The sequence below is a fragment of the Vulpes lagopus genome, chromosome 21 (genome assembly GCF_018345385.1).
Source record: "Vulpes lagopus strain Blue_001 chromosome 21, ASM1834538v1, whole genome shotgun sequence".
NCBI classification, from domain to species: domain Eukaryota; kingdom Metazoa; phylum Chordata; class Mammalia; order Carnivora; family Canidae; genus Vulpes; species Vulpes lagopus.
In genome coordinates, this window is record NC_054844.1 from 38732565 (window position 1) to 38787935 (window position 55371).

At 59.7% G+C, this 55371-nt stretch overlaps 2 protein-coding genes and 1 long non-coding RNA gene across 8 annotated transcripts; 2 read left to right on the top strand and 1 right to left on the bottom strand.

The window, feature by feature from the left end:
* The first annotated feature begins 701 nt into the window (after positions 1-701).
* On the top strand, positions 702-9041 carry SLC48A1 (solute carrier family 48 member 1). The gene is made up of 3 exons (XM_041735506.1): positions 702-995; positions 7094-7261; positions 7810-9041. Exons 1-3 carry the CDS (start codon positions 860-862, stop codon positions 7944-7946), a joined length of 441 nt encoding a protein of 146 aa, XP_041591440.1. The 5' UTR covers positions 702-859; the 3' UTR covers positions 7947-9041.
* A 998-nt stretch (positions 9042-10039) lies between these two features.
* Positions 10040-47967, bottom strand: HDAC7 (histone deacetylase 7). 6 transcript variants are annotated; one of them, XM_041735500.1, is made up of 26 exons: positions 47665-47967; positions 31067-31117; positions 27531-27715; positions 27303-27393; positions 26896-27007; positions 25752-25867; positions 25429-25554; positions 24993-25084; positions 24690-24800; positions 24360-24540; positions 23907-24103; positions 23487-23660; positions 22133-22352; positions 20480-20613; positions 20194-20314; positions 19894-19943; positions 18574-18681; positions 17262-17317; positions 17025-17112; positions 15867-15986; positions 15546-15643; positions 14062-14180; positions 13264-13397; positions 12940-13024; positions 11377-11515; positions 10040-11221 (listed from the first exon to the last, which is right to left on the bottom strand). In XM_041735500.1, the coding sequence occupies exons 1-26, from the start codon at positions 47681-47683 to the stop codon at positions 11176-11178; spliced, it is 2973 nt and encodes a 990-aa protein (XP_041591434.1). In that variant the 5' UTR covers positions 47684-47967; the 3' UTR covers positions 10040-11175. The 6 variants fall into 6 exon arrangements, with proteins under 6 accessions (XP_041591434.1, XP_041591435.1, XP_041591438.1 ...); XM_041735501.1 differs by lacking the exon at positions 47665-47967 and adding an exon at positions 40777-40798; XM_041735504.1 differs by lacking the exon at positions 47665-47967 and adding an exon at positions 38709-38799 and having other exon boundaries at positions 10041-11221.
* On the top strand, positions 33391-38858 carry LOC121479725. The gene is made up of 3 exons (XR_005984810.1): positions 33391-36324; positions 37210-38289; positions 38730-38858. It is a non-coding gene; the product is annotated as an uncharacterized LOC121479725 (long non-coding RNA).
* Positions 47968-55371: the final 7404 nt, after the last annotated feature.

The following is a 55371-nucleotide window of genomic DNA, read 5'->3' on the forward strand; positions in this document are numbered from 1 at the left end:
GTGGGAAGGATCCTGGAGATGCGCGTGTAAAGTCTGGGGGAGGGAATCTGGTGGGTGGGCGCAGGGGGCCAGGAACCCTATTGGCTGTGTACTTGCGTGCTTCCTAGTTTTTATATCGAGAAATTTAAGTTTTATTATTATTATTATTTTTTTTTAAGATTTTATTTATGTATTCATGGGAGACCCAGAGAGAGAGGCAGAGACGCAGGCGGAGGGAGAAGCAGGCTCCCTGCAGCGGGCCCGATGCGGGGACCCGATCCCGGGTCTCCAGGGTCACGCCCCGGGCCGAAGGCAGGTGCTCCACCGCCGAGCCACCCCGGTGCCCCCGAGAAATTTACATCTTAAACGAGAATTGTGTTCAAAGAGAAACATTTTCAAGTCACCGGGGCCGCAAGTGGCTCGTGTCTGTATCGGTTTCCGGGCCCCGCCCAGCCCCGAAGATCGTGACCCTAAGTCTGAGGATGCGCCCCCGAACCTGCTTCTTTTTTTTTTTACGAGGGACCCCCCGCCCCCCCCGCCCCCCCCGCCCCCCCGCCAAGGACGCCGCCGGCCCCGGGAGGTCACCCCGGCCTCGGGAGGGCGGCGGCGGCGGCGGGCGGGCGGCCTCCGGCCGGGGAGGGCGCTGTGCCGGCGGCGCGGGCGCGGGGGGCGGGCGGGGGCGGGCGCGGGGCGGAGCGCGGGCCGGCGGCGGCTCCCGGCTCCCGGCTCGGGCTCCCGGCTCGGGCTCCGGCTGCGGCTGCGGCTCCGGCTCGGGCTCCGCTCCCGCTCCCGCTCCCGCTCCCGCTCCGGCTCCGCCCGCCCTGCACCTGCACCTGCGACCGCGCGGCGCTCGCCCTCTCCGCCCGGCGCCCGCGGCCCCATGGCCCCGTCCCGCCTGCAGCTCGGCCTCCGCGCCGCCTACTCCGGCCTCAGCTCCGCGGCCGGCTTCTCCATCTTCCTCGTCTGGACCGTGCTGTACAGGCAGCCGGGCACCGCGGCCATGGGGGGGCTCGCAGGTACCGCGGGGCGCGCGGGGGCGCGGGCGGGGGCGGGGGCGCGGGCCCGGGGCGCGGGGGGGGTGCTGTTGGCCCCAAGCCGCCCGTGGGCAGCGCGGACCCCGCGCGAGCCCGCCCCCGCCCCCCGCGCCCCGCGCCCAGTGCCCAGTGCCCAGTGCCCGGCCGCCCGCGACAGCGTCCTCCCCGCGCCCGCCGCACCGCGCCTGTGCCCGGGCACCTCGGCGCCGCGAGCGCCCCTCGCCCGGGGGCCGGAGGGCCGGGGGTCCCCGGGGAGGGGGGAGGGGGGAGGGGGGAGGAGGGAGGAGGGAGGAGGGAGGGCCCCACCCCCACCCCGGCCGAGTCCCCGCGCACCCGCCCACCCGCCCACCCGCGCACCCGCACCCCCACCCCCGCTCGGTGCCCCTTGCGCGCGGCCCAGGTGGCTCCCGGCCCAGGTGTGCGGGACCAGCGCGCGCTGCCCCGCCTGGGCTTTAAGGGGCAGAGGGGGGCCCCCCGGGTGGCTCAGCCGTGCAGCGGCTGCCTTTGGCTCAGGGCGTGATCCGGAGACCCGGGATCGAGTCCCCCCGAGGAAGACCCCGGGATGGAGTCCCCCGGGATGGAGTCCCACATCAGGGAGCCCGCTTCCCCCTCTGCCTGTGTCTCTGCCTCTCTCTCTCTGTGTCTCTCATGAATAAATAAATAAAATCTTATTTAAAAAAGAAAAGGGGGCCAAAGAGAGGCAAGTGCTAGAGTGAGAGAGCGCCAGGCTGCTGCTGGAGGCGGGGTCCTCCCCGATGCTGTGTCTTCACTGTGCACCTTCGGGCACCCATGGGCCTCTCTGTGTTGTAGAATCGGGTGAAGACAAAACATTATTCCTCCTCGCCACCGTTTCCCCCCCTAGTACTTTCTGTGTGTCATCATCATCTTATTTCATCTTTGCACGAGTCCTAAGCAGTAGGCATTATTGTCGTGCCCATTTCACGGATCAGGCATTAAACCGAGGGTTAGAGTAAATAAGTGGCTTGCCCAGGGTGACACAGCTACCTGAAATAACATGCGTGGGAAAAGAACTTTGGGAAAAAATACGTGCGAGGATATTACTTGTACATATGGAGATCCCATTCCATTACAAAAAATCCTCTGCCCAAAAGAAGCCCTAAATGGACTTGCTGAAAATAACTAGATTTCCTCATAGCCCCCAAGCCTCCTGAGTGCCATCCCTGGGTAAAGAAGGAATGGGAGGTGGCACTTCTCTTAAAGGAGGGGAGTGCATAGCCACAGTCTGAGCAACACCAGAGACCTTGGGGGGCACCCTGGCTGGGATGCCCTCCTGCCCCCACCCCCCACCTGTGGGTTCCTGCCTCCCTGGAGACAGCCAGCCCAGGGTTGCTCCATTATCTACAGACCCCTGGTCCCCTGTCCCCGCACCCCCCTGCTGCTACTGTGCTCCTCTGGGGTCTCTCCTTGCGACTTTATGTTGTAGTCCCGTAGGCCCTGCTGCTTTCTGTTGGGAAGGCCGCGTCCTCAGGCGAGGTCCTGTGGCTGTACTGCCGCCTGAGAGGAAGGGGCTGGTTGGGGCCGAGGAGGGAGGGCCGTCCCTGGGATCTGGGATCAGAGCTGGTGTGTTTGAGTCCGGCCGGTAGAGCTGAGCCCTTCCTAGCTGCGCGACCTTGAGCACATCGATGCCTCCCGGGCCTCAGTTTCCTCCTCGCTGTAAGGAGTGGGAGGAGAGACCACTGAAAGAGATGATCTCGGAGAGCCCCTCCAGGTTGGCAGTAGTAAGTCTAGAACGCTCTGCGGCGTTCATCCCACAACTGCCTCCTAGGAAGCTGTGGAAAAGCCCTATACCTTGGGCTCCAGGGAGTATGAGCTTTCCTTCTGACCCAGACTTGGCTCTCTCCCTCCCCGAAGGCTTCCCTTAGCCCCTGAGGCCCACTGAGCCACCTGCAGGGAGAGGTGTGAGGGCAGCAAGCAGCTGAAGCAGGGTCCTGACGCCTCCCTGACAGTCTGGCCTTCCAGACACCCAGGAGGTGGCAATGGAAGAGCAAAGCCACTTGGTGGTGGTGGTGCAGCGGGTGGGCGGAGGGGTGGCCAGGTCAGAGCCACGGGCCCTCTCCACCCTCAGTGGGTTCTGGGAAAGTCTGTAGCCAGGCAGCCTCCTTCCTCTTTTAGGGGTGAAGCATCAGCAGATTTACTGACTTGTGAGCACCCCACTTCTGACTTGGCACTTTCCAGCCCAGAAGCTGCTGAGTCACCAGAAGCCAGCCCCAGCATGCTCCTTCTCCCCTGCAAATGAGGCAGGGGTGGATGGGGGTGCTGGTTTCTGAGGCAGGGTCAGCCCTGGAGTCCCTGGGATCCCTGGGGCCAATGGGAAGAGTGTTCCTGGGTGGAGACCTACTGTCTCCCATCCTCATGGGCGTCTGGCTTGGAGGAAAGCCACTTGCAGAGAAAATAGTTTTGCTGTGGGAATCCTGGGGAAATACGGACTCTTGCTCCAGATCTAGTAGGCCAAAGAAAGGTGGAAAGAATAGAAAAAATTTTTTAGTTTTATTTATTTATTCATGAGACACAGAGAGAGGCAGAGACATAAGGAGAAGCAACCTCCCAGTGGGGAGCCCGATTTGGGACTCGATCCTGGGACCCCAGAATCACCACCTGAACCAAAGGCAGATGCTCAACCAGTGAGTCACCGAGGCATCCTGGAAAGGATAGAGAATTTGCCCCAGAGGCCTAAATGGCTTTGTGTTCTCCCTCTGGGAGGGAGAGGGGTCCTGGGGCTCCGGGCCTTGCTTTTCCCCAGGGCTGGTGTAGAGGGCAGGGGTTCAAGAACAGAGTAGGGCCCTGGACCAGGGTTCCACTTGTCTGAGTGTCTCTGTGGGCTCCTCTGGCCCCTCCCCGGTTCCTCACCTCCAACCCAGCCACTGGTGAGACGCTCACCGACCAACTCTGCTCCGTCCTTGCCCTTGGTCTGCCAGCTGTGAGCCCACCGAAGCGGTGGGGTGGGTGGGGTGAGGGCTGGCGGGGCCATGCAGCCGGGTGGGCCTGCGGAGCTGTCCGTTCTGCCCTGAATAGCTCAGAGTGTCGTAGGAAGAGAGCGAAGCTGAGACACCGTTGCTTCTGGCGTGAGGTGTGGGAGGGGACCAGCCGGGGCTCCTGCTCCTTCACTGACCACCTGTGGGGAGGTCCCTGTTCGAAGGAAGGCGGTGGGAGCCCGGGCCGGTGGGAACTGGCCTGCTTCCAGAAGTGGCTTGTGTTTATCTGGAGGCAAGGCCTATGCACATGGGAAGTGAGAGGTGGTTAAGGTTGTGCCTGCTTATTAACGAAGAACTGGTATGTGGAACCCCCAAAATGGCCATCTCCCTTTTCCTGGTACGTGGGTGTACGCCCGGGGTGGGAGGAGGGCCTGGGGGCACAGCTGCAGCACGGCCAGTGGACTAACATGTGGCATTTCCACAGGCCCCTATTTCAGCATTTCCTAACCCAGAAATTGCTGAGTCACAGAGGAATTACTCTGACCTCCTTAGTGTGCTCCTAAGCTGGCTCCAGAATCTTGGAGCGGTAAAGGATCCCAGAGCTCATGTCCCCCAGCCCTCCATGGCCAACTGGGGAGACAGGGCACGTGGAGCCATCCCAGGCAGATGCCCATCCGACTGTTCCTCGGACGCTCTCAGAACAATACGCCTTCTTCCTAGGGCCCTTTAAGAACCCAAACAGAATGCCCAGATGAGCACTTAGGATGCATGTGGGGGGTTTGGGAAATGCTTCTGAGAAGGGCCGTTGCCACATGCTCCGGGTCGTAGAAGATGTAAGCGGAAGCTATGAGATTATAACTCCGTCCACCTCCAGCTTCCTGTCTAGGCAGGGATGGAGAGACGCTTGTTCCAGCTCACCCTGACCTCAGGGGTGGAGGGACCCAGGTTCCAGGCCCCTGACCCGCAGAAGGTTGGGGTGGGGACGGGCAAAGCTTGGAGAGTATGGGTCCAACAGGGTGGGATGGGGCCCAGGCCTGGCAGGGCCTGAACCCTCACTAGCGGGGAACTCCGGAGGTGGTCACGTTTCCAGGCTGGCAGGACCCTTGGGCTCACCCATTTCTAGAAGTGGAAACACTAAGGCTGTAAGAGGTCACGAGCAGCACAGCTGTGCCAGGCCCCAGACTTCCTGGCTCATAGTCCCGTGGCTCACGGTCCTGTGCCAGGCCGCCCGAATTGTGACAGCTTCTGAGCTGATATCCAGAGCAGAGTTCTGTGATAATGCCGCCCACCCAACCTCTTTTTCCCTCCTAACTGAAAAAAAAAAAAAAGAAAGAAAGAAAGAAAGAAAGAAAGAAAGAAAGAAAGAAAGAAAGAAAGAAAGAAAGAAAGAAAGAAAGAAAGAAAGAAAGAAAAAGAAAAAAAGAAAAAGAAAAGGAAAGAAGTATTTGGGGCATGTAAAAAAGGATAGGTGATTTAATGAACTCCGTTATACTTAGCACCTGGCCTAAGAAATAAACTCACAGATTCAGTCAAAGCACTCTCCCACCGCCAATCTCCCATCTACTTTCCTTCCGTCTTTCCCTTGCCCAAGAAAACCACTTTCCCCATCCAGATATCCACCCTCCCTATGCACATATGCTACGCTGCGTTTAGTGTGTGTGGCTGCCTTTAAAAAAAAAAAAATTTATTTATTTGACAGAGAAAGCAGGTGGAGTGGCAGGCAGAGGGAGAAGCAGGCTCCCCGCTGAGCAGGGAGCCTGGCTCGGCTTGATCCCAGGGGCCCGGGGTCATGACCTGAGCCGAAGGCAGACGTTTAACTGACCGAGCCACCCAGCCACTCTGCAGCTGCCTTTTTGAGACATCTCCTGATTCCTGGGATCCAGCAGCCCGTGTAGCCCCCACACACGTAGACAACTTGCAGCTGGCCCTGCCTCTTTCCTCATTCCTCCCTTGCTGGGACCCTGTGGCCTTGCTCCGGACCCTTGCCAATGGGACTGGTATTTGTTCCACTCTTGGGGCTGTGCCGGCAGGCACAGCCTGGCACAGAGGGCATCATTGTACTGTCTGAGTGGCAGCTGGCTTTGTAGGGGAAGTGTCCGGCCAGGCCCAGAGGGCAGACCCTGGAGAGGCGGGGGGCGTCTGGCTTGCCCTCTCTGCAAACTGGAAGGAGTGACATGGGGTCTGGTGACGAGCAAGAAGACCACTTGGGTGCTGGGTGGCCTTGGGGGTCTCAGTGCTGGGCCTCTTCACTCTGCAAGACCAGTCCGTGGGGTTCTGAAAGGGCCCCGCTGGCCAAGAGTTCAGCCCCAGGCCCCTGAGGGCCACGTTAGAACCGAAGCATCTGGGGAGGCGGCCACTTCCCACCTCTGGGCCCTCGGTAGGTGGGCGCAGGTCCTGGGAAGCAGGCTGGCTGCCGTGATGCCCAGACCTTCCCATGTCAGGACCTCTTTACACCCCTGGAAAGTAGTGAAGCCCCAAGGAAATTTTGTTGATGTGGGTTATATCTATTGATCTGTACCACACTAGAAATTAAGACCGAGAACATTGTCAAGCATTCCAAAGTAAATATTAAAAATAACATTGCAGGACACCTGAGTGGCTCAGGGGTTGAGCGCCTGCCTTCGGGTCAGGGTGTGATCCCGGATTCCCAGGATCGAGTCCCACATGGGGCTCCCTGCATGGAGCCTGCTTCTCCCTCTGCCTGGGTCTCTGCCTCTCTCTCTGTGTGTCGCTCATGAATAAATAAAAAAAAAAATAACATTGCGTTAGCATAAAATAACATCCCCGTGTAAGAAATAGTCATGTTTAAGACAAAAAAAAAAAAAAATGAGGGAGAAGAATGGCATGCTTCCCAATTTTTGCAAGTCACTTTAGTATCTGGCTTACCAGAAGACAGCTAGATTCTCTTATCTGCGTTTGCCTCCAAGTGCTGTGATGCCAGAGGCCGTGTAGCCTCCAGAACACTCCACTCCGAAGTCAGGAAGCAGCGAGACTGGAAGGCCACCTTATCTCAGCATTAGTCAGCTAGCAGCCCTGGCCTCGGGGACCCAAGGGTCCCCGGGGCCCCTGAGTCCCCTGGGCTGAAGGCAGTGGGAGGGGGAGAGGGGAAGGACGGCCCCCCCAGCTGACCAGCCTGTCCCCCCGCAGGTGTGCTGGCGCTGTGGGTGCTGGTGACACACGTGATGTACATGCAGGACTACTGGAGGACCTGGCTCAAGGGACTGCGTGGCTTCTTCTTCGTGGGTGTCCTCTTCTCAGCCGTGTCCGTGGCCACCTTCTGCACCTTCCTCGTGCTGGCTGTCACCCGACACCAGAGTGAGCGCTGTTGGGGCACTTGGGGGTTCACCTGGGATTCCCATCCTGGTTCCAAAGCTTGTATCCAAGGAACTTGGGAGGCCCGTGCCTGGGGGTTCTCACCGAGGGGGTAATGAGTACCCAGCCCCTCGGGTTGGAAAGGGCTCTGGGAACCTGGTGTCCTCTGCAGGTCAGCAGGCAGGGGTGTCCTCGTTAGAGCCCCGGGGGGAGTCCTCGAGCCCGGCTCTGGGGTGGGAGCGCCCCCTGGTGGCTGCGGCCAGCAAGTGGGCAAAGGCCCTCCGGGCCCCAGGAGTCTAGGGCTGGAAGCCCGGTGTAGGGGCGCTGGGTAACCCAGGGCCGAGCGCCCATCCAGGCCTGTCACTGGCCAGCCCTGACCTTCCCTCGTCCCCACGGCCTCCTGCCTGCAAACCCCAAAGGCCCTAAAACTGGCTAGCGTGGGCCACCTCTCCTGGAGGTTGTGGGGAGGGGTGGCCCTGGGCTTGAGGCCTGGTGGCCCAGGTCCAGGGCAAAGCCGGCTCAAGTCACCGTGGGGTTCCTCTCCCCTGCAGGCCTCACAGACCCAAAAAGCTACTACCTCTCCTGCGTCTGGAGCTTCATTTCCTTCAAGTGGGCCTTCCTGCTGAGCCTTTACGCCCACCGCTACCGGGCTGACTTCGCCGACATCAGCATCCTCAGCGATTTCTGACCCAAGGGGTGAGGCTTCTGTCCCCTGGGGGTCCTCAGGACCTGGACTCAGCCTCTGAGGCACTGGGCAGGCCTGCCACCCCCCCGGAGGCCCTAGATCTGCAGCAGAAGAAACACAGCAGGAGGACTGCCGTCTCCTAGGAAGCTGGCCTGCCCCCTTGGCGGGACACACGGTGCGGGACACGTGGATGCGGTGGAAACGGGTCCTTCCTGCCACGCGGCTCCCCATCGGCCTGGCTGGAGGGCAGCCTTAGACCTTTTCAGATGGATCTATTTTCTTAGCACTCAGTGAGGAATCTTCGAAAGCGGGGCCAGGGCAATGAGTCAAGGGGTAGGGCAGGGAGCCTTGACCTCTGCCTGGGGGCGCTGTCTCTCAGGCCAGGCTAAGAACCTGGGAGGTCAGTTCAAGTAAGGGATCTTGAGTAGAGACCTCTCAGCCCCGACCCCGACCCCCCATCCCGTTGTCCCTTGAGGGCCGGGTAGCTTAACTCCTCAGTCCCAGGGATGGCAACACTTGGCTCTCTTTTCCCCGAGGCCTGGGGACCGGAGTGGAGAGTGTAGTGTCCCTCTCCCCTCCCCAGAGCGGGTCTCCCGTGAGTGTGCTAGAGCCGGTCATCTCCTTCAGCATCCCCAAGCCCGCTCTTTTACACACACACACCACACACCCCAAAGCGGGACTCCCTGAATGAAGCCAGACTGAACGTCTGGGGAAGGTGCCCTGCCCCCCACCATGGTGCAGGCTGGCAGGAAACCCGCAAATCCGTGCCCGTGTACCTCCAGCCCTACATTTCTGTCACTTCTCACATGCATCACCCCTGGCCCCGAGATGTGCCCCCGCTCCCCTGCTCACTGCCCTCCGCCTAGAGCTTTCATCTTTTTAAATCTCCCTTCCGCAGGACAAAAATCTGCTTTTCTGCCTGGATGGCACAAGGGCTCACCTAACTGGGGAGGGAGGGAGCTATTGTTACCTTTTTACGTTAGGTTGCCATTTTGCACGGTCTACCCTCTTCCCACCTGATGTGTCCTGCCCTTCAGCTCTTTGCCTTATCTGTGTCACTGTCACTTTAGCAGAAATACAGCGGCCATTTGTACCAGACAGCCTCTGGTGGTTCCTTGGGGGGTGGGAATCTTGTGTGGGGGGGTGCTGGGGGAGCAGGAAGCAGGAAGGGTGGTGGTGGCGGGTCTCTAGCTGCCTTGGGAAACCCATCTCCGTAGCTCACTGGTGCCCTGGAGGGCAGAGGAGGGACCACTGCCCCAGGAGCTGGAGGCCCTCTCCCTCTGGCCCCTCTTGGCATCAGGGAGCCCAGTAGCCTGGCTCTCAGCTCACCCCAGCCAGGGGTCGGGGGGATGCCCAGAGGCAGAGGCACAGCCTCAGCACCACCGGTGGCATTTCCTGTCCATCACCCAAGAGGCCAGGACAGACGGGAAGGGAGCTGAACCTGTTCCCCTTCAGTCTCCTAGGCTGTGGGTGTGGGGCGAGGTCTGAGGTGATGAGGCTGCTCTTCCTGCCGGTTGGAGGAGCCTGGCTGGCTCAGAACTGTAAAGACAGGCCCCGGCAGCCTGGCACCTTCCTCTCCGGTGATTGGAGGAGCTTGTCCCAGCCTGTTGCCTCATGCATCGTCTCTTCTAGGCTCATTATGTTAGGAAGTCATGATGCATTTGAGCAGGAAGGGGCCATAACAGAGTCTATTTCTGGAGCCTTTAGCTGATAAACAGAGGTCCCAGGAGGTGACGTGACTTACCTGAGCTCCCAGCTGGGACCTGAACCCAGGTAGGTCGGATTCACCACCCTCAGGGGATGCCTTCTGGGTTGCGCATCTCCATCCCACCCTCTCGGCAGGCCTGCTCTCTCTGGACTCAGCCCAAAGCCACTGCCGCTTTATTACCCCCAGGCGGGGCAAGTGGGGTCGGCCAGGGTGTGTTCAGAAGGGATTCTTTCTGCAAGGGAGCTGCCCCGGAGGGGGGAGCTGGAGGGGGGCTGGGCCCTTTCCCACAGTAAACGAGACGCGTGCGCACGAGGTACAGCTGTTCACCCACCAAACACCGCTCCTCCCCAGAGGCCCTTTCACAGGCATCTTTAAAGCAAATAAAACATTTATTGTTCAGATTTTTTTTCCTTTTTTTTTTCTTTTTTACAAAAACATGCATACATACACAGGGTATGGTGGTCCTGGGGGACACACACACACACACACACACACACACACACACTCACGCGCTCTCTCTCTCACGCACACAAACACTTTCCTTCTTGGCCCCAGGCCAGGACCCCAGAAGCCTTGAAGACTTTGCCAGGGCAGCCTCCCCTCCCCTGTGTCTTGCATCCACTCTCCCACCCCTTTCCCCTCAGCCAGGCTAGTCCTATGTGGGGCAGGAGTGAGAGCTGGGCGAGGGAGACCCCAGAAAGAGAGAGGGCTCACGGAGGGGGGCGGTGACCGAGGGGCCCCTGGCGGTCACGCTGTGCCGCTGAGGGGAGATGAAGAGTTTGGCACCATCGGCTCAGGAAGCACGGAACTCCCAGAGCACCTGTCGGCTCCGCCAGGGCACTGAGATGGCTGATGGAGGGGGGCCTGTGGCAGGGGCTGGGACCCGATGGGAGGCCTGCCGACCACTGCTCTCTCGGAAGGAGCTTTGTCTCCCTGCCCAGTGGCGGGGGGTGGGGTGGGGGGTGGGCGGGGGGGGGGGGGGAAGCTTCCAGAGTCATCTGAGGAAGCAGGCAAGAGGGATGCCCCTGCACTCCCCCTCCCTCCCCCCGCCCCCCCCATACTCCAGCTCAGCCCTCAGAGCCTAGGGAGGGCCACCCTGGCTGAGGCCAAGTTCACATTTCTGCGTGGAGCCTGGGGCCATGTGCAAAGCCCAGGGTCTACGGAGCCATGAAGAATAGTGGTTATCGGTGGGCCCGACCGAGCTAGTCCTCCTCTGTGCAGTCCTGAGGGATGGGGCCCAGCCAGGGGCCTGGACCCCAAAGGGGTCGACTCTGTTCTTGAGAGAGCCCTACTGAGGTGGGGCTGGCTGCCCAGCTGGCCTCCTCCCCGGGTCCTCTTTGGTCCCTATCCTAGATGCAGGGCCCTGCTCAGGCTCCTTGGGGTGACTGGCAAGGGGCTGTGCTCTGGCCCCAACTACCTGCCCGAAGGCCCTCTGTAGACCCGGGGACTGGGTACTGTTGCCAGAGGCTAGAGGAGAACCAGGTCCGAAGGGCAGGGGTGGGCAGGCGAATCCGTTGTGAAGCCTTAGAGATTCATAGGCTCTTCCTCCTCCACCAGCTGTTCCGGGGGCCTGGGGAGGGAGACACAAGGGTGGGCATGCTGGGGGGCCAGGGGCTGCATGCTGGGAAGCCGGGGAAGGCTGGGGTGGCCGTGCTAGGATCTGGGGTCGTTGGGTGGGGAGGGTCCGAGGGGTGGAGAGGCTGTGGGCCGGGGGCCGGGCATTACCGCTCTTCAGCCAGGATGCCCACGGACAGGGATGCCAGTGCAGTCACTGCCTCCACTTCTTCTGTGTCGGCCCCTGGCACCCTGGGCGCCCAGGAGTCTGGACAGGAAGCCAGGCGCTGCATGCAGCCCCAGTATTTACCTGGGCCAAGAAGCCGAGAGTCAGAAAGGGTTAGAGAAACAAGCCCCTCCACCCTGCCACACCGCGCATCCTAGACTGATGATACGAGGCTGGACCTCTCAAAGCCAAGGGACCCCGTCAGTGGGCATATGGGCGTATCCTCAGTTTGGGGTCAGCGCTCTCCCTTGCCTCTACCCTCAACATAACACTTTCCCTCACTTGACCCCCCGTAGCCCTGACAGGGTGAGCAGACCAGACCCGGTGAGGCTACGAAGAGGCCCCAGCAGGTGCCCGAGCCATTCTCCTACGCCTGCGGGCGAGAGCCCACCTCTGACCCATTCCCACAGCATGGGGTCCCTAAGAGCACCAGTAGAGCTCACTCTTCCCTAGATGGAGTCTATCTCAGACCACCTCACAGATCCCGAGCCCCAGCCTCCTGGAACACAGGGTGTCACTCATGCACAGCCCCCCCGTGATGCTCAGCCCAACACATAGGACAGGACAGTGTGGGACGTGGGAGGGACATGGCACAGAGCTGACTGCCACCACGGCTGCTCTGTGAGGCCACCAGCAAGTCACCGACCCGCCCTGGGCTTCCACCACCTCCGCTAGCCATGGACATGACCATCCTGCCTACTGTTGTAGGCACATAACGTCCACAGGACATGCCCAGCCCAGAGTGTGGCCCCGGGGTGAAGACTCCATGCAAAGCACTAGCAGCATCTTTACTGTTATGCACACTTCCCCTACTGGCCCTGGATGTGGGGAAATCGACTTCATTCGTTTTTGCATCCCTAGCAGTGAACGTGGGTCTTTACATTAAGTGCTCCATGGAGGTTAAAGGTGAAAATTCAAAATGCTTTCCATATGTAAGGTTATTTATCTATTTATTTATTTTTAAGTGGGCTCCACACTGGGTACAGAGCCCAATGCAAGGCTTCAACTCATGACCCTGAGGTCAAGACCTGGGCCAAAATCAAGAGTTGAATGCTGAACCGATGAAGCCACCCAAGCACCCCCAAATGTAGGGTTATTCTAAGCCCCCAAAGCAGGCAAAGCTCCCAAGATCCCCATGGACAGGACTGAGGGTCAAACTAGGATCCAGCGCTTTTGGCAAAAGGTCTATTGCTCCAGCCTGGCCCTGGCCTAGGGCTGAGGTTGGGGATGGGAGGCCGGTCCTGCCTTTGAGGAGGCAGGGGGTCCCCCCTGATGGACTGATGGTCCTCACTGGATCCACCTGGAGGGCTCCAGGAGTACCCAACATGGAGAGGGAGGAAGTCCCGCCATTACTGTGGGGGTGATTCAGAGGAAGCCCACTGCTGCACAGCAGTGGAGCCCCTCGCCTGGTGGGCACTGGAGGCCATGGGGCCTGGGTTACTGAGGGCAGCAGACCCTGGAGGTTCTCCCAAGTCTGGGGTCAGTGGGTGCCCTCTCTCTGTACTCACTGTGCACCCGGATCACGGCTTCCAAAGAGCGGATGGCGTTGAGGTTGGGTTTCTGTTTCCAGCCCTCTTCTGAGAGGGGATCCACCTACAATAGAAAACAGCATATCAGCCCGTAGGGACGCACAGGCCCAGCTCTCTCCCACTGCCAAGGGCCCTGGCTTTCCAGGCACAAATACTCATGTGCTCCTGGCTCTGCCTAAGGCTGGAAACCCGGGTCCTAGATCTGACCTGGGGAAGGGGCACCCCCTAGTCCCCCTCGTTCTAGGCCTGCCACCCCTGCCCTACAGATGCACAGATGCGGGGGCGGGGGGGGGGGCAGCTTACCTTGTTGCCCAGAAGAGCAGCCACACAGGCCTCAGAAGCGTCACAGATGGCTGTGAGGTCATGGCCACCTTCCAAGGCCAGCACCACCGCACCGCCCGCCAAGCTCATCAGCTGCTGCGTCATGTACCCAAAACCTAGACGGTTCGGTGGGGAGGAACAGGAGAGGCAGGGTGGAGGGCGTCCTCCTTTATAAATAATGATCAGATGCATACACCTCTACCGCTTCAAGGGCTTTCACATGGACTCCTGGGTAAAACCTATCCTATGCCCCAGTCAAGGCCTGCAGAGCTTAAGGGACTTGCAGCAGGCCCACAGCTACTAAGTGGCAGGGCCGGGACGAGAAGCCAGGGCTTGGACTCCCGCCAGTCTTCCACTAAGCCTCACCATCTTCTGTTTGGCCCCCGGGCCCTGGGGCCCAGCAGGCTGAGCGAGTCCCTCTGTTCTAAGAACACTGCTCCTCCCCATCCTCCCCCAGGAGAAGCTGCCAACCCAGCCGGGAATGGCACAACTGGGGTGTGTGGGGGGAGAGGGGGGCCCTACGGCTGAGCTTTTTGGCCACCAGACTTAGTCCCCAGATGGTAGCTGAGGCCTCCCATGGTGACTGCCCTGGTCATGCAAAGGGTTCTGGGTAAGGCTCAGCTAGGAGGGCCCAGGGAATGCCAGGGCCAGCTGCCACACGCCAGTCCTCACTTGTGACCCTGGGCCGGCCATTGCCACCTTCCGCTGGACTTGGCAGTGCCTCCCCTCCCAGCCTACCCCTCCTTCCCTCCATCTCCCCCCGGGCTGGGCTCTCCTTACACTTAGCGGAAACATGGTAGCCACCCAGTGGGGCTGGGTGACCCTCGGCAGCATCGAACCCAGCTGACACCAGGACCAGGTCCGGAGAGAACTCTCGGGCGATGGGCATCACGACCATCCTGTGAGGGTGCCAGATGCGGGGGCTCATCACTCTGTGCAGGGCTGCCAGGGGCAGAGGCCTCTCCACACCAGGTTTACTGTGGTTACCCTGCTCTTAAGACCCCAAGCCACCTGATCGCCCAGCAGGATAAATGGGTTCCTCTAACCTCCTTGACCTGGCTGGCCACCCATATCCCTAGCACAGCCTAAGGACTCAGCCACCCAGAGCTCTTCAATGGCAAAAGGCAGGATGGAATCAAGGATGGGGCACCAAAGGGAAGGAAAGTGGGGGGGGGGCACTGGGAGGGGTGCCTGGGGGGCACTGGGCAGGGCCACAGTGGGAGCAGATCACTAAGCCTTGGGGACTGGAAACCACTGATACTCAGCTGCTACCCACTTTGGACTGAGTTGACCGCACCTCACCCCTTGCCACCTGCGAGCTGACTCTCCTGAGGTCCTGGGCCATCCAGATCCATTCTTTTATCCTCTGCCCCTGCCAGCCCCCTCAGTTGCCTCCCACCATCCCTCACCCAACTCTGGGGTTCATTTTGATGTGTTTCAAAGCCCTGGGCTTGGGGTACACATATGCTAGGAAGCCCAGTCCAGGGATCCTACAGAATTAGCCCTCATGGAGAGTATTTCCAGAGAAGTATTTGAGACCCACTTCCAGGGTTCTCTTCTCCCAAATGGGGTGCCCTGGAGTGAAACATATAAGAGCTCCTCAACTGAGCCCAAAGACCCTCTTCTAGAATGCCATTTCTTTTTTTTTTTTTTTCATTTATTAATGAGAGACGGAGAGAAAGTGCAGAGACACAGGCAGAGGGAGAAGCAGGCTCCATGCAGGGAGCCCGACGCGGGACTCGATCCCGGGGCTCCAGGATCAGGCCCTCCCGAAGGCAGCGCTAAACCGCTGAGCCAGCTGGGCCGCCCTAGAATGCCATTTCCTAAGTAACTCTTCCAATATCAACAGCACCTGCTTTCTTTCTCCATAATTTCGACTCCCATCTGCTGTACAAAGCCCACCTCCTCCAGGCGGCTTTCTTGCCTGATGTGGCAGCTAGGCTCCCCCCACCCTGACTACCCTCCAGCACTCAGTTCAACACTGGCTCTTGGTAACACGTGACTTTATAAAGCACCCTTGACTTTTTCATTCTGCGTTTCCTGTCTTCTCATGGGGACTGGAGGCTCTTAGTGGCCAGTATAACAGGGCTTCTCCTTTCGTCTCAGCCTGGGAGGCCCGCCCCAGGACTGGCTTACGATGTCCAGTAACTGGATGAGGACAGTTTGCCAAGGCAGCCAATCACCTCTGGCCTGGTGCCCTTGGGCAAAGGGGCAGGGAAGGGTGGCCTCGCTGGGAGACCTCCTCTGGGCACCCAGAGCCTTACCTGAAGGCGGCCAGGTACTCAGGATCCCCCATCGGGGGGTCCAGACCTCCTGCCCAGGCCACGTTGACATTGAAGCCCTCACCACTACCCGCTCCCACCTGGAAAAGAGGAAGCAAGGGAGATAAGACGAGGGCAGAGTCCCAGGAGAGGAATCCCGGGATGCCAGTGTGGCGAGACAAGCCCATCTGGCCTCTTCACTTCCAGATGGAGAAACGAAGGGTCAGAGAGGCTAACCAACCTGCCCAGGATCCCACAGCTAGTTGTGGCAGAGGCAGGGCCATGAGGGAGAGTCAACAGGGCTGGAAGGGAGCGTGTCGTTACCTCATCCACGGCCCCGCTGCCGGGGAAGAAGTTGCCATCATCATGGCGATGCAGGGAGATGTAGAGCACACTGGGGTCTTGGTAGAAGGTCTGCTGGGTGCCGTTGCCGTGGTGAACGTCCTGTGCGGGGAGAGGGACAAAGGGTCAGGGAAGTCCTGAAAGCACACGGACGGAGACAGGTGCAGGCTGGAAGGGTCCTCTTCTGAGGGTCGGGTCCCTAGACCAGGAGTAAGGACCGCTGTTAAGGGCTCCCAAGTCTGGGCCTCAGCCCCTCCAAGTGTGCACATGTGTGTGCACAACCCTGCACATGGGCGGAGATCCCCTGAGACCCTTGAAGGGGGAAGGAGGCCTGCCAAGGGCCGGCCAGCCAGCAGGAGCAAGAAATGTATGGCACAAGAGAGCAGAGTCCAGGACGACGCGTGCCAGGGACCTCCGCCACTGTGTCTTGTCCAAGGTCATAGAGTGGTGCAGGTGACCAGAAAGCCAGCTTGCTTACAGAGGGGCGGGTCCATGAGGCCCAGGGCCTGCCCCTAGGAAGAGCTGTGGCCCGACACTTGGTAATAAGTCACAGGATGGCGCGTGGGCACAAGTGTGGAGAGTTCCTCCGCTGTCTTCAACCTCTGCAGAGGAACGCCCCGTTCACAGATGTTGGTGCAGAGTGGTACGGCTTGGTTAGATCCATGGACTCCAGAGCTAAGTGGGTTCAAATCCCAGTCTCGGGAGTTACGAGATGTGTGGCTATGTGCGAGTTACTTAACCTCTCTGAGCTCACATTCCTCATCACAAACCAGGCTACAGTTAGAATCAAACACATCGCAGGTCAAACGGCCGTGTCTGGACGTGACTGGGGACACGCTGAGGTTACCGGCTACTACTGGGATTGGAGGGGACATGTGGCAATTATGATATCCGCAGCAAGAAGCCAGTGGAGGCCGAAGAGCATTCGAAAGGCTCTCCCGCTGTGGGAGTTTGTGATGGTTGAGGGCCCCCCGGCAGGCCCCCATGTGGGGCTTATCTTCGCCCGCATTTTACAGAGGGAAGTGGAGGCTCAGGAGGCTAACGTGGAACTAGAAACAGGAAGCCAGACCCTCTGATGCCAGGCTCAGGGCTCTTTCCACTGGGCTCTCGGATCCGAAGGGGCTAGGAACCGGGACCTACCCAGTCCATGATAAGGATCTTGCTGGCCTTGCCCTGTTGTTGAAGCTGCCGGCAGGCGATGGCCACGGAGTTGAAGAAGCAGAAGCCCCTGGGAGGAGGGGAGAGAGGCTCTGAGAGCCCATCCCCGCTACCCCACCTCATGTCTCCATCTCTCCAGCCTCCTAGCCCCAGAGGGCTCAGGGGATGGAGAGGGAATGCCCCCATCTCACCCCCATCCAAGTCTCCCCCCAGCCTTACATGGCCGTGGAATGGTCTGCATGGTGTCCTGGGGGCCGAACCACAGCAAAACCATTCTGGAAACAGAAAGAATGCTTGTCAGCCAAACGGCCGGCACCTGGACCCACATCTCCATGAAGCTGCCCACAATCCCAGGCTCATCCCTTGAGTAGAGGCCATAGGACACTAGCTGTCTGCAGCTCTGAACGTGGCCAGGCTGGATCTGAGGCGCCCCGAGGCTCGGACCCCCAGGCCGCACATCCTCTGCTTTTAGGCTGGCCGTGAACACAAACCCCCCACCCGGGAGTGTCCTGCCTCTTATCACTTCATACCAACAGCTACCATTTGTTCGGTAAAAGCTACACGGCCGGCACCGGGCCCCGGCACTCTATAAACGCAGGACTTCATCCTGACATCTCTCTGAGCTAAATGTCATCTAGTCCTCACAACACCTCCAGAAGAGACGTGACTGTCTCCAGTTCACAGCTGAGGAGAAATCTGAAGCTTGGGCAAGTGAAATAACTATGGGAAGCTGCCCACTTGTAAAGGGGTGAAGCCCGACCTTAAAGCCCAGCGCTGAGCTCTGGATTGCATGCCCCCCTCCCCATCCCCGAGGAGGAGCCAGGACGCTGAACAGGTGAGCACCCTGGGCTGTGAGCTCTTCAACAGTGCAGGGTGCGTGCGGGCCTCAGCACAAGCCCCTGTAAGGCGCTCAGCCCAGAGCAAACACGCACAGGCACCAACCCTAGCTATAAAACTTTGGGATTGCCATAAATAAAATCTTAAAAAAATAAATAAATAAAAGGACACCTGGGTGGTTGAGCATCTGCCCTTGGCTCAGGTCATGATCCTGGGGTCCTGGGATCGAGTCCCGCAAGGGGCCGCCTGCAGGGAGCCTGCTTCTCCCTCTGCCTGTGTCTCTGCCTCTCTCTCTGTGTCTCTCATGAATAAATAAATAAAATCTTTTAAAAACAAAACCAGAAAGACCTCAGGATTGCCAAGGACCAATCTGCCAATGGACAAAGGTCCAGAGATGCTGTGCAGCCTCCCAGTGGCCACACAGCAGGTCTGTGTGTTAAGTGATCCTGAATAATTAGGACCCTGGCTCTCTTAAAGACCAGTAGCTTGACTCCCTACCCAACAGCATCAGGACGAGCATAAAGGTTCGAGTCTCAGCTTGGTCCCCAGAGCTCTCAATTTCCCTTCCAAAACCCTGTGGGGATATCCGGGCAGGAAGAGCGAGAGGCCTAGGGCTCTGGGTCTGGCCTTCCCCTCTGCCCCGCGTCCTGCTACGTCCTCTGTGGCTTACCCACTTTCCACTCCAACCTCCTACCTTTAGCTCACGGGAAGCTACTTTGAAGGCGAGGTCGGTGACGCTGCCGGCGGCCCAGCGGGCTGCGTTGGAGGAGTGCAGCTCATTCCAAATGGTATCGGTATCCACCTGTGGGGGCCAGAGTCAGGGCCTGCATCATCCGAGGCCCGCCCCACAGGAGCCAGGGCCCACTTGGGCGGTGCCCACCCCACGGCCAGGACCCCAGGGGCAGGGAGCTGGGCAGACAGTGCTGCCTCCCCAGTGCCCCACCACCCAAAGGCAAGGCCTCCTGTGTCCCCCAATCCCAGCATGACTTCTCCTTCCCAGCTTCAGTCCATATCACCAGCCCGTATGTGGCCAGCACTCTGCCGGCAGCATCGCGCCTGCCTCCCCGGTCAGAGGAGGGGGCATGGCGTTACCTGGGCGGGACTTGGGGTTTGGACCGGGAGGGGGTTTTAAGCCCCAGCTGACTCTGCTCAGGCCCTGCGGGACGGTCGGAGCTCGAGGGGCCGTCTGCACCACTGTCTTCCACTCAGGGCCCCTAGCCCAGGCTGGGAGGCCCCCCAAACCCAGTCCCTGGGCCTCAAGGCTAGGGAGGGGCCGGGGGGCATGATGGGGAGATGGGGAGGGCGAGGCGGACCAAGAGAGGCGAGGAAGGCAGAGAGAGTCGCAAGAGGCTGGAGAAAGAGAGAGAGAGAGAGAGACAGAGGGAGAGGAGGGAGGAGAAAACAGAAGCAACAACAGTTGGAAAAATCAGAAAGTGGCAAGAAATGGGAAGTTGTGAACAGGACACTGACTGGCTCCCAAACAGCCCCCCAGCTACGGCTCCCACTTCCCTCCAAAACTAGGCCTCCGTCCCCTGCCCCCACACTCCTGCAGGGGCACCACCAGAGGAGGCAGGGAGCCCCCTAAGCAGACTGAACGGGGACGAGGGGACGCCGGGCTGGGGGAGAGAACGGCCTGGGTCACCGAGGACACTGGAGGCACCCCCACAGCCCCGGAGGCCAGGCCGGCGTGTGAGGAAGGGCGGATCCCGACCACCACCAGGGTCTTACGAAGGGAGACGATCCCCTGCTCCTTGAGCCTCACTCAGCATTTACCAAACACCTTCTAGGTGTAAGCCAAAGGGCCCCCCACTCAGGAGACACTGATGGGTGGAGGACACACCTGTCCATAGGGAGCTTCTAGCCGGCAGAGGAGCATTAGGGGAGAGCCCCTGGCCCAGTGGGTCTGGCAGGACCACAAGAACAAGCAGGTAGGGGCTGGGCCTGGGAGAACAGAAGGGGGGAAGCTCCGAGAACCCAAGGCAATGGCCGCTCAAGACCCCCCGGGCACACTTACCCCTACCCCACCACACGGCAGCATCACAAACATCCGCTGTGCCAGGAGCCCTGTGGGGAGAAGCCCAGTGTGTGTGAGCTGAAGCCCCTCGGCCCCGGCCTGCCTGGGAGCAGAGAGCCCTGAAGAGGGCTGGAGGCGGGTGCACAGGGTGGGGGACAGCAGGGGGACCAGGGCGGGGTGGGGACACCCAGGATGCTGGAGGGACAGGCTGCGTGGAGCCGGGACAAGAGAACACAGGGCACGGGTGGACTGGGTGGGTCAGGGGATGTGTGCAGGTCCCAGGCGCCCCTGGGCCCCTACCTGCCAGCTTCCCGTTGTCCAGTTTGAGGCGACTGAGCGGGTTGGTGCCGTAGAGGAGCACGTGCCGCTCCGAGTGCACCGACTGCAGCTCCTCCAGGGAGGCCTTCCGGCCCCGGAGACACTGAGGGAGGGTGCGCAGAGCTCCTGAGCCCCTGCTCGCCGCCTCCCTGCCGTGACCACCACCCGCCGGGCCCTCCGCTCACACTGGCTCCGGGGCCTCCCGCCCCCTTCCTTCCATTACACGCCTGCCTCGTCCAGTTGCGCAGCCCCCACCCTGCATCCTCACCTCGCACTGGCTCCGGAGGCCCCGCTCCTGCAGCCGGGACCAGATGCTCTGGATGCGGCCCGCGTGCTCCGGGTGCCTGCTGTTGTCCCCGCAGGAACACTGGTGCTTCAGCATCACCGAGTCGTAGACCAACCCTGCCGAGAGCCCGGCTCAGGGCCCAGGCCCGGGGAAGCCCCCGCACCTCCCCTCCATTGCATGGCTGCACACACTCACACCCACGTACAGGCTGACCTGAACCCACCCCCCCACACACACACACAGTGCCGCATACCCCATCCTGCCCCTTGGCCCTTCATACCACACACCCCAGCCTCTTGCCCGGGCAGCCTCAGCTCCTCCCCACCCCACATGCCCCAGCCAACACTGCTGCCATACAGCCACTGCCTTCCTGCCACACTGGCCCTCCTCCCATGACTCGGGATGGCTACCAAGACCTCAAGAGCTCACAGCCTAACGGGGTCTCACCCTGGATGTCATGACCCAGACAGGCTGCCAATGGGGAGTGAGAAGAGAAAGAATTCCTCAGAAACCCCCAAACCAAGAGCTGGGAAGCCCACAGTGACCTGGGGCCATGTGACAAGACAGATGCAGTTTTGGGGAAGTGACTGTTTCAGCCCGACCAGCGGGACGCCTAGAGGGCCCTGCGCAGGCGGGTGGGTCTCTGTCAGCACGCCTCGGGACATCAGGATCTTCAAAATGCTCACATCACTTGACCCAGGGATGCCACTCCTTAAGAGCAGCCCTCGGGAAACAATGCCAGGGACGAGTGAAGATTTAGGAACAAGTGAATTCACACCAGGAAGAAAAAAAATCAGAAGCCACCTAGCTGTTCAACCCTATAACAAATCTTCAAAAAAAATAAATAAATAAAATACTGTGATGAAATACTATGAAAATCTTGCTTTTAAAGGTTAATTGTGGCTCAGCAGTTGAGTGTCTGCCTTTGGCTCCGGTTGTGATCCCGGATTCCCAGGATCAAGTCCCACATCGGGCTTCCTGCATGGAGCCTGCTTCTCCCTCTGCCTATGTCTCTGCCTCTCTCTGTGTGTCTCTCATGAATAAATTAAATCTTTAAAAAAGTAAAAAAATAAATAAAGGTTAATTGCATCATGATGCACCTGTAACATCTCACAGAACAAAGTGGGGCACAACACACAAGTGTGAGTACGGTATCTGTGGACAGTGGGGACGAAGGTGGCGCTGAACTACAGCAGCTTCAGGAGAGGCTGCCCGGGCTGGTGGGATGCTGGCTGGTGATTTTTATTTTATTCTTAGGTACTTCTGTATTTTTCAATGTTTCAAAAATGCTCTGGAGCTTTTTTTTGCAAACAGAGCAGCCATAATAAGTATTTTTAAAGGTCTGAACTAGTTGTCAGGGGACGCGGGTTCTCAACCTGGCTCCACCGGCAGCTTGCTCTTTGACCGTGAGCCTGTCACCTTGGTTTCCCGAACCCAGGTCTCCTCGTCTGCAAAACGAGGACGACCACCCACTCGGCCTGCGCCATGGATGCCACGCAGATCTAACAGGGCCAAGAGAGTGCTCCGTAGCCTCCGAGAACGTCCTGAGGGGCGTCATGACACGACACGGACTTGTGCCTGGGCCCCCGTGTGCTCCCAGCCCCTTGTCCTGCCTCACTCTGATCTAGGCCCTACCTGTGGTGAACGGCAGGGTCCTGGCAGGTGTTTCTGAGCTGGGCAGGACACGGGCCTGACTGGCGGGCTCTGGAGTCGGCAGGGAGGCAGGTGCAGCCGGGGACGACTGAGCCCTGGACAAGGGCCGGTGACTGCCCTGGGCCAGGGGAAGCAGCACAGAGTCCCCAGTTCCTCCCCGGGGGAGCCGTCCAGCCAGTCGCTGCTGCTCCCACAGGAACACCTGAGGAACGCAAGGGGCCTCAGTCTCCAGGGCTCCAGATTCTGCTCCATGTGCTTCTGCCCAAGACCTTGGAAACCTCCAGGCAGGCCCCTTCCAGGAGAGATTCCAGGATGCTTCTAGCCCTGCCTCCTGGCTGGGCTCTGGCTTTTGATCTCGGAACCCTCGGCACCACCCCACTGCCACCCTCGAAGGTCTGTGGCCCAGAATGACCACCCTGCGCCACCAGAGTTCTTTGGACCCTTGGGACTCCAAAGCCAGAACCCAGGTAAAGGGCCTTGGGCCAACTGCCCAGGGACACAGGGACCTGCGTGAGCCACTGCACACGTGTGGACTGTTGCCACATGCCATGGGCTGAGTTGTGTCCCCACCACTTCCTATTCAACAAAGTCCTGAGCCCTGCCCCAGTACCTCAGAATGTGACCTTATTTGGAAACAGGTGATTACAGAGGTAATCAAGTTAAAATGAGGTCATTAGGGTGCGCCTCCATCCGATAACGACTTTTGTCCTTATAAAAAGGGAAAAGTTGGACACAGGCGGGCATAGGGGGAAGATGATGTGAGGACACAGGGAGAAAATAGCCATCTACAGCCGAGGAGAGAGGCCCGGAAGAGCTCTCGGAAAGAACTAACCCCGGTGTCCGCCTTCCAGCCTCCAGAAGCTGGAGAAAATTTCCTGCATTTTCGGCACCTGGTCTGTAGTACTTGTTACAGCAGCCCTAGCAAACTCATACCCCACGGCCTGACTCACACTGTGAGAGCACCCTGGCTGAAGCGTTGGTGCCTGGCTCTGCCCCATTTCCTGTCCCGGCCCCCTTCGTGGACACGGTACAACCAGTCACAGGGGAGAGGTACTAGGGCAGGGATGTGCACCGCTCTGTGAAAGGCCAGCCTCACCACTGGACAAGGGACGTGGCTCCCCGCGCTGAGACTGGCAGGCTGCCAGAGGGTGTAAGCGTATGTATGCACCCGTGTGCATGGGTACGTGTGTGTCTGCACCTTGGTGTGGCTCTGGAAGGACAACCATGGGTCCCAGGGTTGTCTCCTGCACCGATAACCTAGCTCCGCCCCTTCCATCTATGCCAGGTCCCAGAGTCTCCCGACTACACCTTCCCAGGGACGCGGGCACCACCCTACCTGCTGGTGCTGCTGGAGAGCAGCCGGGCCTCTGGTGTCGTGCTGCCCATGGCTTGACTCCCTGTGTTCCAGGCCGTCATCCCCCACTGGCACCACTCCCCCACCATCTGTCTCCAGGTCCTCAGCAGAGGGTATCTGCCGCAGTCGGGGCTTCTCACTTGGCTTGGCTGGCCTCTGGGGAGGGGAGATGTCCACTGAGAAGCCAGGCTGGAAGGCAGGGTGTGGCGGGCCCTGGTGGCCTGGGCTGGGTGGCCACTCATCTTGCTGGGACTTGAGCGGCCACGCAGCTCTTGGCCCTCAGGAGCCATATACTCTCTCTGGCCCTCCAGGTCCCAGCCCTTCCTAAGCCTCCCCTTCTTTCATTCCCTAGGGCCCCACTGAAGCAACCCCTCATCACCTCCCCTAGCCAGTTCCCCTCACCTTGATCAGCTGGACGTGCGGTTTGAGACGGTCCAGGCGGGGCTGCAGGGGGCCCAGCGGTGGGGGGGCGGTGGCGCTTGGGGGCAGGGGCTCTGAGCGGGTCCGGCTTAGTGGCCGGTGGAGGCCCGACCCAGAGAGCCGCTCGGTGGTCAGTAGGGACTGGGCAAAGTGGAAGGGCAGGGGCCCAAGCCCGGGCACTGGAAAGAACGGGGTTGGGGTGGGGCATAAGGAGGGAACCAAAGGGAGGAATGGAAGGCAGCAGAGGCAGGGGGGAGTGGCGGTCGGGGTGGGGGAGAAGAGGGGCAGGGGCTCAGCAGGGAGACACGCAGGATGGGGGGCTGCACAAGGGGCCAGAGGCCCCTTGCCGAGCTGGGCCCGAGCTGGGCCCCGAGCTGGGCCCCTGGGCCCTGATGCAGGGACCAGCCCCTCCCCTGGAGAAGCCCTGGAACTCACCCGTCAGCAGAGGGGTGTGAGAAACGGAGGGATCCAAGAGGAGAATGGGCTGCAGTCGAGAGGGCAAGGCGCCCCCAGCCTCGGGCTCCAAGCCATGGGGCAGGAAGAGGGGAGCATGGGGGCCCCCCAGGACCGGCCCCCGAGGGCCCAGAGTCGGATGGGTCCTGCGGTCAGCATCAGCCTGCGGAGAGGCAGGGAGGAGTCACCGTGGGCATGGGGGGGGGATGATCCCCCCCGCAGAGAGCAGTGGAGGTGCTGGGGGAGGGGGGAGAAGGAGGGAGCGACAGAAGCTGGGGGCTCGCAGTGGGGGAGGGCGCCTCAGCCACTCACCCTGGCAGGGGCGGGCAGCCCCAGCGTGATTGCGGGCAGCAAGGACACTGTCGGCAAGGCGAACGGGGCCAGAGAGGTCTCCTGCAGCCGCAGCCGCTGGCCCAAGAGCGCCTGCCATGGGGAGCAGGGCAGGGGTCACTGGTCCCAGACCTCTACCCCTCGGCCTGCCTTCCCCAGAAGCCCCAGGAGGCTCAGGTCCGGGCTGCCCACACCCTGCGGCCCCAGCTCGGTGAGGGCTGCTCGCTGTGAAGAAGGCTGAGCCTCAGAACCGCCCCCGCAGAGCCCAGCCTGGCATGGCCTTACCTCGGAGCCCAGGACGGGGTTGGGGCCATGCTCGCTGTCATTAGGGGAACTGCAGCCTGACGCTGGCGTGCTGCTGCTGCTCGGGGAGGAGTCTGGGGGCGGGGATGTGCAGTCAGGGCCCAGGGCCCGGAGAACAGGGCCAGTCCCCCTTCCCCGGCGGCGGGCGGCCTCTGCTCCCTGCTTTCTTCCCAGGACGGCAGGAAGCAGGCAGGCCGCCGCTAGCCTCCAGCGCCTTTGGGCACATTGTTAAGGTGCCCCTTCTTCTGGGCAGACGTCAGGGTAGCCAGCGGAGCAGGGGCTGGCTTGCAGCCCCAACTCAGCGCCCCCGCAAGCGTGTAGGACACATCCTCTGGAACCACGCACTGCAGCCCTGTGCGGGCGGGACCTGACCCAGAGGGACACCAGGGCCACCTCCGCCCACCCTGTGGCCCCTTACCACCCAGGGTCTCTGCGGGCCGCCGCCGGAGACTGGGCGGGGCGCTCTCCTTTCTGAGCAGCGGATTTTTCCTCCGTTCCAGGGACTTCTTGGGCTTGTAGCGCAGCTTCAGGTTGGGCTCAGAGACTGCGGGAGCACCAGCGTTACTTGGCCCCACACCACCCTCCTCCCTCCTGCTCACCTCCAAGAGAAGGCAGGGTCAGGGAGACCAGCACTGTGGGCCGACCTTCTGCTGCCCTCTCCGACCCGTCCACACTCCCCACCCATGTCCTGCGCCCCTAACCCCCACCCCCGGAACGCCTCCACCTGCCTGTCCCACTCACCTGTCTTTCGGAGAGGGAAGTGTTCCGGGGGGTCACTGGGGAGGCTGGGCACAGGAGGCAGAAAGCTGCTGAGCATAGAGCGAGCAGCTCCTTCCGTCTCCAAGGGCTCGAGAGTTCTGTGGAGTTAAGGCCAAGCCGGCTTCAGAGGGGCAGGGACGCCCAGAGGCCTGGCAGCCAAGGGCTCTGCAAGGGCCCTTTCTGAGCATGGGCCCCCAGGACCTGCTAGGGGAGGCAGAAGCTGACAGGGCCAGGCGTTGTGCGTGCGGCCGCAAGAATAGGGGCCATCTCCAGGTGGCAGCACCGGGCCACCCCCCATCCCGGCAGCCTGCAGTGCAGGCCTCTGATCCAGGCATGGGAGCCAGGGTCCCAGGGTTGGGGTGAGAGCCAGTCACCCTGGGGCCTCTGTCTCCTGTGGGAGGAAACTACTCTAGGGATCAGGATATTTTTGTGCTCAGGGGAAGTCATAAAGAGAGAAGGGATAGGACACCTGGGTGGCCCAGGGGTCGAGTCTGCCTCTGGCTCAGGCTGTGATCCCCGGGTCCCAGGATCGAGCCCCACATCAGGCTCCCTGAAAGGAGCCTGCTTCTCCCTCTGCCAGTGTCTCTGCCTCTCTTTCTTTGTGTGTTTCTCATGAATAATAAAATCTTTTAAAAGAAAGAGAGAGGGCAGCTCAGGTGGCTCAGCGGTTTAGCGCCGCCTTCAGCCCAGGGCCGGATCCTGGAGACCCGGGATCGAGTCCCACGTCAGGCTCCCTGCATGGAGCCTGCTTCTCCCTCTGCCTGTGTCTCTGCCTCTCTCTCTCTCTCTCTCTCATGAATAAATAAATAAAATCTTAAAAAAAAATAAAAAATAAAAGAAAGAGAGAGAAGGGACTCATATAGGAAGAAGCAAGCAAGCATAGTATGGCTGTGGCAGGGGTGGGCAGCTAGGATGGACTTCAGGTGGGGTGCGGAGAGAGTCACAGGAGAAAAGGAGGCAGGTGTCAGGTGGGAGGAGAGGGCCTGGGGCAGCATTGCAGTTAGAGATGAGGGGTAAGGGTCTGGTGACGGGCAGCTGGGAGGCAGAGGGAGCAAGGATGAGGGCTCACTTGTTGACACTTTGGGAGGAGGGGGCATGGCAGGGACACAAGACAGCAGAGTGTTACCTGTAGGGAATGCTGGGGCTACTGGGATGGACTGTTCTCTCTAGGGCTGCCTGCTGTTTCTTAAGAATCACCTCCGCCAGCTTCTGCTTGACCACGCTGCTGGCTACGGCACCTATGGGGGGGGAAGCGGGCGAGACGGGGGAGGAGAAAATCCTGAGTGGGCTGGGGGTGGGCGGACGGTGGCCTCCCTGGCACACTGTCTGCCCATTGCCCATCCACCCCTGAAGTTCCAGGCAAGAGCCAAGCCTGAGGCCCCACCCCCTTCCTCGAAGCCTCCAGACACCCCCCCACCACATTCACAAGCAGAGCCCAGCAGCACAGGGAGGCCCAGGCCGGCGTGGCTCCCACCCCCGCCCCCGCGCACGGCCAGGCCAGGGACACCAGGCCCGGGAGGCCTCCATCCTTACTTCGCTTGCTCTTGTCTTTATTGAGAAGCTGCCGCAGCTCTTGCTCCTGCCGCCCCACCTGCAACTGGGGCCCCGGCGTGTCCATGGGGAGCTGTGGGCAGGGCCGGCCGCCCGGGGAAGGGGCAAGGAGTTGGAGACTGAGCTGAGGGTCTCGGGAGGCTGGAGGGAGGGCGGGGGGCTGGGGGCTGAGCTCGAGGCCGCCTCGTGTGCGGGGAGCTCTGACTTTACCCTCATGGGCTCCGCTGAGCGCTGCTGCAGGCCTGCGAAGAACAGGTGGTGGTGCAGGCGCTGGGGATGCTGCAGGGCCAACAGCGCGGGCTCGGGCGGGGGCTCCACCGGGGGCCGCTGGCCCACCCGCAGGTCCATGGGCTGGGGCTGAGGGCCTGGCGTGTGTGCACGGGGCCTGGGGAGGCCTGCGGGCGCACAGAGAGGGCACAGTGAGGCCCGCTGGGCCGCCTGTACGCACGAGGTAGGGGAGTCTGGTTCCCTTTTACCGGGTGGAAGGAGGTCATGTAACCACGCGATCATGTACCATGCTCGGAGGTAGTGCCCGAAGGCACCTTCTGACTCCGAGCACTGCTTTTCCACTAAACGTGTTGCCTCTCCAGGGCGGGAGCTGGGAGGATACGGTGATGGGCTGCAAGCCCTATGGGGGAACATTCTAGGCCCCACCATCTCCTTCCCCTCTCCTCTGGAGTGAATATGGCCAGGCTGTCCCCTAATGAACCACGCTCAAAGACAGCTATCCCCCCGGCAAGCAGTCCCCTTTGTTCAGCCTCCAACCCCAGAGGGCCTCAGGGGCTCTCCCAGTGGCCACCCTCCCATACTCAATCCTAGGCCACAGGATGAAGAGACAGTTCCTTGGGACACCTGGGTGGCTGAGCAGTTGGGGGTCTGCCTTGGGCTCAGGGTGTGATCCCGGGATCCTGGATCCAGCTCCGCATCGGGCTCCCCACATGAAGCCTGCTCCTCCCTCTGCTTCTGTCTCTGCCTGTGTCTGTGTCTCTCATGAATAAATAAAAACTTTTAAAAAAGAGAGACAGTTCCTTAAACCTACAGCCAGCCCTGGCCCACCACCCTGAGCCTGCACAGCCCTGTTGGCAGCTCACTGGCCCTGTGCCCTGGGGGCCTGCTCCGGGTTCCCTCAAGCTCAGCCGCCTCTTCTGGAGTGTCCTGCACCCACACCCAGGAGTACCTTCCCAAGGCCGTGGGGGCAGGAGCTATTTATAACTAGCCACCAGACCGGGTTCTATGCCCACACAGCCAGCTGGGCAGGCTGCATGGAGCAGCTGGAGATGCTCGGAGGTAGAGTGTCTGCAGGGCCATTATCGTGGAGAAGGGGAAGCAGTGGGGGTGAGAGCAGGTGCCCTAGGACAGAGCACCCAACTAGGGAAACCTTTCCGGAGAGGCCTCCTTCAGCTCATCCAACAACGCTAGGCACCCCCCGTCAGGGCAGCCACAGGGAGCCTCTGCGCCCAAGGCTCAGGGCGGCCAGAAGGCACCGTGATGGAGCACCAGCCGGGGAGCCAGAGAACAGTCTCCGGGCCCAATTCAACTGTTACTCCCTGTTACCTTAAATCCAAGCACAGGTGCAGGCACGTCTGCAAAGCCCTTTCACCCTGAAGCCCCCATAGGCCCTGGGAGGTGGTTATCGCTACTCCATTACCCCAAATGTGGAAACTGAGGCTCAGCGGAAGGGACCTCTCCAAAGCCGCCAGGCGAGAGGCACAATGAGCATGGGTTGTGGTCCTGCCAAGGCCAGTGCTCTGCCTCCATTTTCCCATGGACTTTCAGGAAGTCACCACCCCTCATGGGGGTTTCTCACTGGACAAAGGAAGAGGGGTCTGCAGTGGGCTGCTGCTAAGGGGCATCCGTTCTAACATTCTCTGATCGTGAGATAGAGACAAGAGAGGAGCCGCGCAGGGAGGTGCCCACACGGCTCTCCAGATATCAAGAGGCCAGAGGGGACGGCTGTGCCCCCAGATGAGCCCTGCAGCGGGCGACACACGGCTTCCACGTCCCCACCCCTCGTTCATGCATCCACCCGGGGAACCCAGATTCTCATTCCACTTGAATCCAGACCTCTGATAACACACTCTCTTAACACACTCCTGCCAGGAAGGATCTTAGATCTCCCACCTAAGGGTCTTAGGTGTCCTGGCTTCCTGGGGTAACTCTCCTGACGATGTAAGAGGGACTTCAGAGACCCCAAAGCAGGCCACAGGACATGGTGCTAGCTGCTTTAGCCTGACACAGAGTGAGAGGCCCCATCCCTCCCTCTGAGCACGGGGCGCCACAGCCTCCAGAGCACAAGGCTGCCAAGAATTTGGGAGGGGCCCGCTGGCACCCCAGAGAACACAGCTCGGGATCATTTGGCATTTGGGGGTCTCCCCTCCCTGGTGCTAAGCCAGCTTCTCTTTGTCTCCTACATCTGAAGACAGCCCTTCGTCTCTGCCACCAGCTCCTATCCCGTCACAAGCCCACGCACTTTTACCTGTGAGCTTTTACTCCATGACCCACTCCCCACCCCCACCCCCCGCCGGCGGGACCGTCCTGGGCACTCGGATTCTACTTTTCCATATCCTACCCCTCCTACCAATCTTCCCTCTTCCCTGCACTCGGCCCACGGCCCCGCGTCCCTCCTGCCTCTGGATTCCAATCCCGCTGGCAGGTCGGTGCCCTGTAAGCCCAGCATGGGCAGGTACCGTCGCAGTTCAGCTCCAAGGGCAGGAACCTGGTTTGTACATTTCTCACTATCCCAGCACCTAGAACAGTACCTGGCACGTGACAAGAACCGAGCAAATACTGGTTGAATCAATGAATCAATCGCTGTATCCGTCCCCCTCGAAAATGCCCAGGAAGGTGTCCTGGCACAGAGAGGAGGTTCATCAGTGTTTCTTTTTCCAATTTCTTTTTTTTTTTTTTGGTTATTACACGTGTAGGAGGACTACATGATGACAACAGGTATGAATTTAATATTTCTGTTGTGCCCTCACTTGGCACTGGTTACGTTCTGGGTTCTACTCCGGTTTCCCTTTTTACTGGTGTGTCCTATCTCCCCAACCTTCCTATAAGCTTTTGGACAACCAGGAGTGACGCAAAGAGGGTGCAGGCCTTCGCTTCTCCCTGCCATACCTAACCGTTAGGCGCCAGGCAGCCAGCAGGCCCTCCGTGGACACCGGCAGGGGTTAAAGAGGGGCAGCCGTTAGCCACTCCAGCCCCAGCCCCGCCGGCACGTCCTGAACCAGGCCGCAGCGAAGTCCCAGCGCAGCCCATCAGCAGAGGAGGCGAGGGGCATGGAGAGAACGAAGGGGAGGGGTCCTTCCCCTCCCACCTGGGCAGCAGGGGGCATTTCCACCTGCGAGGGCTGCCGTGCCCACTTTGCAGGGCCCGGCTGAGGACTGCAGCCAACAGACAAGAAGCAGGCGCCTCGCCCAGAGCCTGATGCGAGGCGGGGGTCTGAGTGTAAACTTCAGCTTCCTACTTGCCTTCCTGTTTCACTGCAGCCAGCAAGGACAAGAAGAGCATCCTGCCTTTCCTTTTCCTGTTGTGCTCCCCAGCAGTGGGACCAGCCAAGACCCAGAGGTGCCCCCTCTTACCCCACTCCTCACCACACCCCCTGCACAGAACCCCGACCTCCCAACCCTCGCACCCATCAGCTGGCTACCCTGCTTCTCTCGCCCCTCAGCTCCTTGCCCTTCCCATGTCCTCTGCAGCCTCATGTGGCACTCCCCACCATGGGCTCCCTCAGGCCCGCCTCTTACCTGTGCCAGGGGACCTGGGGCAGTGGGCACCCGGGCTCACCTGGGTCCCATCTGTAGAGAGAAGAGAGAGGGCATGAAGGGGCTGCAGGGAAGGGGTGGGGAAGGGGTGAGAGGGCCGGGCCAGGTGGGCTTCCCACCCCAGCAAGAGGCCCCACTCCAGCCTCAGCACCCCAAACCCAGCACCCACATCAGAAACTAACCAAAAAGCGAGGACTGCGCCCCATTATTTTCCTCAAATTCCCATGCCCTATGAAAGCACCTGCCAGCCCTCTCTTCCTCATCCAGCTCACGCAGTGACTCAGGCATCTCGCCTTGCTGCAGCCCAGTCCACCCAACAGTGCCTTCAGCCCTCATAGGTGTGCTCAGATACCATCCTTCCAGGGCCCGGGGTTCCATACCCCAAAGGGCAAGAGAACCGGCAGGGGAGGTGGCCGGAGGTGGGAGAGCGCTGCTGGTGAGGCTACCAGGAGGGAGATGGGGAGAAGCAGGCAGGCCCAGGGAAGGGTAGCCAGGGGCTGCTCAGAGGCTTCCCAGGTGGGAGCAGATAGGAGCAGGTGGGAATGGGGAGCCTTCCACAGTTGGGGAGGGACTGGATCATGGCCTGAAGGTCAAGCCAGAAACGGTGGGAGCTGTGAAGTAGCAGGTCTGGAAGACAGCCAAGGAATCCCTTTCCTCCTGCTGCCCTGTCCCGTGTCCTGCAGCCTCTTTCTCCCATAGATAAGAACCTCTGGGGGCACCTGGGTGGCTCAGTGGTTGAGCGTCTGCCTTTGGCTCAGGTCATGATCCCAGGGTCCTGGGATCAAGTCCCACATCAGGTTCCCCACAGGAAACCTCCTTCTCCTTCTGCCTGTGTCTCAGTCTCTCTCATGAATAAATAAATAAAATCTTAAAAAAAAAAAAAAAAAGAAAGAACCTCTCAGCGTTTGTTTTTTTTTTTTGAGGGGTGGGGGGATCATCTGAAATAGAAGTCTTTCCTTTTGGAAATGGTCACCTCTCCCAGGCTCATAGGCCAAGACCAGAACTCACCCCCCTCTTCCCCATTCAGAACCCATGAAACCCCATGGTAGGTCGCAAGCCGGCCAGCGGGGGAGGCACGAGGTTGCCCAGCGGCCCACTGAGGTAGGGAAGGACAGAGACGAGATCTGAGGTTCCCTGTCCAAGACGGACACCTTTCCCTTCTGCTGTCCCAGCTCAGGGCCGAGGGGACAGGAGTCCGGGAGGGTGGAAGGCCACCTGGAAGTGGCACTTGGTGGACACACAGAAGACCTCCTCCAGCCAGCGCTGGGGCAGAAGGGATACTGTCTGAATAGCAAGTGGCAGGTGCTGCTCTTCTGGGTCTGTGTTTAGGGGCAGCCATAGTTCCTCTTCCAGAAGCTGAAGAAAGGAGAACTCCCTGCAGGCAGGCACCGCTGGGGGAGGGGGCAGCTGTAGGCACAGAGAGCCTCCCCCTGGCTGCCCTCAAACGCCAGTGCCCAAGGTCCAGATGCTGACGTTTGGTGGGGAAGGACGGCTCCACCTATCCAAACTCTGCGCGCACCAGCCCCCTGGCTTCCTCCGGAAGCTCACCCCGACCTCCCTACTGCGCCCTCCCACAGCACCCACTGTGTCCACCACCTCAACGCCCCACTAACGATGCTCTCCGTGGGGTCACTCGCAAGCCGTGCCCGTCTGCACCTAACACCTTGCTGCACACACGCCAGGCTCTACTAGGAATGAGCGACTCAGGGGTCACGGACCCCCCCACACCCAGCTTGGTCCCCTGCCTAGGACGTGGCATGAAGATTTCTCAAGGTTTGTGAGCCCCAAGGAACACTGGTTGGGGGAGGCAGCATCGTCTCCCCGGGGACGTGGGAACCCCCACTCTCGTGGGACTGCCTCTTCCTTTGGCAGGACCTGGTCCCCCAGGAAAGGTGTCTGAACTACGCTCCCATGGGCTGTGTCGGGCCCAGAGTTGGCGCCTCCAGCCCCCCCATTGGGAGTTCTGTCCTATACGCCCTCGGTCCCTGCCTGAGGCTGGTCAGCAGCAACCACGCTGGGGAGCAGAGCCAAGCCCTGCTCCCCTGGTAACCGTGGATTCAGGACACCATGCACTCTCTGGATAGGAGAAAAACTAATGGCCCTGAACTCTGGAGTGTTTATTACTGAGCCCAAAGGGCTGTTTTATGATGATGATCTATGATAGAAACCGTGTTCAGAAAAGCTGGGAGCACGCACGCATGTGTGTGTGCGTGTTGCCAACAGGGGCTGCTTCCAAAAGCAATTCCTGGAAAAAGTTCTGTTTCTCCCCCAACTCCCTGGCTCTGTGCTGACGGCCTTTGAGTTCCGAAGAGCCTAAAGCAACAAAAATAAAACCTCCTGTGTCCCAGAGAAAGGAAACGTATCTCAGGGACCCCAGCTAATGGGTGAACTAAGCCCACAGGGTGAACACCCTGCAGGTGCAGGCTTAGCGATGATTTATCTGGGAGACTCTTGTTCTCATTGTCCCCTCTCAGGGTGCTGTTAACCACTACTCTGGGGCCAGAGAGACAAAATCAGGAGTGAATGGACTCATGGGACTCAACACTACCTAGGCCTAGACCCTTCTCTGCATGGCTCCCAGCCAAGGTGGAGAGCTCTCCTTTCTGGATTCCTTGGCTGCCCCCTATTTCTACCTTTGGAAGCCACTGTAGTTGGACTGAAGAGGCTGTTTACTTGGCACCGAGGCACCTGGGCCTACCGAGTTATATTCCCAAACTGGCACACCTGACCTCGCACAGAACCAAAGAGCCCCAGAAATACTGCCCCAGTGGGTCCACCCCCGCTCTCAGAAACCCCCAGGGCAGCCAGAAGGGCCCCCTGAACACCTATGCAAGCTGGTCTCCCACTCCTACTTTGTGGGCCTGGGCCTCCCCTACCCCACAGATGTCACTTCACCCCAAGGCATACGCAAGGGGGCTGGAAAGGTGAGCCCAGCCCGCTCACCTGCTCTCCCACGAGGAGGGCTTTCCTAGGAGCACTGCCACCCAGAAGCCCCCTGCCGAGGCCTCTGATGCCTTTTTTGAGGCTGTCCCCACCTTTCTGATCTCCTGATTCACTGAAGCAGAGTAGCAGGAAGGCCTGGGCCCCGGCGGGCAAGGGGAAAGCAGGCAGTGGCAGGAGGCCAGGGCCCGGGTTCAGGGCTGGCTCCCTCCACACCCCCACATCGTGGCTCTGGTTCTGTTTCCCTGACACAAGCAGGACAAAGCTTGACTCTGCATGGGGGCTGGCAGAGAAGATGAAAGCTGGGGGTGAAACGGCTTCAGGAAGATCCAAGAATAAATAAACACGGGAAAGAACATCACGGTTGCCAGGCCCTTCTGACACAGAGTGAGCGCCGAGCATGAAGGAGAGGCTCTTCTCGAAGGAAGGCATTCCGGTCACAGAATCTGAGAACATAAGGAGCTGATGAGGGGGCTTTAGAGCTTATTCAGGCCAACACTCTCACTTCAAGGAGGAGGCAAGAGCTAGGCCACAGTGGCCCAGCAGGTGAGCAGTACAACCAGGCCAGAGCAGGGCTGGGAAACCCAAGAAGGCCACCCCAAGCGCAGGCACCCAGTACTTGCATGTGAGGTCCCTGCTCCAGGGCCCGAGGAGATGGACATAGGAATGAAATCGGTTCTCACTTTCAAGGAGTTTCACACACAGTCCACAATTTTTTAAAAATTAAAAAATAGGGGGATCCCTGGGTGGCTCAGCAGTTTAGTGCCTGCCTTTGGCCCAGGGCATGATGCTGGAGACCCGGGATCGAGTTCCGCATCAGGCTCCTGCATGGAGCCTGCTTCTCCCTCTGCCTCTCTCTCTCTCTCTGTGTCTATCATGAATAAATAAATAAAATCTTTTTTAAAAAATTAAAAAATAGACTACTTGCAGATACTGCAAAAGGTTCAGAGTCTCAAAAAGTGTTAAAACAAAAACTGTCTCAATCATCCAACTCCCAGGAACCTCCCTAGAATCAACCCTTTTTTCTTAATGGTTTCTTATCTCTCCCTCACCTTCCAGAAATTCTCTTGCTCATTATTAATTCGATTGCTCATTATCTTGGCATTAAGCTGCTTATTGCTCAGATTTACCTAGAACCCAGGGGGCTGGCTGCAAGCTGGCTAGAAACTCCTGCCACACAAAGTAATGGAATCAAGGCTCCACGGCACAGAGGCTTTGAGGTCAGATGGATGTGGGTTCAAACTCTGAATCCCCCAGTGACCGGCAGGGAGAGCCAGGGACTCAAGTGTAACCCGGTCAAGCCTCGGCTGCCCGGCTGGCAAGAAGACTATGCACTTGGAAGAGGTCATCTGAGAGTAGCAACACTGTGTGCGAAGCGCCCAGCACAGGGTAGGTAGGTGGTAGGGGGTCCCTCAGGAGTCATGATTAATACCACTTGTCCCAGAACTTGGTGGTGGCCTCCCTTCTGGCAAAAACATTTCAGCATCTGGTTCCCCCCCACCCCCCACCCTCTCCTCTTCTGCCACAGTCCATCTTCTGCCCGAGGCATTCCCTGCCCCATCTCTTAGGCCTGGCCTCTCCTCTCCGGGAGGGCACTCCCCTCCCTTTCTCTTCCATCAGAACTTTTGTAAACACTCCTGTGGGTCAGGTGTTCTGAGTGCCTTACATTTGCTAATTCATCTAACCCTTGGGACAGGAGGTAGTTAGGAGTTTTTTTCTTTAAATCCCTAATATTGAGATCAGTAGGCCCAGTAGTACTAAGTAACCTGTCTGAAGTCACAAAAGGTGGAAGTGGCTCAGCTGGGGCTTGGGCCAGGCCCCGGGCTCCAGAATCCATATTCTTGACCACTGCCCCCCACTGTCCCTCCTGGGCACTTCACAGGCCAACAGGTGGGGAGCAAGCACAAGGCCCGGGGCACAGGGAAAGATGGAAAAGCCACCTGGCCCCACAGAGACCAGTATGGGCAGCTGACCCCGGGCCTGGCCTGCTGGAGGTTCGAGAGCAAAAGCTGCCTGTTTCATCTCGGGGTCCTCGTGCGGCCAACCCTGAAGAGTCACTTATGTGGAGCAACTGCTGACTTGGAAGATTCCAAGCAATGATTTCGGACTGCATGTGGGAACAAGGGGCCGGTGACAGGTCGGGGTCCTGGAAGAGCACCCGCTTCACTTTCCCGAGCTCTCCACTGCCTGCTGCACCCTCTCTCTAGAAGCTCCTGAGACTCTCATTGGCATCCCGGAGCTGCCCTGGCTGCTGTAGGCCGAGGGCCCAGCTACCCCTGGGGCACAGGCTTGGCTCACAGGTGGGTGGGCCACCTGCCCAGATGGAGGCCTGGGTCAGTCCCTCTGGGGGTAGCCCCGGCCTTGGAGCCCTGGAGCCTGAGGGGGGGTGGGGGGGACTGGATGGGAGGCCACCAGCCAGCACTGGGGCAGGGGGGGGGAGCCTGGGCCCTGGAGCCATGGGGGGGGGAGCTGGGGGGGGAGGCCACAGGTCAGTCCTGGGGGAGAACCTGGGCCCTGGAGCCCTGGAGCCCTGGGGGGGCAGGGCTGGATGGGAGGCCCTGGTCAGTCCCCTAGGGCGGGGGAGCCTGGGACCCTGGGGCCCTGTGGGGGGGGCGCCTGGAGGGGAGACCCTAGTCAGTCCCTCCAAGGGGAGCCAGGGCCCTGGGGCCCTGGAGCCCTGGGGGGGGTGCTGGATGGGGGGCCACCAGCCAGCTGTGGGGGAGGGGGGAGTCTGGGCCCTGGAGCCCTGGGGGGCCTGGAGGGGAGGTCACCAGCCGGTCCTGGTGGGGGAGCCTGGGTCCTGGAGCCCTGGGGGGGCCTGGAGGGGAGGTCACCAGCCGGTCCTGGGGGGGGAGTCCGAGCCCTGGGGGGGCCTGGAGAGGAGGCCACCAGCCAGCCCTGGGGGGGGGGGGGGGAGCCTGGGCCCTGGTGGGGGCTGGAGAGGAGGCCACCAGCCGGTCCTAGGGGGGGAGTCTGGGCCCTGGAGCCCTGGGGGGGCTGGATGGGAGGCCACCAGCCAGCCCTGGGGGAGGGGAGCCTGGGCCCTGGCGCCCTGGGGGGGGCTGGAGAGGAGGCCACCGCCGCCCCCCCCCCCCCGCCCGGCCGCGCGTGCCCCTTTCCCCTGGCCTGGGGCCCTGGGCCCTGGGCCGCCTATTTTTAGCTCCTGACACCTGGGTATTTTGCAGCCGCAGGATGTCCGGTTTGGAGTCTCTTTCTGGGAATCCCACACGCGGCTGTTGTAAACAGCCCCACGCAGCGGCCGGCGGGAGGCGGCTCCCTCCTGCGGGGCGAGATGAATCAAACAGGAAGCAGCCGTAACCATGGCAGCGGCGCCCGGGCTCCCGGGGGTGGGAAAGAGCCCTTCCTGGCTCGGGGCCCCTGGCCAGTGCCCCGCCGGCCGGTCCCGGGCGCCCCCCCCCCCCCCGGGGCCCGCGGCGAGCACCGGGAAGCCCTGAGCTCGCGCCCCCGCCCCCCGCGGCGCGGCCCGACCCCCGGAGCCCTCGGAGCCCTCGGAGCCCTCGGAGCCCTCGGAGCCCTCGGAGCCCTCGGAGCCCGGGTCCCACTTACCCTCACTGCCCTGCGCCCCGGGCTCCAATCCCGGAGATAGGAAGTTCGCCCTGATACCTAAGCACCATCTCTCCGATCATAAGCAAGACGACCTGAGCAGCCAAGGTGGGGGCCCCATCTGCAAGGTGGGGAGAAGGGGGAGGCTCCTGGGCCTCGGCCCCTGCCCTCCCCCAGGCCCCGCTGCCCGCTTAGACCAGCTGCTCCCTCTGAGCCGCCAGCCCCAGACAGTCTTTCTCAAGGGCCAGCGCTTGCCCCAACAGGAAGCACGGTCCCCGCCCCGGGGCTGCTCTCAGGGCCGCTCCTTCTCCCCTCCAAGCTCTCCTGTTCCTTCCCTCAGCTTGCGGGGGGGGCCCTCCTCGGCCGGGCCACATCGCGTCCCCCGCGTCCCCCTCTCCTGCTCGCCCACCGGCTCCTCCTCTGCCACCTGCCCGGGAGCCAGGAGTCGGGCCTTCCCTGGCTGCTCCCTCCCGTGCCACCCAGGAGGCCCCTCAGTCCGGGCCAGAGGCTGCCCGGGGGGCCCCAAAATCATGAGATTAATAATGATCCTTATTACTATCTTATTCTAATTGGTAATGAATGAGATTAGCGACGATCCACAGCCACATCCTGAATGCCCACTGCGCGCCGGTTACCGGGCTGGGTGACACCTGACCTGCACTGTGTCCCGGTTGGTCCTCACCGAAAGCCCCGTCTGGAAGGTACCGTAAGTAGCCTCCTCTCACAAAGGGGAAACTGAGGTGCGGCATTTTTAAGGAACTTGTGGAGGCTGCACAGCTCTGTGGGTGGGCTTCTGGGGCTCCAGAACCTAAGCTCCTAATCCTGGGGCTGCAGGTGCACAAGTGCACCCACCTCCCCAGGTGGGGAGTGAGGCCAGCGGGGGACCCGGGCCACAGCGGATCCGGGCATCCGAAGGCCGGGGTGGGACTCCCGGGCGGCGCACCCACAGTGTGCTACTCTTCCACCCAGAAAACAGCTCCGGCAACAAAAATAAAAACCGAGATAGTCATCTCTGCCTGGGCCCTTCAGATGCCTTTTGTCTCCAGGAGGCACTCCCAAACCCGTCTTCGCTTCCTTTTGCATCTTATGTTTTCCCTGTTTTGTTAAATGTACATGTTACCGTTTTATTGTTTCCTGTAAGCAAGCGGCCTCCAGCAGGACGGAACCGAACAAGCCAACCTCCCAGGGCTGCCATGGAGGATCAAACGCTGCGTGAAAGCACTCTGGAAGCTGTCAAGCACTGTAGAAAACGCAGGTTGCATAACCAGAGCAAGTCACCCGTGGAGCGGCTACTTGGGAGTGAATTCCCTCGGGAGAAGAAGCTTGCTCTCCCTCCCTCTCTCTCTCTCTCTCTCCACCTCCCCCCTCCTTCCAGGCCTCAGACACACAGGCAGGCCTGGAGCAGGTAGAGAGATGGAGGCCCCCACCGGTGCAGAACAGAGCACCCTCCTTTAGGACGGACTCCTGGGGACTGGGAACGCAGCCAAAGGCCATCAGTGCCCTTGGACCTGGGGCAGGGGAAGGCAGAGGCCGGGGCCTGCTCCCAGGGCCTGGGGGCGTCGCAGATAGAGGAGTCCCTGAATAGCAATAAGCTATGAATGCTGGCACTCACAGGATGCCACATTAATATTAATGACAGTAAGTGCCCAGAGATCCCCATCCCAGTCGCGCCTGGGTATCCCCCTTGTTTGGCCTATTCCTTTTTGGAAGATGGCAGAGGTCTATCAGGGAGATTTCCCCGGCAACACGATTCCCTTCTGCAGCCAGGGTTCTGCGGCTGCCCTTGGGACTCGGTGGGCCAGAGTTTTTCCAGACCACAAAATCCAGCCAGGGTGCTTATACAGCCTTCAGGGAACTCAGTAAACAGATGCGTGGTCCTGGGTACTGATCTGGACAAACCAGCTGTGAAGGACAATTTCTGGCCAACTGGGAATTGGATGAGATGAAAATGTACAATCGTGGGAGGTGGAGATCACTGAAAAGGCAGCATGTGCAGTGTCATCGCATTTTTGTAGGAAATATGACATATAAGGGCAGGCCAGGGAACAGGGAGGTATGAAGAGGTATTGTGGCAGTGGTCTCTGACCGCTGGGGCTGGAATGTTTCTCAGTTTTTAAATTTTCGCTTGTCTGTGTTGTCCAATCATCTACAATGCACAAGACCTACATCTATAATAATAATAATAATAATAATAATAATAAACAGAATATAGGGACGCCTGGGTGACTCAGCGGTTGAGTGTCTGCCTTCAGCTCAGGGCGTTATCCCGGGGTCCAGGATCCAGTTCCACAACAGGCTTCCTGTGAGGAGCCCGCTTCTCCCTCTGCCTATGTCTCTGTCTCTCTCTCTGTGTGTCTCTCATGAATAAATAAATAAATAAAATCTTAAAAGGAAAACTGAATATATATGTATACACACATACACACACACAGAGATAAAGATGTCACAATGGGTAGTGAAGTCAAGGCTCAACTTCTGGTTCCCATGGGGGCTAGGACAACAGGCTTTCCCAGACTCCATGCATTATATGCTCGGGCCCTCCCTGTGTTTGAGGTTCTGTATTATTTACAATCTAGTGTCCCCTGCCTCTCCTGAACCACACAGAGGGGCTAGCTCAGGGCCGGGCACCACGTCAGGTCTTACTTAATGAATGCCTGTAGGCTGAATAATGATCATTTCCTGAAAGAAATGCCTCCTGCCTCTTCCAGGGCCACAGTGCTGGGAATACTCACTGCTGACATCACTGAACTTCCCATCCCTCCTCTGCTTCATGCTCCTCTTAAGAGCTGCCAGGGAGGGGCGAAAATAAAGGTCACTCCAGCAGATGCTGGCAAGGTATTCGACATAGGGCCATCAGGGCGGTCCCATCCCAGACCCTCCCCAGTGCCAGCTGGCCCGGAGGCCCTTGGGTCCTCCTGCATCCTGCCTTGCTGGAGGAGCCGGGGGGGCGGTGCAGTGAAAGAGAGAAGGGGTCCACCCTGTGACTTCTGGCTACGGACTCCCGCTATTCCAGGCCCTCATGGGTGGAGGAATCTGGAACAGTGATTTTGGCCTGGTTTTCTTCTGTGAACTGGGGCTGGGCCCAGTTTCTGTTCTTCGTGTCTTTAACATTCCCTATCCCTGACCTTCAAAAAATATGAACAATAACATCAATAATGATGAATACTCTGTGTGCACTGGCTTCATACCGGGCATGACTCCGACATTATGTTCTTTAATCTTGACAGCAGCTCCATGAGGTTGAAACTATTATTATCTTCACCATACAGAGATGGAGAAACTGAGGCAAACACAGCCAGCCACATGCCCAAGGTTACACTCAGCTGTCTGCAGGAGAACGAGGGACTAGCAGAAGCTAGAAGGGGCATCCCATTCCTCCCTCTGTGTCCTTACTGGAAGGCTCCAGTGCCAGGCCTTGCACCGGGCACAGAAGGATCCAAGGGCAGTAATTCACATCTGTAGGGGGCCTCGGAGCCTACCATGCGTTTGCATACGCATCGCATCAGAGGAAACTCCCACTTGAAGACTCAGGGCCCTGTGCAGCTTGGCACAAGGGTCCCCGGCCATTGGGAACCAAGCCCACTGGGAACCAAGCCGCCTCTTTGGCCTCAGGAGGGGTTCATGTCTTCCCCTAGATCCTACAATCCGCCTGGCCCATCTCTGAAGATGGTTCTGCAGGCTGGGGAGACGCAGGTCCTCTAGAGCCAGGGAGATGAGGCCTGCGCTCAGCCCCTCGCCCCGGTGGGGGTGGGGTGGGGGTGGGGGTGCTGTGCCAGCACCTCCTCGGGCGTCTCCACCGTGACTCACTCCTGGGACCCAGGGGAAACACAGCCCTGCTGCTGCGGGCAAACATTGCCTGCCTCCCGCCCCGCCTCCAGCTCCCCGCCTCCACATTTGCTAACCGAAACCGGGCTGCTGCTATTTTTAACCCTCCAGCTCCCCCTGGCCTGGGGCTCCCCCCTTCACCCCACCCCCACCCCCTGCCCCAACCGGGTGCCACCAGCCCGTCATTCTGAGAGCAGTTCTCTAACCTGAACGCCCCGGCGGGTGCAGCGGATGCCCGGGCAGGTTTGTGGGGCAAGCAAAACAAGACGGTTACAGCCCAGTTGCCGAATTCCCCCACCCCGGACTCTTTCCGAACCTGTGGCTCTCCCAGCCGCCCCGCCTTTCCCAGCCTTCCTGGGAGCTGGGGGAGGCAGGAATGAGACTTCCTGGGAGTGAGGGCAGGAGCCCCAGGTGGGCTCCTGGGAATGGGCTGTGCAGGAGCTGAGCTGCACTCCCGAGCAGGAATGGGGGACCCCTCGTGCTTCCCAGTGCAGAGGCTCTCCCTGAAGGCCCGAGGGCTCGGGCTACCAGGGTTTCCAATCCCTGCAGGCAACATGGGGGAAAAAAGGAAGTGGGGAGGAGCATGGTGGGGATGGTGAGTTTAGCCCTGTGCCCTCCTTACTAAAAGTCCCCTCCCCATCCTGCTGTGGAGGTTCTGGAGGTTAAGCTTGGGAGTGAAGGCCTGGGAGGCAGCGAGGCCAGGGGGCTTGGGCACTGAGCAGTCTAAAGGAGGCCCAGGGTAGAGTGCCAGCTGAGGCAGTGGGGTGGGAAGGGGTTGGGCAGAGGGCTCTCCTCTTACCTGGGGGCTCCTCTGCCGCTCAGGTCTCTAAGGGCTCAGGTCTCTAAGGAATGGCTTCCAGCTCCCTGTAGCCTCAGCTCTCAGCCCCCCAGGTAAAACCCTCTCCCTTTGTGGCAGGAAGAGGTTGCAGATGAGAGGGTCTGAGGGCTTCTTGCCCCCAAGTTAGCCTCCTGAGAGGGGGAAGGGGTAGGACTGCAGGGGAGCTAGCTGATGTCTGTGCCCTGGGCTGAGAGAGTCTCACCCACTTTGGGGAGCAGATTCCAAGGGCCCAGGAGAGGCTCTGGGGGCACCGGGTCAAGGGACTCCTTCACGCCTTCTCTCCTGTCCGGACCCCTGATCCGGCCAGCCACGGCCCTCTCCTCTGCTGTGTCTTCTCTGGCCCCTGCCCTGGATCTCTCTGGTCTGTTGTCTCTTCCAGGGCCAGGTCCTCTCTAAGTCTCGACCCTCTCCACAGTGATTCCAGAGCCAGGCAAATAAATCTCAGTGGCTACCGAGGCAGCCAGGCTAGACCCAGAGAGGAGGGACTTGGCACGGGAGTTCCCAGGTGGGGAGATGGGAAGGGGATGAGGTGGGAGGAAGGTGAGGCTGGAGCGTCAGGAATGGGGTGGTGCTTGAGAGCTCCTGGGGTGAGGCCCAGCCTTCCCCCACTCCCTAACATGTGCCTGGTGCCTGCAGAAGGCCCTGGACTCACCCAGGCTGGAAGGAAAAGACTCCTGGTACTCGGAGCAATGGAGCAGCCTGGATTTCAGCCCTGTCCAGCAGCCCCTCCTCTTCTCCCCCTCGGCCAAACTCTGGGGGTTACTTGGGGAGCAGAGACCCTGCTGCCTGCCAGGGCAGGAAGCAGGCCTTGTCCTCGGCCAGTGCTCCACCCAGGTCCCCTACCTGGATCCAGGCAGCTCCCAGGCACACTCAGAGGCTCTGAGGGCTCGCTTCTGGTTTGGACAGGTGACAGAAGGCATCAGTGTCACCCTCTCAAGCAGGCCTCTCCTGGCCACCCTACCTCAGGGTGTCCCACCTTGCTATCCTCTATTGCTGCACCCAGTTCATTTCCTCCTTAGGGCTTATCACAATGTATAACTAGATACATACACTCATTTCTTTCCTGGCCTCAAGTGGAAGTTCCCTGAGGTCAGACGCTCTGCCTTTGTGTTCAGTGCATATCTGTGCCCGGTACCTGGCAGCCAGCAGGGCCAGGAAGCCTCTACTGGATGAAAAAATAGCTGAATGATGGGCTTGGTAGATGGGGCCGCCTGGCTGCCAACAGCACCTTTGCAGTAGATGCTCGACAGTTCCAGGATTTCCTCAGGGAGGAGAAAGCAGGATGTAACAGGAAGAGCAAGGTCAGGAAGGCTGGCACCCCCGAGGAAAGGTCAAGGCCCAGTCAGTAACCACACCATCCCCATCTGGCCCACTGCATCATGCCGAGTGTGGACCTGTGCACGTGTGCACCCAGAGCAGATGCGTGGGTAAGTCCTGGACCGGTCTTGGAAGACTTGAGTTTTGTCCCAGATCTTCCTCTTCATGGCCCCGTGTCCTTGGACAAACCACAAAGCCTTCCTTATGGGTCTCAGTCTTCTCAAAAAGAAAATAAACGACAAGGACGGTCCCCCCCGTTGCGGTCCTCAAACGCAGCTCTGCACCAGAATCACCCGAAGCACATGCTATAATCCAGATTCCTAGGCCCCAACCCTGCAGATTCTAGGTTGGTCTGGAATGGGGCCTAAGGCTCTTTATTTTTCACACACTCCCAGGTGACTGAAGCAAATGGTTCAAGAACTGGCGCTTGAGGACCGCGGATGAGATCGTGCTTTTCAGCAAACAGCGGGACTTCTATTAAAAAGCCACGCTTACCCAGGTAGACATTCCCCCAAAACATGTCCACGTATCCCACACAGAGCAATAAACTGCAAAGGTGCACAACCACACGGCTGGCATACATCTGCACTACACGTGTGCCCACTCCCCAAACACCCAGTACAGAGCCACCACACGGATCACCTGGAACTGCCCGGGGGCACACAGACAGACCCCCCACCACAACCTGGTGCGCGCACACACCCAGCACATGCTGACCCGCACTAAACAGACGCTCTCCTGAATTTATTTTGCCTCTGGGAACTGGTCCAGGACCAAAGGAGCTATGCTCTGCTGATGAAAACATCCCTCCCGCCTCTGCCACCCCCACTCCTACCCCTTGCCCCAGGCAGCAGGCTGTCCGCCTCCCCCTGGTAGAAGGAGGGCTGCTGGAGGAGCACAGCCGAGAGATGGAATGAGGGGAGGTACAGAGTCCTCCCCAAAATCCAGCAGCCCCTCCTCTTCTTCCGCCCCCCCCAACCCAGGAGATGCAAAGGGGCCTACACCCAAGCACCCCCATTGGTGCTCACTCAAACCACTCGCCCAGATTCCCAGGCCCTGGTCCTCGGGAGCCAGAAGGGCTAGGGAGGTGGCTCGATCTAGGGACGCCTCCTAATACTCAGGCTTCTAAGGAAAGGGCTGTCTGGGGGCACCTTCCTGCAGCCCAAAGGCCCGGGTCCCCGGGGAAGGTTACCACAGAAACAGGGGGGAAATATCACAGGGAAACACAATAGCCGGCAGGGTCACCTGCTGACCAGGCTTCCTGCTGTGTTGCCCACCGCTACCCCCCCCTCAACACACACACACCATCTCACGGCCCTCATGGCCTCCTCCTCTGGCCTCAGCTTGGGCCTCCTCACCATTGCTCTCCTTCCTGCCTCCCCTGGGCTGGGGAAGCAGCCTTAGACAGAAAGTGCCCCTCCAGGGTTCTCAACAACATCAGGGATGGCCCAGAGCTGAGCCCCCCACTCCTAATCCTACCAACGCCCCCACCACAGGAAATCAAAGCTTCCTGCCCCAGAGGAAGTGCCCCATCTAGTGAACAAATCCAACATACACAAATGCACAGTCCTGGACAGATGCCCCCCCCCCCCCAATCCAAGCTCCCAGGCCTTACTCTGGCCCTGCTTCTAGCAATACCTCACGTCACTGCACGCCCCAGTCTTACGTCTGGCCAGGGCCAAGGTGTGACAGGTGGGCATGGGCAGGACCTGAGCCAGGCCAGGGAAGGGGAAGGCCAGGGGAATGGGCACCAACAGAGTTAGAGGGTCTGGTTCCAGGCCCACTCGGCCTACATTCCCTGGCTGGGTGACCCTGGGCCTTGCATTAGCTCATCTTCTCTCAGGCCCCCGCCAACTTCAAAATTCCCAGCTCTTAATGAAAGGCCAGGAGAAAGAGAAAGAGGAGGTTGGGGCTGCACCAGCTTCTGCCTTCCAGGGCCTTGGCTGGGCAAGCAGGCCTACAACTACAGGAGGGGCCCCACTCCCCACCCCATCACACAGGAGTTCATCACTCCCAAGGGTTGTAAATGAGGACGGAGGAGAGGACGGAGGAGAGGATGGAGAAAGAAAGAGTTCCAACTCCCATTCCAAGGATGAAAGCTGGGGTCCGTCCATCATCCCTGAAGGAAGCTGGAGGCAGCCCAAGGGCCCCCACACTGGACGCCGGTCCATTTCTTTCGAGCCAACCTCTCTTCCTCTGGGAAGCGCACCTGAAATGTTGTCCCCATTTTATGGATGGGGAAACTGAGCTTCAGTGTCAAAGCAGAGAGACCAGTCTAGATTCTGGGGACGGTCGATGCAAGACCCGAATGCAAACTTGCCAGCTTCAGGATCCCAGCTTAAGACCAAGTGGCCAGAGAGACACCTGCCCAGGGGCCGAGACTGAGAACACAGAGGCCTCAGGAGAACACTGCCCCAGGGCTGTTCTAGAAGTAACACCAAGAGGCAGCTCTGAGCCTGTTCCTACCCAGCATGAGGAACATCAGGGGACGAACGGCAGGGAAGGAGTCCCGGCCGGTCCAGACCTGGTTCCAGTCTAGGTTCGCTGGGCACAACACAGCGGGATTGCTTTGTGCCTTAGTTTCCCTCTAAAGGGACTACAGAGAAGAAGAAAATTACTTATAAACTGAGGTGCGCAGAGGGCACACAGAGAGTGAGGGGGGTGAGCTGATAAGCAAGGAGGAGCTAAGGGTGGCTGATAAGCAACGAGGAGCTAAGAGTGGCTTGCAGAAGCCAGAGACGGAGCCGGCGAAGTACAAGAGGGCTGGCATGAGGAGTGAGAAGTGTGCGGGCAGCCAAGCCACTTTAGGGACCTGGCCTGTGGGGTCCTTGTTGGGGAGATGAGGGCTGCCAAAGCACCCCATTAGGGGGTAGGGAACTGAGCCACAGTCTCCTTTCTTTCAGCCCAGGGGCTGGGCACTGGTCTTGAGGAAGGTCCCCTTGGGTCCCGCTGCAAGTCTCGGGATCGGGCTGATGAGTCCAGACGCTGAGTCCCCAGCAGGGCCACTGAGGACCAATGCCTCATTCTCCACCTAAAAGCTGGCAGGCAGGGCTGGGCCTCAAGCAGATGCTGAATCTGGGTGTGGGGAGGGATGGGCAGCGGCAAGGCAGCCAGTGTCCAGCTGCAGCAGGAGGCCTGTGTGTGCGCAGGACAGCCAGCAGGGACGAGGGAACGGCCAGGACTCGGGGGGAGGAGCGGCCGTGGCTGGCGAGGTCACATCCCACCGGGCAGTCAGAGAGGAGAGGAGGGCGTGGGGCTGGGGGTCCGCCCCCCCCCCTTGCAAGCTCAGAGGGCTCCCTCCTACACAGGCCTGGAACTCGGGGCGGCAGAGCCCAGCCGCGCTGCCACACTCGCCCCCTGCTCACACCCCCGTCCCCGGTGCCCACAGGCCCCAGCCTGGGGGGCGCGCATCCCGTCCCCCCTCCCGCGCCGCTGCCCGCACCCCAGCAGCCGCTCGGGCACAGGTGTCTCCTGGCCCCAGGGGTGAGCCCGGGTGGGGGCGGAACTCGGGCAAACCTCCGCGTCCTCCAGGAGCGGTCCCGTCCCCCCCCCCGCGGAGGGGTGGGCGCTCGGCCCTCCCGGGCCCCGCGGGATGGGGGCGCTGATGTCCAGCGCCCCGGGCGCGCCCCGACTCCCTGGGTCCTGCCCTTTGCCCTCGCGCTCCCAAACCTTCCGCCCCGAGCACCGCCCCCTCCCGGGGCCGCCGCGCCGTCCCTCCCTGCCCGGGGCCGCCGCGCGCTGCTCCGCGGCCGCGGGGGTGACGGGGCGCCCGGCCTGCGCGCCAGCGGCCCGGGGCCTCCGGCTCCCGCCCTCGGGCCTGGCGCTGCCCCGGGGCGGGCGGATGTGGGCGCCCCGCGGGAGGCCCGAGCCCTGCGGCCCCGGAACCAGCCCCGGCCGGGGGCCTGCACCGAGCCCCGCGGAGCCGGGGCGGGGCGGGCGCGGCCGGGGGCGCGGGGGGGGCGCTGCGGGCCCGCGGAGCCGGAGCGGAGCCGGAGCGGAGCGCGCGGAGCCGAGCGGAGCCGAGCGGAGCCCGCCGGGTGCCGCGCGCAGGGCGGGGCGGGGCGGGCGCGGCGGGGGGCGGCCGCCCGGTACTCACCCGCGCCGGGGCTGTGCATCCAGGGGCCGGGGCCCTCAGAGCGGGGGGCTCATGGCGGGCGGGGGGCTGGGGCGCCGGCCTCACATCCCCCCCGGCCGCCGGCGGCTGCAGAGCGACTGAGAGACGGCGAGAGGAAGGGAGGGGGCCGGGAGGGGGAGGGCCCTGGCAGCCCGGCCGGCAGGGTAGGATGACAATGGAAGGAAATGCTTTATCTGAGCCTGCGAGCGGGCCAAGGGGGAGGGGAGGGAGGGGGCCGGCGCGCGCGGCCGGGGACGCACCGCCGCACTGCACACCCGGCCGGCGGGGCGCGCGGGCGGCCGCGGACACCCCCCGCGCGGCCCGGGACGCTGCGCCGAGCCCGGATCGCGGGACGCGGCCGCCCGGCCCGGGGCCGCCCAGCCCGAGGCCGCCCAGCCCGAGGCGCGGCTCCCGGAAGCCCCGCTACCTGGGCGCACGCAGCCTGCACACGCGGCGTACGCGAGCGAGCGCACAGCCCCGCTGCACGGGGGCGCCGTGGCCGCACCGGCCGCACCGACACGCTTCCCGCTGCGCGCACGGCCCGCGGCGCAGCTGCACACGGGCCCCGGGCACGCTCGCGGGGTCCCCGCGCCCCGCCCCCCGCACCCCCCTCCCCGACGCGACTTGCCTGAGGAAAGTTCCAGGATCTGATTTGAATCACTGCGCACCCCCCCACCCCCCCACCCCACACCCCCACCCCCCCGCCCCACGCCTGCTGAGGGGGAACAGAAGGGTCCAGCCTGTTCCTATTAAAAGAAAAAGGGGGTGGGGGTGGTGCCGATTTCGAAGGTTTTCTTTTTTTAAAGAAATTTCTCGAGGGATTTCCTTCCCTCCTCTCTCCTCTTCCTCTCTTCCTCCCCATTCCTCTCCCCCCCCCACAGCCCTCCCCCCTTCTCTCCCCCTCCCGGTCCCTATGAGTCAAACTTCAGCAATGTGCCCAGTGTCTCCCAGTGCATTACAGCGGATCACAGAAATGTTCCAGTCTGTGAGTCGGAATGCAGCCGCCTCCAGCCCTCCCTCAGCTAATAAACTGGGCTCCGGGCCGGCCTGGCGCAGCAGCGCCCTCGGCCCCCCTCCCTTTACAGGGCCAGGAGGTCAGACGCAGGGGTCAGGGGCCCAGGACCTCACCACTGTGCTTCCCGGCCCGGCCTGTCAGCCCGTGGCCTCGGGCAAGCTGCTGGGTGGGAGATGGAGGGGCTGGCTCCGGGAGCGGGGAGGGCCACAGCCCCAAGCCCTAGGCTCTTCTGCCTTGGGAGGTGTCGCCTCTGGAAGGCTGGATGCGGCTTCCCTCCGACTTGCTACCCAGCCTGCCTCCCTCTGTCCTAGGGACCCCAAGAGTCTCACCATTCTAGAAGGAGAAACTGAGGTAGAGCCAGAGGCAGAGCCATGCCACCTGGGAGGCAAGAGTCCGCAGCGGCCTAGGAGGGCTTGGCTTGGCCATGGCAAGGCCCAGCTTCTGACCACAGACCCTCGGTCCCGCACCACTTGTTGGGGCCTGGGATTTTGAGCAGCAGCCCTTCCACCTCGTTCCTTCCCTGTCCCAGGGCTCACGCAGCAGGCCCACCCAGCCCCTCCGCTCTTGCTAACTTACCCTCTGCAACTCCTCGCCTGCCACCCGAGCCCTCCCACAGCATGGTGCACACTATGCAAACATCTCTCTCTCTCTCTCTCCCCCTCAATCTCTGTCTCTATTTTTTTTTTTCTCACTGACTCCTGGGGCTTAGTGCTCAATAATATTAGTTGCTGCTATTTTCGGATTATTTCAGCTAACCTGGGCTGCTTCTGCTCCCATCGGGCCTGCCCTCTTGCTTTACTGTTCCCTCCCCTGGGCTCATCACGTTTCCTCCACAAATGATGCGCTCCTAGTCCCTTGCTGCTCCTGTGGAAATCTTTCCAACCCTCAAGGTCTATAACCACCTTCTCCGGGAGCCTTTCTGGGATTCACACAGCCAGAGGGATTCCCTTCCCTCCCCTCCAAGACCCCACCCTGACACTCGAGTCTTTTCCTGTACACTGACCTTCATCCACCCAGCCTACTCTCCTTCTTCCCCCCAAGAATGTTCAACATGGGCATCCCCTGAGCCCAGCCTTTGGTCATGGGTACACTTCTGGTAGTGTCTTGCTAAGTGCCTTGTACAGAATTCAGGAGAATTCAAGTTCTCTGTGAGTTATTTGTTGAAGCGAGACAGATATTCATGGCCCTCAAGGACCATTCCCCGCAAGCTGGACACCCTTTTCTCCCCTGACTCCCCATGCTGACTCTGCAAGACACAGGTTCTTCTACTCAGGTGCACTCTTCCCAGCTCTCACCTACAAACCAGCTGCCTCTCCTTCCAGATCCCTCCTCCGTGCCCGTGGCTTCCGGAAAAAAATTAAAAGTCGCTTGGCTCCTTCAGATCCCCAGCCTCTATCCTCCCCCACACCCTATCTCTCCTTTAGCCCTGCCATGGTCCCCACCAATACACCCCAGGACTCCTGTAGTTATTTCTGGGCTGAAATCAGGCCCTTGTTTGCTCATTTCTCCCATGTGCATCATTCGTGTGTTTGTTTGTGAGCCTTCTTTTTCTTTTTGACCTAATCACTGAGCTCCAAGAGATTGGAGCAAAAAGGGTATCTCCCCCTGCCTCTGCCTGTCCCCCAAGTATCCAGCACTTTCTACACACACCAGGACTCACTGTCCCCAAAGCATAGACAGAAAGACAACATGTGAGACCTGCATCCGGGAAGCTGGCCAGTGTCCCTCCTTCCCTTAACATCTTAACTCCTCACTCCCTCAGTCAGTCGCTACCACCCTCCCACCCAAGACAGGGTCTTAAGCCAGTTTCTAAGTCCCACGCGCCTTGCTGGGATATGTCAGAGAGCCTCCGGGAACCCTGACAGATAAGAGGGAGAAAAGCGCAGGCTGCCTGTCTCTCCTCTATCCTGGTTACCATGGGAAGTTTCTCTGCAGGGCTCTGGAGTCAGGCCTCTCTCCCAGGCTGCTCAGCCAAGCACCAAGACATTAGCCCCGTAGGGCCTTCCCAGAGTCTCAGGCCAGTACGAAGCCCGGGGGCATACCCTTTCTTCTTCTCCTTTGGGCTTCTGGGCCTACTTGACCTTCTCTTTGTCCTCTCCTGCCCTTCCTTGGCTACCTTTTACTGACTATACCATGCAGCAGCCCTATGCTAGCCCCTTTGCAAACATTAGATCATTTATTTTTAATAATCCTTATTATGCTCATGATTAAAGTATGGCCCAGAAAGGTTAAGAAATCTAACTAGACAGGACTCCTGTGTGGCTTAGCGGTTGAGCATCTGCCTTCGGCTCAGGGCATGATCCCAGGGACCTGGGATCGAGTCCCCCACATCGGGCTCCTTGCATGGAGCCTGCTTCTCCCTCTGCCTGTGTCTCTGCCTCTCTCTGTGTCTCTCATGAATAAATAAATAAAATCTTAAAAAAAAAAAAAAGAAATCTAACTAGTAAGTGATGGGGCCATTCGTACATTCAACAAATATTATTAGGTGCCTACCCTGTACCAGGGTTGGTTCCAAGCCCCAGGAAGTCGTCCGGTCAAAACTCGGGGCTCTGAGACTACTCCTCCCCCTGCCTTCTAGATGCGGTAGCTAAAGCCACTCCCTCCCTAGCCCACACTTCCCACACAGTCCCCACGAAGCCACGCAGAAAGCGCCCATTCCCCAAGGCCTCAGTGAGATCTCAGAGGACAGCCCTTTTCATTGGGTTGGGTTGGCCTTGCATTGCAGTTTCTGAACCTGGGATCGAATGCCAATTCACAAGGTTTGGGATTTGCAGAGTGATCGGGGAGGTAGGCCTCCGGCTCCAAATAAAGGGTTTCATGGGACCAGATATAACAAGTGGAAGGCAGGAAGGAAGGAGGGAAGATAATTAGGATTTATTGAGCGTCTCCTTTGTATCATGTGCTGTTCAAGGCTCTTTCCCTTATATTTCATTATTATCTCCCATTGTTTTAGGGAGCAAACTTAAGTTCAGAAAGACAAAATGATTTGCCTAAGTCCACGAAGCCGGTAAGTGACTTAATCCCATATGTCTGATTCAGAGCCTGTGCGGTATCTTGTGGCAGGTCAGAACAATGGGGAAGCCGTTGCCAGGTCTCCTGCCCCCAGTGTAAACCTGCCTACTCAAGGTCTCAGCTGATCTACGGGTGACATTCTAGATGCCACAGGTACCTCCTCGTTGACCCCAGCCGTGTTGTCTCATCCCTGGTTCCCACCTTTCTCTGGCAACCAGCCAGACCCCCAACATCAGATTTCAAGATGTGAGAGAAGAGGTGATCCGTCCTCCTGGGCCAGAATTGGTTGGCTAAGTCAAGAAGAGGCTGGGGGGTGGCTACAAGTCCAGATGGCCTAGGCTGGTAGGCCAGTTGATTGTGAGGACCAAGGCAGGTGGAGGGAACTAAGCAGGTCCCTAACCGGGTCCCCTTGCCTCCCTCCAGTGTCAACAAAGGTGATGTGGTTTCCCCTGTGGTCTGTTGCCCTAGACACCTGCAGTTCTTAGTATACGTGTGTGTCTGTGCGCCAACAATGACCTGGGGGGTACACAGAAGAGAGTGATGGGACAGGATGGGGAGGGGCAGGAAGCCAAAGACAGAGTCTCCTTAACCCCAAGATGAAGAAAGAAGAATAAACACAAAACATGGCAGAGGTCACCTCCTTGACTACTCTGGGACCCCAGCGGGGACCATCCGGAGAGAGCTAGAAGAAAGGCATTGTGGGAATCAGGGCTCTGGGCTGGGAGTCTGGGGACTCGAGTTTCAGACCCAATTCTACCATTAACTTGCCGGGTCCCAACTCTCTACGTCTCAGTTTTCTGCTCTGTAATACGGCAATCTCTTGGCTACCTCTTCACAGGGCTGATCTGAGGTCACGTGAAGTACATACTCAAACATTTGTGCCCCTGTGAGTTTGAGAATCATTGGCCTGATAGCCCCTGGATGCACGGCACACACGTGCGCACACACACCACAGTGGAGATAAAGAACATTAAAGGCAAAAACAAAAACACGGCCTCTGCCCTCCTATCGATCACAATGTGTGGAAGAAACAAAACAAACATAAAATACTTGAAAGCCTCTTGTGAAGAAGCCAAGTCTTATTTTTTTATTTTTTATTTTTTTTAGAAGCCAAGTCTTAAAATCTCACTACTGTGTGACCTCCGGCCAAGTCACAACCTCTCTGGGCTTCAGTTTTTCTCATCTATCCAATGAGGGAGCTGGTTTAGGTCCTGGCAACTGATTTTTTTTTTTTTTTTCTGAGTCTAAAGCAGTTTCCCTGAGACTGCTATTCCAAGGGTCAGTGAGTCCACAGCAAAGACGAATGACCCAAGGGGATCAGGGCCCGAATGAAGCAGAGAGTTTTGAGCTGGGTTCTGGAGGAGCCCAGAAATGTGAATCAGTGTGGGGCGGGCGAGGGGGGTGACATTCCAGGTGGGGAGAATGGCATGTGCCAGGCGAGGCAAGGAAGCAGAGGGGTGGCAAACAGATTACCGAGGCTCAGGAATGAGGTTGGTGAGGACTGAGGGCATCTGGAGAGGGAGTCGGGACAGGAGGAGGAGGAGAGGCAGTCACCGGGCTGAGGCCGCTGAGATAGAAAGTGGGGGAGGAATATGGGTGGGGAGACGCTCTCTCAGCCCCAGAGGTCGGTGCCAAAGCCCATCCAGCCAAACTCCACCCAGGAGAGAAGGAAAGCAAGCTTCTCCTGCCAAGAGGCCCCACCCACCCTTCCCTTCTCTCCAGGCCCTACTCCCAACCTTGAGGTAAGCGAGGGCCCCTGAAGCCAGAGCCTCCGTTAGTGACGGGAACCCACAGATGGGGCCCTGCCACGGGCCCCCACAACAATAACACTGGCGGCAAAATAAGCATAATGGTCATGGTGACGATGACATAAACTGCCCACCACCTGCCCTCTGATAAGCCCTACAGCACTAAAACTCTTGACACAACTGTTCTGTTTACTCGAATCTTTGCTGTTTGAGAGCTGTAAGTAGATTTATAGGATTATCTAGTCTGTAGGATCCCCCAAACCTGACAGTATATCAAAATCACTTAGAAGGATCTGTGAAAAACAGATTTCTGGGCCCCCTCACAGACTCGGTCAGACTCTGGGGCGGAGGCTACCCAGTAATCTCAGGTTTTGGCCTCTCTGATCCAATCCAAACCACTCCTTTTACAGATAAGGAAATGAGGACCCGGGGGTGGGGGGGGGCAGATAACTTGCCAGAGATGACACGGTTAGTCGGTGGCAGGGAACAGACGGAGAACTCAGGTGTCCCAGCTTCTAGATCAGCACTCCTTCTATCAGCCCACACTGCCCAGCCCTGGAGATGCCTGTGCCAGCAGAGATTATGGTCAGGGAGGCAGCCACTGGGCCATACTCTAATCATGAGCAAGAAGAAATTCGTCTGAGTTGCAAAATGCCTTTCTGCAGCCAGCTCACAATTACTCGCTCCAGTGGGCCCCTGCAGGGATGCTGTGGTCCACCAACTGGCGGGCCTGGGGCTTCGGAACTGCTGGATGCCTTCAGTTGGACCCTCTGGAGCCCCAGTAGGTGTCCCGGCTGGAGGGTAGGGTCCGACTTAGTTATCAGTCTTAATGATTCCTTTTTGGGAACACTCATTTCTGGCCCCAGAATCTCTAGGAAGACCTTGAGGAGGCCCTGGCTTAGGGACACGTACTGATCTTCCCCAGAGGTGTCTCTCAGGGTGGGTTTAGACGACATCTCTGTAGGTCAGGGGAGTGGAGGCAGGAAAGGAGTGAGGAGCAGAGGGGAGAGCACTAGGGTGAGGCTGGCTACTCAGGATGTGAATGGGGTGTCCTTGTTAGGGCTCTGAAGTACCCCACTCCCATGTGACCACAACTACCATCTTTTCCTTCCGACATAATTGCATATTTATTGAGCATCTACTCTGTGCCAGATTCTTGGACACAGGAGACAAAGAAGCCACAATCCTTGTCACTGAGGAATTCATCATCTCCTGGAGAGTGGGGTGTGGCCAGAGAAAAGAGCCCGGATGGAGAAAACTGACAAGCAAGGGGTTCCAACACCCATCCCATGAAGGACGCGCTGTGTGCGGAGTCACCGGAGTTCCATGTTTGTAGGGATCTGATGGACCATAGGGTCCTGCTGGGCTAGGGCAGTGGTCTTGCTTTGACGTGCTACCTCTGTACCTGAATCAGTGATTCTAGAAGTCTCTGACCCCATCACATCCCTTAGTCCAGCTCTGCCAGAGTGGCTGGGGGTGGGAGGGCACAGGAGGCAGAGAAGATGCCCCTCTCTCCTTGGGCAGACCCAGAGGCTAGGCTCCACTCTTCTCTACGCTGAACTTTCAAGGAAACATTTAAAAGTCTGTAAAAGAGGGATCCTTGGGTAGCTCAGCGGCTTAGCACCTGCCTTCGGCCCAGGGTGTGGTCCTGGGGTCCCAGGATCGGTTCCACATAGGGCTCCCCACATGGGGCCTGCTTCTCCCTCTGCCTGTGTCTCTGCCTCTCTCTGTGTGTCTCTCAAGAATAAATAAATGAAATCTTTTAAAAATTCCAAAAAAGGGATCCCTGGGTGGTGCAGCGGTTTAGCGCCTGCCTTTGGCCCAGGGCGTGATCCTGGAGACCCGGGATCGAATCCCACGTCGGGCTCCCGGTGGGCATGGAGCCTGCTTCTCCCTCTGCCTATGTCTCTGCCT

Coding starts and splice junctions, on each gene's coding strand:
- SLC48A1 (XM_041735506.1), top strand. CDS start 860: ATGGCCCCGTCCCGCCTGCAGCTCGGCCTCCGCGCCGCCTACTCCGGC. Junction 996..7,093: donor GGCCATGGGGGGGCTCGCAG/GTACCGCGGGGC, acceptor GTCCCCCCGCAG/GTGTGCTGGCGCTGTGGGTG. Junction 7,262..7,809: donor GGCTGTCACCCGACACCAGA/GTGAGCGCTGTT, acceptor TCTCCCCTGCAG/GCCTCACAGACCCAAAAAGC.
- HDAC7 (XM_041735500.1), bottom strand. Junction 14,181..15,545: donor GAGTACCTGGCCGCCTTCAG/GTAAGGCTCTGG, acceptor GCACCCTCACAG/GATGGTCGTGATGCCCATCG. Junction 11,222..11,376: donor GGCATCCTGGCTGAAGAGCG/GTAATGCCCGGC, acceptor CTCCCTCCCCAG/GCCCCCGGAACAGCTGGTGG.